The following is a 72,089-nucleotide window of genomic DNA, read 5'->3' as shown; positions in this document are numbered from 1 at the left end:
ATCAAAACTGAAGCTACCAGTTATGTTGCAGATTAAGACTGGTAAGAACTGAAGTCTGATATGATCCAGGTCTGTGCTAACAGACTGTTGTAAACATGATTTCATTGTTACTTCCTCTATTGTGGGTTTTTCTTCAGCAATAAATCATGTTTTTGAATGTGTTGACTCAGCTTTTATTTACAATTGAACATCTGACCAAAAATTGTTGATTCCCCCTAGCAATTAATCACATGCAATTGAAAATTCAGTACTTCAATTCAGTCAGTATGCCCTTCACCAAAAGGGGAATAGATTAGCAATCTATTCTCCCATTCTTTCTTTTTCTTTCTTTATGTTCTCAGGAGGTTCAGCTCCTTATCTTACAGCAGCCTTGTTCAGAGTTAAATCAGATAAGGATATTCAAATTGGTGAGAGGGAATGTACTATAAAATTCACCTGCCTCCAACCTCCCTTTGTATGTTGTCACCTCCCTTCATTCTCCAGTCTGGTTCATCAAGACAGGAGTTCCACCAACATTTGCTTAAAATGTACATTGTTTCATTTTAGCATAGCACAGTATGTGAAACATCTGAGTGATTCATACCAAAGGCACTGAATGAGTCAGTCTTTAATTAATTAATTAGTGTTTGTGATCACTTTAATTTGATAATTTTTCATTTCCCTTGGGAGAAAAGCTGAATATGGAACAGCAAATAAAAAAAGACCCAGCTTTCCATGTGTTGGCTGGATGACCTAATTGAACCCTTCCTAGATTCCTTTCCTGACATTTATACAAGTCAGAGGACAATTCTTCAGGTTTTTTTTGTGGGAAGTACACCCCAAAAGGACAGTGCCAGGAACCACTAAAGCAGTGCCAAAAGACTTAAAACAGCCCTTCCCCCTTTCAGAGATTCAAACCCCAAAGCAAAAGCACCAGCTGAAAGGAAAACTCAGGGCAGCCAAAAGCCATTAACAACCTGTTACAAAAGTAACAAAGCTGACCACAGAAACACTTAAGTAGAGCAACAAAGATAAGCAGGACCAGGCTAAAAATAACTCATCAAGGCAAAATCAGAACTCCCTTTTCCTGCCCCCTGACAGGATTAACCCCCAGGATAGGAAAGACAAAGGTCCTGGGACCAGGATTAACCCATTAAGGCAGGAAGACAAAAAACTCAGGGCAATCATTTAAACTAGAGGCACATCAAAACGCATGAAACTACAGATCTATTTATTGTCAACCAAATCAGAAAATGATGAACTTTTTGAATTTTGTCACTTAAATGCTATCTGATTCATAGATAGTTTCCAAAATTATGAATTACATTTGTATTACAGCACAAATCAAATTAATTTCTGCCCCATACTTTTCTGTTATATATATTTTATTCTGCACATAAAATGTAGTCCATAACCTCTGAGAGCATCTGTCAATCTCAAGGGTTCAATCTTTAAAAGAAAACAAAAACAAATAAATTATATCAACCATAATTATTTCAGTATATCTAGAAAAGGATAGCGTAAGGAAGTAAAAATAATGATTAGATGGATTGACATACATTTTTAAAAAGCAGTTATGACATCCTTTTAAGCAAATAAACATGGAATTTAAACCAAGACAATTTATTTCATTATTATCGCTTGATAGAACGTTATTCTTTAAATGATAATATTTTTTAAACGTTATACTTTCAAACATTATCTATTTCAGTGTGAACTACTGTACTTGCATTGTATCCCAATACTGCTCCCAATAATTTATGGATGCATCTAAGAAATAACTAGGAATGAACTCAACTTGAAAAATGTGTCACCTTGAGTGAACCCAGGATAAGGCAAAGAATACAATAGGAAGAAAAACATGATGAAATTTAAACTTTACTTTAATATTTTTCAACTGAAAGCAATACATTCTGTTTATGTTATTTTTTACCGTTTTTATCCTTTTTGGGATTTTGTAAATTGTCCAGAGTCTTCTGGAATAGGTGACCACACCAAATCTAATAAATTACATTAATTAAATCAAATTAAATGAATATGAATATGAATATGATGTTCAGTGGCTACAAACTGAATTAGCAGTGAATTTTTTTTCAGTTTGGGTGGTATAATTTATCTGACAAGGAGAAATTAGTAACCAGAGTCATTTTGTAGAGGAGATGAGTGGCATAAACATTTAATAATTAAAATAAATAAAACTTGTTTTTCAAAACTGAATTTAATTTTTTTCTTTGGAAGTTTGGAAGAAATATCAAAAAATAGGACATTTTGTCAAAGCAACAATCAGACATTTTACAATGAATCAGTTTCAATAATTCTTTGATAAAATACGAGTCTCATCAATTAAGACTTCTATCAACATTTGAAGAATGGTGTATATCAACTCCATATCATAGCAAGGGATTCTCATAAACACTAAATTCTTGGAAGAACTTTTGGAATGATTGAACACTGTGTAATTTATTTTTAATTTATTTCAACAAGGCAGCAAGAATTGATCGTGAAGTAATCATAAGTGGCAATACTTTATAAGCTGTCAGAGTTTTGATACTGGGAAATAAAGTTGGGATAAAAATCAAACAAACAAACAAACAAACAAACAAACAATAAATAAATAAATAAATAAATAAATAAATAAATAAATAAATGTGTGTTAGTCAGGAATACCATTAGGTACAAATGATTCACAAATGTGAAAAAATAAATATTTGAACTGTGGAAGGCAGACTACCATAAACAGCAGCTCCATCATTCTCGAGACTTTCAGACTAATTTGACTTGGAACTGCTGACTAGAAAGGAATTTTAAAAAAACTTGTGTAAAAGAACTTGCATAAACACTCATTTAAAGTAGATGGGTAGCAAAAGGAAATCCCACTGGCTGCTTCAAAGTCAGAACTTGCAAAGACATAAGCAAAATAGAATGAAGAGAGAGTTGGTCCACAGGTTGGAGTGGTAAAGTCAGATTAATTCTTATACTCTTACTTGAAATGCATTGAATGTGAATAGCCCTGAGGCTTTGGTGCATGTAATTTTCTTTCTGAATACATTAAGCTTTTAGATAAATTATCTTATTTTTAAAATTAGAAACTAATATTTTCAGTTTTTTCCAGAGACAAACAATAGTGATTTTGTATGTTAGATTTTACAGAGAAACACAAAACACTATTTTATTTCATTTAATACACAATTTCTTACAAGCATTTCTCTGCATCAGCTTAAATTGAAATAGTATAATAGTGGAGAACAATCCAGAATAAGTGTCCAGTCCTGTTTGTCTTTCCAACCAAGGATTCAGAATTTCAGCAATCTGCTTCTTTATGAACTTCTTCTTCCAAGCTACTGCAGAAAAATAACATTTTCCTACCTGTCCTTCTTGCTCTGCCAGTTTAGCCTGTTCCCTTCCCATTGTTTCACCAATACTGCAGGCCATTTACTTTACTTCATGGCTGCCTTGCTAAGCTTTCATACAACAGGAATATTAATTTAGATAGATTGGTGCTCCATTCAGACATCCCATGATCTATTGCTATAGTATGTATAAAGTTGTATAGGGAAAATTTGGCACACTTAAGGTTACGACATATGTGAACTGGGAAAGGAGGACACAGACAACCGGAAAGGATGACAAACAGGGGCGAAGGAGGACACAGTAACTGTTTAACCTTCCTGGCAACAAAAATAACACTGAATAACTACAAAAAAAAGGACTTAGGCCTGCATATATATGAAATTACTTTTTTCCACAACAAAAAAAGGTCAATTTTTTTTCAATCAATTTGCTAGAGCCAAACAGGAAGTAAAAGCATTCAGCCTAAGTTTTCAGACTGTAAAGGAGATGATGGGAGACTTATACAAAGATTGCTGTCAGCTTTCTCAGGTACACTAAATAGGAAACACAATCAGATGAACTAATTCTAATGTATTTTTAGGGCACATCAACATAATCTCCCAAATCTGAAAATACAAATCTCTCACTGTTTCCTTTACAGGCTGAAAAGTTAGGGAGGGTCCCTTCTGAGCCTCTTTTTCCACCCATTATGCCCTCTCTTATCTTACTGTTCCCTAGCAACACCTGTTTGCTCCATATCTCAAGGTCTTTCTCACATATCATTACAGATTCAGACAGCTGCACAAACTATAGGAAGGGAGGGGTTGCATTTAATCAACTAATTAAGGTTACAGAATGGAGCTTGTTAACCTGCACTTATTAGGGGAGTGCTGCACCATGGAGAAAAGCTGTTCCAAAGGAGATACTAAAAAAGGCAGACAGTATTTGAATTTAAAGTTATGCCTCATAGATGAGGAGCATGAGGACAAAAAGAAGTTATGTTCAGCTTTTGCTGGAGTTCTGGTAACCTTTGACATGCATTGGATGTTTTAGAGAATATGTTGTTCTATATTCAATGCATCTCAATATATTCCTTTTCATTATATTTATGCTAATTGCTGATGAGATTTCACAGGAATTCCTGTGAACATTGCTCTGAGGGTCAGAGAGTGAGTCAGAACATAATATATTATTTTCCTATCCCCAATCTTCTACCCAAAGTTAAGCCCAAATGATCCAAGAAACAATATGAGGGCAATACACAAGTTGAAAATATTTCATTGTGGCAAGCACAGTAAGATGGTTTATTGCGTTTATTCATTTTTTTATAGTCATGTATATACCACATGTTGCCCAGATGTAAGATACTTTATAATACTCGTAAAACTTCATATTCAAAAACTATCTCCATGTAGATAATTTAAAAATCTGCATTAAAACAAAATAAATCTATCTGACCAAACAATATTCCTATTTTCAAAAAGTGACCTAGCTATTTACAATATGCTCACTGAAGTGGTCTTAAGAACCTTCTAAAAGGGTTATTGACATGATTTACAACTGGGTAGGCATGCTTTTTTATGGTATGGGAATAGTGGTGGGTTGCCCCCGGTTCGGACCGGTTCACAAGAATCGGTAGTAAAACCGGCGGGAGGCTCCGCCCACTGACCCAGATGTCATCATAGGCGATCTGCATATGCGTGGGCACGATGCATGGGAGCACGATGCGAACTGGTAGTAAAGGTAAGTAGAACCCACCCCTGTATGGGACGAATAAGATACATAACTATTTTCAAAGACATTATGTAAGGAATGCTTTATTATCAGAATAGGAGAAAGTTAGAGAAAAACATTATTTGAAAATACCAACATGGCTTTCAACAATAAAAGCATTAATACATCCAAATATTATCAATATGGGAAATATTATTAAATATAAAGATATTTTATCAGAAAAGGGGAATTGAAAACAAAATAAGAATTAGAAGAACAAGGGATTGATATGGTGTGGTATACACAATTGCAAATACAATCGAGATATGAAAAAGATGCAAAGTTATATGGTTTTTACTTGGAGATGACAGAATTGGATGAGATACTCACAGGAACAGATGAGAGAATGATTAAAAAATTGTATAGTTATTTACTTTCTATTAAATTAAAAGAAGAACAAGTAAATGAAACAATGATAGCATGGGCAAAAAAATTTGGATATACAATAGAGCTAGATAAATGACAGCAACTGTGGGAAAGAAATTATAAATTAACAATGGCAACAGCATATAAAGAGAATTTGTATAAAATGTTTTATAGATGGTATATGTCACTGGAAAGATTGGCAAAAATGTTTAAAGATAGATCAGCGAAATGTTGGAAATGTCATCAGACACCGGGATCGTATTATCATATGTGGTGGACATAAGCAGAAGCAAGAAACTATTGGGCAAGAATTCGGAGATGGTTAGAGAAAATGACCCAGCAACATATTGATTTAAAACCAGAACTGTTTTTGTTGGGTATCTTATCTGAGAAATATAGTAAAGAAAATGTATATTTGATTATTCATGTAATAACAGCAGCGAGAATTGTATTTGCACAAAATTGGAAAGGGGAAAAAATCCCTACAGAGGGAGAGGTAATTAAGAAAATATTAGAATATGCAGAAATGAATAGATTACCATTGGCATTTAAAGGGAAGGAAGAATTGGAATATTATAACATATGGGGACAATTTTATCATTGGATAGAAAATGAATATGGACAAAAAGTAGTATAAAACTAAATAAATCTGAAAGAAAAATGTTTTTAACAGGAGATATATTAAATTGAAATGTAAAAACAAAGAAATATATATATTAAGGAAATGGTGGTAAGCATTAAATATGATTGTTGCGATATTTTCTGGATCAGACTCAATAAATTATTAAAGAATTAAGAGTTCAAATATAACTCCTTTTATTTACACAAAGGCATTCTATATTCGCTGAATATTCATAGATAGAAGCCGGGAGCTTGTGGAAAGGAGCTCCTTATATACATAGGGGGTGGAGTCATGAAGATGGGTTATGAGTCATGAATACATTAGAGACCATAGAATGAATTAACTCTTGATGTTCTTATATACACTATTTACACATTAGAGAATAAGGCATTTACATCTAACAAATCCCCCTCTAAATGCCGATTATTTATACAATATCAATTACATACAGATTCAGGACAATACAATACATACAATTTAGAAGTTAAATATTTATGTTGTTTGGATGGTAAAGGCTTTGTTAAAATATCAGCTATCTGTTCAGAAGTATCACAATGTACAGCTTTTATAAAACCGTCTTGGGATAATTGTCTTACATGTTTAAACTTAATATCTATATGTCTGGACCTTTGTCCAATAGCATCAGATCTGGAGATTTCAATAGCTGCTTTGTTATCCTCATTTATGATAAAAGGTAAAATAGGTTTCTTCCAAACTTCTGAAATTAAGTCATTAAACCACACGAGGTTATTAGCAGATTTGGATAAACAGACATATTCTGCTTCTGTAGTTGAAGTAGATACCAGTTCTTGTTTGCCGGTATACCAATAAATTGGACAATCATTTAAAAAGAAAATATAACCTGATGTACTTTTTCTGCAAGATGTGTCTCCTGCCCAATCCGCATCTGCATAACATATGAGTTTTGGTTCCTTGTTATCATTTGGTTCTAACATAAGACAAAAATCTAAAGTGCCCTTCAGGTATCTCAAAATCCTTTTGACAGCTTCCCAATGATACATTGTTGGTTTACTGACATATCTGGACAGTAAATTAAGTGGTAAAGCTATATCTGGCCTAGTCCAATTAGATATGTAAAGAAGTGAACCTATGATTGATCTATAAAATGTGTTGTCCTTAAATTCAGGAGATGATTCATCAGTATTTCTGAGGAAGTCAGTCTGCATGGGAGTATCACATGTTTTAGCATTATTTAAATTACATTTGTTTAGAAGTTCTACAATTTTATCTTTTTGAGTAAGTTGGAAACCCTTTTTTGTTTTGCTGATCTGTACACCAAGATATTTATTTACCTTACCCAAAGACTTTAGGGAAAAGTGTTCATTCAACTTGTTCACAAAGATTTCTCTACTTTCTTTGTGTTTTCCAATATATAAAATATCGTCTACATAAATTAATACAAATTCTATACAGTCATTATCCCTTTTGACAAAAAAACAATTATCAGCAGATGTGGCGCTAAAACCCATAGTCTTGAGCACCTTTACCAAACAATCATACCATCTTTTACCGGATTGTTTCAATCCATATAAGCTTTTGTTTAACAACCAAGTTTCATTTTTATTTGTGTATTGGCTATGAGGGGCCCTTACATAGATTTCTTTATCTAACTCTGCATGTAGGTATGCAGTTTGTATATCATATTGAAATACATCAAGGTTAAGTGCTGATGCTACCACCAAAGCTGTTTTGACACTCTCTGTCCTCACAGTAGGAGAATATGTGTCTGTATAGTCCTCTGGGTATTTTTGTGCGTAGCCTTGGGCAACTAATCTAGCTTTGTACAGATTATTGCCTCCTTCCAAATTTTTAATTTTATATATCCACCTAGTACCAATAACAGTTTTGTCTTTAGGTGCGATTGTGGGAGTGAATACATTTAATCCTTTTAAACTTTCCATTTCCTTTTTCATGGCTAGTTCCCATTTCTCTTTTTCTTCACGAGGAAGTTTTAGTACTTCTTCGTATGTATTGGGTGTTATTGGTTCATTATTTACATTCATTACGTAATCTTTATATTTGTCTGGCATTTTGTTCCTGTTGTTCCTAATTGTTCTTTCTGGTTTACTATTGTTGTCATGCATGTATCTTGCTTCCTTTTTTGTTAGTGTATCAGTTTTTATTTTGTATTGGCTATTTGTCCAGGTTTTGGTCTTATTTTCATGTTTATTTGTACTTTGTTTATCTACAGTTCCTTCCTTGTGATATTTTGTTTCTATGTGTTGATTAGGAAATATTTCATTTAAATGTAATTTAGACCAGTTGGCCTGTTCATGGAACACGGCTGTTCTGGAAACTATAAATTTATTATTGCCATCAATGAATCTATATCCTTTTGTACCAGTTTCGTATCCCATGAATCTAAGTCTCCTGGATACATTTTCTCCCTTTCTTCTCAATTGTTTGGGTATGTGTACGTCTGCAGTGACCCCAAAAATATGCATATGTGCTAATTTTGGTTTTCTATTATACATTACTTCGTATGGTGTTTTATTTATAATACTGGACCAGGTTCTATTTTGTGTATAATTTGAATAGTGTAATGCCTCTGACCAAAAATGTTTACTTAAACCAGCATCCTCTAATGTACATCTAATCATAGTTTGTAGTGTGGAATTTTTCCTCTCTGCAATTCCGTTCTGGAATGCAGAAAATGGACTGGAAGTGTAATGTAGCATTCCTCTATCCTTTAGCCATTGAGAGAATTCTCTAGACATAAATTCACATCCTCTATCTGTCATAATTTGCTTTATTCTAATATTATGCTGTGTTTCTATGCGTTTATAAAATTCCTTAAATTTTTGAAAAGTCTCATCTTTATGTTTCAATGTGTAAACAAAACCATAACGACTATAATCATCCACTATTGTTAGAAAATAACGTTTCCTATATGTGATTGATGGAGTAAGTGGTCCTACTAGGTCCATGTGTACTAAATCAAAAATTTTGTTAGTTGATCTGGCAGATCTTTTTGGTCTAGGGCTAGTTTTTAGTTTTGTAGACTTGCATACTGAGCATTCCAAATAATTTTCACAATTTTTTATTTTGACACCTTCTGCGTGTTCAGTCATTTTTTGTACTACAGGAAAACTGGCATGGCCTAACTTCCTATGTAAGATGTGAGCACACTCATCATGAATTGGTTTACCTATCTTTGGTTTCTTTATGTTGGGTACGTCATTCTGATCATGTGGTATCATACAATCATCATTGTCACTATTGCTAACATTTTCATCATCTATTTCCATACATTCTTTAACATTTGAATCAATATTATGTAACCATTCTTCTTTTGTTATGAGGTAGGGCAAGCCCCCTTTAATTATCACAGTGCCTATTTTATTTTTATTTTTCTCTAGGAATGCTTCTCCCTTTGAGAAAGTTATATTGATATCAGAGTCTTTACTTAGTTTTATGGCACTCAATATGTTATGAGGTATTTCGGGTATTAACAATACCCCCTCTATTTTTCCTAAACCAGATAAAATCACATTTCCTCTGCCTAGTACTTGAACCTTTTCTTGATTGGCTACTTTTATTACAAATTTATCTTCTGTAAAAGAAGACAGTATATCTTTATTGTTAGTGGTATGATTTGTAGCCCCAGAATCGATGAGCCAATTGTTATTTTCATTTTGTTGGGATTTTGTATTGTCATGTTTATTTAATCCATTTAGTGAACCAGATTTTTTATCTCTTAAGTTTTCTCTGCCCCCTCTATTTTCTCTATAATTTGGTGGGCTTCTATATCTATGCCTTTCTATAGAAGACTGTCTATGATTGTGTTTGTTCATGTATTCTGGTCTGTGCCTTTCTTTTGAGAATCTGGGACAATCTCTTCTGTTATGTTCTTTGGACCCACAATTATGGCATCTATATGTTTCATTATATTTTTCTTGGAAAGCTACTTCCCTAACAGGTCTAAGTTCTGAGTGATTGTTAGATCGATTTTTTCTCGAATTGTCTTCAGCTATCAATTTGTTGGATAAACTTTCTATTGACAAATATCCTAAGTTAATGGTATCAAGATGTGACATGAAATTGTCCCATGATGGGTCAAGAGAGTTAATAATAACACTTTTCATTGTTTGGTCTGAAATAACTTCTCCCCTTAAATGCAGTTCAGCCCTTATTTTGTTTAAGCATATTAAATGCTCACTTATAGAAACCCCTGGTTTTACTCTAGATGAAAAGAATTCCTTGGACATCCTTGTTGTAGTGGCTACACTGTCACTGTGGAATAAATTAAACATATATTGAACAATTTCTGAAACAGTCAGATTAGATTTGATGCTATAATACATTGCAGGAGATATGCTGGCTATTATTAGAAAAAAGGCTCTATGGTGTAACCTATCTATTTTTAAAGTCCAAGGTCTTCTTGGAGGATTAGTGATAAAAAATAATAAGTTCTCTTTCATGAAAATAACTTGAAGCTGCTGGTACCATTCTTGTAGATTAATACCATCAATTCTTAACTTTGGGAAGTCACTAGGCAAGTCTCCTGTGTTATTTTGACCATTACTTACAATCTGAGGCAGTTCGTGGTCTTGCAAGTGTAGAAATTCGCAGAATGGTGTAGGGATGTCAGCAACGAGTCTGTGTGGTTCCTTTACGAATTCAAATCTTCCCGGATTGTTTTCCTGACCTCGCGCATGCGCACTGCTCATTCTGCCCTTGACTCCGTCGTGAAAGGTTCTCTCCATTGCCGCTTGCTCGTTCGGCTCCTCTCCCGATGAGTCGGTCTCTGGCTCGGTTTTTGGTGTCCTGGTAACTGCGATCGCCCTTTTCTTTCTCTTTCTGGATATGTCGCTTGCTTCTGTTTTTGGAGTAGAAAGGAATCGGCAAGGTTCCCTGGGCTCTGGCGTCGTCGCTCTTGAAGTTGGGGTGGAGGCGTGCAGGTCTCGAGGCATCGATTTGTTCGCTTGCTTCTTCGGCGATTCCCTGGTGATTTTTAATTTTGGCCCAAATATAGTAAAGAGTGTTTTTATTGCTGATTTTATTTGTATCTCTGTTGGTGTTTCTTCAATTTCCGTGTCTGGTTTTTCTGAGTTATAAAGTCTTTCCTTTTCGTTTTCAGCATCGAGAGGATCTTTTCGCGCCAGAGATTTTGAATTTTGTCCTTTGATTGGTTCAGTTTCGCTCATCTTGGAAGTTTGTTGAGAACAAGATGGCTGCCATTCAAAATTTTGCGCGGGATCAGTGTTTCTCTCTTTCGTTGTAATTTTATTTGTAGGTAAATCGCTCACCGTTTTCGAGTCCTTATTTTCATTTGTGTGAATTTCTTTTCCTTTTGTCATTCCTTCGCTTTTTATGACGTTTTTGATTTTTGCTTTGAGTCTTAGCAGTTTTAATATCTCAGACCCGAGAGGACTGCTTTTCAATTCCTTTTCTTTTTGTTCATCTATTATTTCTTGATCTTCTTCCATTTCTTTGCTGTATGCCCTGGTGTTGGGCCTATCTTTTTTAGACATGTTTAAGTTCTTATTGAGTCAATCCAACCATCCTCTGCTACCAGATTGTTGCGATATTTTCTGGATCAGACTCAATAAATTATTAAAGAATTAAGAGTTCAAATATAACTCCTTTTATTTACACAAAGGCATTCTATATTCGCTGAATATTCATAGATAGAAGCCGGGAGCTTGTGGAAAGGAGCTCCTTATATACATAGGGGGTGGAGTCATGAAGATGGGTTATGAGTCATGAATACATTAGAGACCATAGAATGAATTAACTCTTGATGTTCTTATATACACTATTTACACATTAGAGAATAAGGCATTTACATCTAACAATGATGACACGAAAATTTGCACCCAGATGACACACTGATTGATTAAGAGGGCCCCACAAACCTCAGAGGATGTTTTGTTTCACCGAATGGATGCCTCTTCCCAGTGCTGGGCTCATTTCCATGGATTGGGAACTTTCACCATTCCTTCTGGTGAAGAACACACAGGATGGATTGAGTCCTGCAGACCCATAAGTACATAGGAACCAAGCCCTTTAGGACACAACCAGCGTAGTCACAACCAGCCTAGTCAACTGGTGGCCAATGTAGCAACTGAAGCATTGCCCGTTGACAGCCCTAAAAGGTAGACTAGATCAAGAAACGGATATCAAGTAGAAGGAACAAAAATTAAATTGATTTTCATCTATTTGTTCCCTCAGTAAATGGGAGACCAAATACAATACACCCAATACACTTGTCTATATCCCACACACACACACTCACACAAACATAGTCTACCACTAAGTAAGGAACCAATAAGAGAGATAAGATCAGCAACACATGTTCAGACCTCTATGGTATTATCTGCACTGTCTGAATGGATAGGGGATTAACTCTGGAGGGCTGTCATTGCCCTCTATTTTTCCTTCACTCACTACCAAAGCAAAGCCAGAGCCTTTTTTTGCCACTGGACATCTGAACTTCCTTTACCCCTGTTCTGTCACCTTGAGGCGTCTGTCTGTGGAGGAGAGCATTCTTCAGTTTTTGGCAAGATAACCTTGGTTCCTTTGAAGAGAAAAGAAAGAAACCCCAGCCCACATTTGAATTAAGGCAATGCTTATCATGCTTTTTAATATATTCTTACAAGGAGGAAAAGAACTTTAACTTTAGAGGGACATGATTTACAACTGGTTTGGCACACTTTTTTATGGTATGGGAAGAACAAAATGCATAGTTATTTCCAAAGACATTATGTGAGGAATGCATTATTATTAGTGTGGGAAAGAATTAGAGAGGAACATTATTTGAAAATACCAATATGGTTTTCAACAATGGAAGCATTTGTATACCCAAACCTTATGAATATGAGAAATATTATAAGATATAAAGATATCTTATCAGCAACAGGGGAACTGAAAACAAGACAAGAATTAGAGGAACTAGGGATTGAAATGGAGTGGTATACTCAGTTGCAAATACAAGCGAGATATGGGAAAGATGCAAAATTATATGGTTTTTATTTGGAAGTGACAACATTGGATGAGATACTCACAGGAACTGAGGAAAAAATGATCAGAAGACTGTATAGTTACTTATTGGAAGTGAAGTTGAAAGAAGAACAAGTGAAAGGAACAATGATAGCATGGGCAAAAAAATTTGGCTATACGATTGAGCTAGCAACAACTTTGGGAAAGAAATTATAAATTAACAATGGCCACAGCATACAAAGAGAATCTGTATAAAATGTTTTATAGATGGCACATGTCACCAGAAAGATTGGCAAAAACGTTCAAAGATAAATCAGCTAAATGTTGGAAATGTCATCAGATACCGGGATCATATTATCATATGTGGTGGACATGTCCAGAAGCGAGAAAATATTGGGCAAGACTCAGAATATGGCTAGAGAAGATGACACAGCAACGTATTGATTTAAAACCAGAATTGTTTCTGTTGGGTATTTTTTCAGAAAAGTATAGTAAAGAACATATATATTTAATAGTACATATCATAATGGCGGCAAGAATGATATTTGCCCAAAAGTGGAAAATAGAAAAAATGCCTACAAAGGGAGAGGTAATTAAGAAAATATTGGAATGTGCAGAAATGAATAGATTGACATTGGCAATTAAAAGGAAAACAGAATCAGAGTATTACAACATTTGGGGGAAATTTTATCAATGGATAGAAAGTGAGTATAGATAATAAACAGGATAAAGACAAGAACTTTGAGATGAATGTGTTGTAGTATATTAAAATTAAATGAAAGAAGGAAAGATAAATATATATTTTAAGAAATAATGGTAAACTTTGAAGAGGATAGCACAAATGTTATACCCAGATGATACATGGATTGATTTAACAATGTACAGGAATACTAGAGGAATAATAGTAAAGTAAAAAAATGCAATTGGAAATGAAGACGTATGTAAATAGAAATCGGGTCTGCTCGAATTCCATCTCAGATTGAATTAAAAAAGGAAACAACAAAGGAATGGAAAAGAGGGGGGGAGTAGAGAGGGGAAAGTAGGGGAGTTGGGAGGTGAGAAGAAAAGAAAAGAAGAATGGGAAAAGGAGAGGAAGAAGGAAGGGGAAAGAAGAGCAGGAGAGAGGGTAAGAAGGGGAGGAAGAAGAGAGGAGAGGGGAAAGAAGAAAGGAAGTAGGAAAGGAGAGGAGAGGAGGAATGAGGAAAGAAGAAAGAAAGGAGGAGAAAGAAGGAAAGGGAAAAAGGAAAGGTTGTAGTAAAACAAAAGAAGGAAATGATAAAAGAGCAGACCCGAACAAATAATTAATTAATTACCTAATGGAAGTTAAAGAAGATGAACGAACAATGTATAAGGATGGATAAAAGACTGTACATTTAAACATGTTGATGAAAAATAAAAATAAAAATCTTTTTTTTAAAAAAAAAAAAGGAGGAAAAGAACTGCCATAAGTTAGATGTGAGAACAGCTCTTTGCTTTTATTTAGGTTAATCAGCTGTGAACCAGTAACTTCCATCTGAATCTGTCCCGAGAGGAAAATTCCAGTCAAGAAGGTTTCAGCTACCACCATTTCCAAGTGGTTAAGGGACTGCATGCCGAAGGCCAGAAACAGAAAACAATTTTCCACTTGAGTGACCCACTCTATCAGGGAAACAGCTACGTCCTCACTATTTTGAGGTTTAGCGGTATGTCAGAAAATCTGGCCAGCAATCTGAGTATCTGACCAGACTTTTACCTTATATCACCAAACAAATAATTTCTCTTCTGCTGCTGCAGTTTTTCTTGTGTATAATGTTTATTAAGGATTTTTATTACAATAGCAAAAACCAATACAAAGTAAACTTAGAGGAAGAAAAAAATAGTAAGAAAATATGTGCTAAAGAAAAGAAATAAAGAAGTTATTTCCAACCTTCATTGTAACAAGCATAAACAAATTTAGTAATTTTCTACCCACTATAAGGTTATAAACACATATCTCTTCATCCCATATTCCATCACGTATCTATACGCAAAGCCATAAAACATCAACTTTTTAATCCTGGTATATAAAAAAGTCTGTAAAGAATTACGAGAACTTTGCAAAAACCCGATTTATTTTAACCTCAATAAAATAAAACAACTTTATATTCCTTTCTCTTACATCTCAATCTTAATCTTTAGTTTATCCAAATATTGTCATTGGATTTGATTTCTTGTTCTTTATCTCATTTTAGAGATTACTTTAAAAGTTTAACGACTGTTTTGTAGATCCAGTAAGAAAAGATTTTCTAGGTCATCCTCTTAGTTCATCATTTCTATTTCCCCTTTACTTTTTAAAATGTCAGCCAGCTTCATTTGTAGATCCAGTAATGCATCCCTTTCCATATCATTCTCTTGAACTATCATTTGTAATTTCAGTTCCAGTACATTTTCTGTTTTGTCAATCAAAATATTTCTCCACATCTATCATTTCCACATTGACATATTTTGGATAGTGTCTGTCCATATAATCAGACATCATTACTGACATTGTTGGTATTGTAATTACTAATTAATGGGTCCATCTTTCAAAAATCTCCTTTAATATTTCCAGTTTTATGACATTTTGTATCATTTTGTAAGTCTCAGAAAACTGGCACCAAAAGTTGGCTTGAATTTTTTTTTTTACTTAAAATCATTAATCTCTTGTAGTGTCCAGTTTCTAAAATCATAGAGTTGCTTATTTTTGTTATGAAGTTTATCCACAGGAAGCCCGTTATTCATAGGTGAAGTTACACAGAAGAATAAAGATTCTTATCTTTAAACATAATTTAAGGGGGGAAAGCTTCATTTTCAAATGAAACTCCACCTATGAATATATAATCTCCTTTCGATATGTCCCTGTCATAATGATCTATTTTTTATGTGTATATAAACAACTTAATATCTCTCATGTTAAGATTAGCCACCGCAATGAAGAAGCATTTTACTTTTTTAAAATAAATAAATAAATTTATTGTCATTGTATGTGTATACACAGTATACCCATACAACGAAATTCACTTAACACCCGAAGACCAGGTCCAACATACATAACAATCCCCAAACACACTCCCACCCACCACAATTCTCCACCCCTAAAAAGGTGTTGCATAGAAATTAGGTAAAGAAATCAGCTAAGTTAGTTTGGAAAGGTTTTGTTTAGAGGAGAGATTAGAGTCAGGAATTTCTGGTTATATGGTTGGAGATTACAGACTAGGAAAAAAGTGAATAAAATGTTGGTGTGGGAGAGTGTGGAGGAGAAAGGGAAAGTGAATAGAACATATTGAAAATGCTCATCAGCAAGGAGGATTCCTACAACAACAAGGAAATATCAACAACAGGGCCCCTGGGAATGAGCCTGCTTGCTGATGGTTCAGCTTCTCAGAACAGCTGATCCTTGGAGATAAGGATCACCTCTCTCCTAGTAGTATTTAGGAGGGCCAAGAAGACGTAGCCTTCTAGAATGATTTAGAGAGATGCAATGTATGATTTACATTCTCTTAAAGTGACTTTATGGATTAGTGGGAATGTGCGGCTGAGAATATTGTAATTTAGGGGAAGGGGATTATATCATATATTTTCAGCCTTAATTATCATGTTGAAATTTTGTACACCATTCAAACCAGACAGATTGGATCAATATACCATGTTTCTCCGAAAATAAGACCCAACTGGAAAATAAGTTCTAGCTTGATTTTTCAGGATGCTTTTAATAAGCCCTACCCCCAAAATAAGCCCCAGTTAAGATTGTCAGCCAGACAGATGCATTTAATACCTTATTTCCCCAAAAATAAGACCTAACAAGAAAATAAGCCCTAATGCTTCTTTTGGAGCAAAAATTAAGACCCAGTCTTATTTTCAGGGAAGCATGATAGAAGTCTATGGGATGAATTATAAATAAATATATAAATTGAAAGTTATCTTTATGGTAACCGATCTGTGATAGAGCATGCACAGATCATATAGCTCAACATTTAAAACTGTACTAATGAAACCATACTCAAACCTGGGGTGTCAAACCTGCGTCGTCGTGGCATCGTCACATGACGTATCGCAACTTTTTTTCCCCTTAGCTAATCTGGGCCTGAAATTTTACCAATACAGAACTAGTGTCTATGCATTCCATCTCTAGAAGACCAGATAGACCTGTCAAATGATTTAATTTCCATGAAGGTAAGTATTCCTTTCAAGCCTCATTTGAATTCTGGGAGAAGCTAAGTAAAGCAAATCATTTGTATAAGTCTAGACAATCCTTTAATGCAGTTCCTTACTCTCTGCTGGCTTCCTTCATTGCTTAAGAACAGGGCAAAGCATGTTAATGTTCAAGTTACAGTTACACAATTGCATATCCAAAAGCTGGTTTTCTGATAATCTTCATGTAGATATTCTTGTCCTGCTGTTTTATATAAGATGATGCCATCATCAGTCACCCTGGGAAAATTTTGGAGCACAACATCTAATGTCTTTAAAAGACATTGCATTGTGCAATGTCTTTTATGCACAATGCACTATGCACAATGATTGTGCAGTGTGTGTGTGTGTGTGTGTGTGTGTGTGTGTGTGTGTGTGTGTATTCAGCTGAGGCACAGTTTTACATTCATCATTTCTTTTTTTCTGGTCCCTTGCAAATTGCCTTCACTGAAAATCATTGTTTTTGGTAATGGAGATAAGATATCTCTGGTATATCAAGATCCACGGTTGCATTCCAATGTTCAAATATGTCAGTCAACCAGCTGACACCACTTTTTGATGCCGATGAAAATGCCCTGTTCTATCCAGGGCTGTACAAAATTACAAATATTGCAAGTTGTCACCTAACGAAGCACCGGGACAAAGCTTGTAAGCGGATGTCAATAAGTGTAATTCTGAAACGTCCGGTTTTGGTGAGTAATCGGTGAATCTGATGCTCAATGAACAATAAACATATAAGGCAGAAATGACCTCAGGGTGAAGCGTTTTATACCTATCTTTCCTCTGGTTGTGCAAGCTGGAAGTGGATTAACCAGTTGGTAGGTTAGCTGTCAATCTAGTTGTGCCCTGCCCCCAAGCTTCAAATCAAGGGTGGATGAGCATCACTAGCAAAACACAAAAAACATACACACTAATGTTATAGTTCAATAAAACAATAAAAAGATAAATAAATGAATGAAATCCAGGAAAAGAATTGAATAATTGCAGTCTGAATTCTGGCAAATCCCAATTATAAAAGTCTGAATTTTCTCCCTCGGTTTTCACGCTCCACCCAGTGAGTTCCCAACAGTGGCCCAGTAAAGACTCAAGCCCTACTACCAGGGCTTTTAATGTCAGTTCTGATGGCAGTGACTGCCACACCAAGCCAAAGGGGAGAAATTCCTTCATCCTTTCATCACCTCTTGTGTTTTTTCTTCTACTCTCCTAAAGACTTATACAGTCTCTTGGTTATCTCTCGGTTCCAAGAGATACAGAACTCTTGATTTTATAGGAGCTTCTGGCTTGTGTTATATTTCAGGAATGCCAGCTATAATTTTTTAATTACTTGTTAAATTTTTATGCCACCCATCTTGCTATTGAGAGCAGCTCTGGGGATCTTACAATGCAATAAAATAAGAATATAAAACACAGTTAGAAATATTTTTAAAAATTAAAAATACAGTAATTACAGGCATGCAAAGCGGGGTGGTGCTTTCTTCTGTTACAGTCCAACCACTTCCAGCCTGCAACATCTCGACTGGGGCCATTCACCAACTAGCAGAGACAGGTCCTAAGGCCCCTTCTGAAGGCCAGAAGTGTGAGAGTGGACCTCACCTCTGGTAGCAGGATGTTCCTGCTACCAGAGGGCAGAGGCCACGATGGAAAAGGTTCTTCTAGGTCCCACTAGTCAAATTCCTTGGCTGACAGAATCAGCATTGGCTTCTTCCTTTCGAATGTGTGGGACGGGCCATTCCCCTTGGGGCAAGATGGTTTGTCAGTTATCTTGAAGAACCATTAGCCACATGTTCATTTTTTGTTTTGCTAAATAGCAATTCTTGTTTTCAAAATATGCAAGCAATCCAGACTAGCTAAGTCTCACAAGAGCAGCTAATTAGGAATTTTCTACAGCAGGCTTTTATTACTGTTTTCAAAAAACACTCCATTTCCCACCCAGCTATCTCCACTCTTAAAACTCACCAAAACCTGACATTTCCCATTCAGAGATGTGCCCTCTCAGTTTTAGGTTCTTTAGCAGTCTCAGATTCTTGTGCAGGGAAGGAGCTAACAATGATCACGAGACCTACCGTATCTTACCTGTGAATAATGCTCTGCTGCAAAAGTGCCAGTGTGGAGTTGGACAATAGGGTTTAGGTTTGGGGCTCTTGCTCAGGCATTAACAATTGTGCTGCTGGCAGTATCCCTTCTGGAATCTTCCGGGTTATGCAATCACATTAAGCCAATTAAATTAAATTGAATTCCTGCGCTCCTAGACCTTGTCACTGAGCTGATTTTCAGTTACTTTTGCTACTAGTGCCGGACAATTTCCATCTTAATGCCTGGAGGGTAGGTTCAAGGAAGCTTTGGGTATTCATGGCCTCCATGATAACCATGGGCCTTTCCCAAGTAATGGGTAGTTCAATTCATATAAAGATTCTTTTCTCAAAGTAATCACTAGGTGATTGTATATGTAATAATGAATCCTTTGTCATGTTGATTTCCTGGTCCAGATTAGATTTCTCATTGTCTGCTGTTTCTGTAGGACTGATGGGATTACTGGGATCCAGTTGGATTCCAAAGAGCACTTGAGGACTTTCCCAACAATAGACAAGACTTGGTGGATTCTTGAAATCAGGAGGCACCCAGAGAAATAGCAATAACATTTATGTACCACTCCATAGTGCTTTACAGCAAATTCTGATAGCTTACAGAATCAGCATAGTGCCCTCAACAATCTGGGTCCTCATTTTACCAGCCTCACAAGGATGGAAGATTGAGTCAACCTTGAGCCAATCAGGATCGAACTCTTGACAGTGAACAGAGTCAGCCTGCAATATTGCATTCTAACCACTGCGTCACCACATCTGGTATCATTGTTCCCAAGAAACTCTTTTGTTGACTGATCCCAAGGAGCTCCTGAAGGTTCATTTACAACCTGATTTTAGCATTACTATGTGAGATTACTGCAATGCCCTTAACATGGAATTGCATTTGAGGGCCACTTGAAAACTGTAGTTGATTCAAAATGCAGCAGCCTGTTTGCTGACAAATGAGGATTAGCATAACTCTAGAACTCCTATATTGCAGCTACTACATTGACTGCCAATAGGTTTGCAGGTGGTGCAATTTATAGAGCTAGTTTTAACCTATAAAGCATTATATGAATTGGTTCTTAAGCACCTCAAGACTGTCTCCTCCCCATAGAGGCAATTCTGCTGATATATGCTCCCCAGCAAACTCTTTTACTTAGGTTCCCAGTTCCCTGAGAGGAGAAGGCAAGGAGATACCACTTATGAAAAGCTTGCCAAGATAGCAATAGCAATAGCACTTAGACTTATATACCTCTTTACAGTACTCTCTAAGTGGTTTACAGAGTCAACATATTGCTCCCAACAATCTGGATCCTCATTTTACCAACCTCGGAAGGATGGAAGGCTGAGTCAACCTTGAGCCTGGTGAGATTTGAACTGCCAAATTGCAGGCAGCCGGAAGGCAGCAGAAGTAGCTTGCAGTATTGCACTCTAACCACTGTGCCACTGCGGCTATAATTGCAAGGTCTTCTCCATGTAATCTTCAAGAATCCAAGGCACAAAAAGGATTTCTCCCAAACAGATTGCACTAATGCATTTAGCAAGGCTCTATAAGTAACTGGGATAGGATCTTTAGCAGCAGAACCAGTGGAAGAGTCTACAGTGAATCTATGCAAATTTTTTGATAGTGGGCAAGGGCCTCCAAGATGCTGTGCAGACCTTCAAGAGGTACAGCTGAGCAACAAGCTGGGTTCCCTTGCTATAGTATTTAGTATGACAAAGGGTTTCCATACCGGAATATCTGCACACTTTCCTTCCCTTTAAATTCTTCAAGTGTAAAAATATACTCATTACTGATTGATTGGGAAAAGGCCATTTTCAGGATGCTGGAAGATTGTGACAGGAATTCATGTGAAAAAGTATTACTTCTGAAATCTTCCAGGGAGCATGTTTGTTGTGTCCAGTTGCCTGAGCTCCTACTGTTATCAGTATCATTTCTGGCAATGATCAGTTGAACTGGTAGAGCTCTTCTTCACAGATGGGAAAATGCAAATAAATAGGATGAGCCTGGGATGTGATGAGGAAAAACTGGAACTTACAACCTTACTCCTTCCCCTTAGGCCAGTATTTAAAAAAGGGAACCGCTTAATTAAAAACACTCCCACTGGAATCAATTAAAATCCCCAAAGAACAGTCATCTTCTACTCTACCAGCCACTCTGGATGTTAATGTCCTTGGTTCATTGTCAGTCGAAGCAGAGCATAAAAAGCACAACTTTCAATCAGAGCTCATATATTATCTGTGGCATGGAGCTACCCAAGGGTGAAATCCAGCAGGTTCTGACAGGTTCGGGAGAACCGGTAGCAGAAATTTTGAGCAGTTCGGAGAACTGGCATATATCACCTCTGGCTGGCCCCAGAGTGGGGTGGGAATGGAGATTTTGCAATATCCTTCTCCCAGGAGTGGGGAGGGAATGGGGATTTTGCAGTATCTTTCCCCTGGAGTGGGGTGGGAATTGAGAGTTTGAAGTATCCTTGCCCTGCCATGCCCACCAAGCCACACCCACCAAGCCACACCACGCCCACCAAGCCACGCACATAGAACCGGTAGTAAAAAAAAAATGGATTTCACCACTGGAACTACCTCATTGGGCTCTTACAGCCATAACCCTATGGTTATATGAAAGTATCTGGGATTTGGAGATAGAGAACTTTGGTGAAAGAGAATATTTATTGCAAGCAGTCAGTAAGCAGAGCTTGTTAAAAGTTCATTAATAATGCTTGCCAGCTTGGATCTCGTCTAGCTTCCCAGTTTCAGGATGCCAAATAAAAATACAGAGCCCCATGGTCTAACAAACCCCATGGTGTATCAATGCTTTATGAGGCTTATGCCTCAAAATGAAATATGTGAATCCTAAAGGACCAACCTCTGGTCTAAGAAGAATATCTATTAATTTTTGTGATTGTCTACCTGTTATTTTCCCAGCAATGTTGGGCAAGTGTGTGACAAAAGGGGAAGGCAATTTTTCAGGTGAGCTGGGATTCAGGGAAATCATCCATAAATTGGACTGGTTCCTGATCATTGGCTTTAGATGATGACCTCCCCAGGCAGTGATGAAGATGCCAGTTTCAGCTACTTCACTTTCTTCTGCATCTCTGTTGAAAATAGTCCAAATGCACTTGGGCTCCTACCAGGTACAGAGAAAAATAGCAGGACATGCAGAGGGCATCAAATATTCTTCTTGAAGTTACCAACTTAATTTGCCTGGCTCATTCTTTCTTATAAAATTGGAGGCATATGTCAGCAGAAGACATAGGAGCTGGAGACAGGGTTCCAGTAAGACTATGTATAGGATGACTGAGCACTGTCTTAATAATAACTGTAATTCTAAACAGAGACATGAGAACAACTCTGAAACTCCACACCCTTTAGAAGAATAAGCTGTGGTGTGCAGAATGAGAGACTTCAGTGACAACTGCAGATCCTACCTCTAGTGCCTTGCTAACCCTTACACAGAGATAGTAGTATATGGCTATAATGGTATGTGAGAATGACCTTGGAAGTCTGGGTGAAGAGATGCTGCTGAGGGAAGGGTCAGATAACAGACAGCATAGCCCCCGAGGGGTGTCAAACTGGTGGCCCACGGGCCGGATGCGTCACACACAGGCCACGCCCACCCAGCTCCACAAAGGAAAAAACCGTCATGTAACGTCACGAGATGGCAACGTGACGCGGCGAGTTTGACACCCATGGCATAGCCCACAGTTAAATCATCGATGGGATAAGAAGTTCAGAAGAGACCTTCCCTAATTTTTCAGGCTGTAAAGGAGACCCAGGAGGTAGGGGTGGAGAATTGCAACTTTCATGCTTGGAAGATTCTGTCAATATAGCTTACAATAAAATAGAATTAGCTCATCAGATTGTGATTCTTATCTGGTTTCTTGCAAGTATGAAAATACCCTTCCCCCCACCCCCACCACCACCACGTCTTTACATCTTTACAGCACAAGAAGCTAGCAAGGGTTTCTTCTGAGCCTCTTGCCCCACCCACAATCTCACTGCGAGCTATGCCGTCTCTTATCTGACTCTTCCCTTGGTAGCATCTCTTCACTCAGTTTCCCAAGGTCTTTCTCATGTACCATCACAATGGCAGTGTTGATTTACCAGCTCTCCCATGACCCAGTAGTAGCCATAGAAATGACCTATGGGAACCCAACCCAACTCTTCCAAATATAACCCATATTTTCTATTTTCAGGATTAAAAATGTCTTCAGAAACTGCTTTACCAGGACATCAATGCCTATTAAAACCAGTACACGCAGGTATCAAGCAGCATCTCTTTTTTATTTTATAGATTTTACCACCATTATTGAAATTCAAGTCAATAAGACACTTTTGATAGTCAGTAATATGAGCTGTTTATAAAATAACTTGGGCATAAAAAGATAAAATGTGAAAACAACCCACCCCAATATAGTTAATAATATATTATTAAATTGCAAAAATACAATTTTTGCATAGCATCCTAATTGCGGCTATGTACCATAAGCATTTTAACCCATTTTCATCTACACAGTAAGCCCGTTGATTATAATATGGCTCACTAGCGCACCCTAGAGCATTTGTGAATTGCCCCAGTATTATGCAGCTGAAACGTATCTTCTGTTTTGATTTTGATTTTCTATTATTTCTACTTCTATGCAAGAAGTAGAAATAATAGGAAAAACAGCTCATCCAATTTGAAGTGGGACATTACTTTGTCATTTCGATGTTCAGTCATTAAATGTGTTGGTTTATCTTCTTATTGGTTGTCTGTTGTTCATGCCATTAGAAATGGGAAGTATGCTGTTAGATGAAGCAAAGGTCACTGATCTCAGATTCCCATTAAAAAACATTTTTTTTTAAATTTTCATTTGGGCTGCGTTTACTGCCAAAAATAACAAGAACACATTCTCTAGATATATGTGGAATAAAAGGGAAGTCAAGAGACTAGTTAGACTGTTTTTTTTTTTTGGAAAAGAAGGTAAAGATAGTGACAATTGACAGGCAGAGAGATGAAGTATAGAAGACCTGGCTATTCTCCTAGGCTCTGGGATATCAAACTCAATTTCATTGCGGGGGACATCAGGGTTGTGTTTGACCTCAGGGAGGCAGGGTGGGCATGGCCAGCATGACATCATTCGTTTCGGGGGGGCACCTATAGCGGCCTAAGGGCTCTGCCAGTGAAAACAGGTTCCCAAGCTCCATTTTCAGCTGCAACAGTCTTCTGTCAGCAAAAACGGAGCTCGGGGCTATGCGCAGCCTTCGCAAGCTCCATTTTTGGCTGGGATGGCCTCCTGCAACCCTCTGCCAGAGAAAACGAAGCTCAGGAGTGCTGACCACGGCTCTCGCGAGCTCCGTTTTTCCTGGCCGGTCCTTTGTTGTTTCCAGGTCAGCCCCATGGGCCAGATCTAAGCACCCATGGGCTGATTCTGGCCCTCGGGCCTTGAATTTGACATCCCTGTCCTAGGCCATGGGGCAAGTTGAGAGTGGAGTCCTTATGTATCTTGCTGCTTCTGAGACACAGAACGGTAAGTGGTCTCTCAGCTGTGCAGTTGTGGGCCAGCTTGTTGCCTTTTTGGGCGGCCAAAGGGGCAGATATTGAGGGGGGGAGATAAGGAGATAGGGGAGATAAAGGGGAGGCAACTCCTTACTTTGGAAGAACTGAAGCTCGAGCTCAAAGGGGTCCAGAGGCTAAATCATATGATGAACAGCTAAGGGAACTAGGTATGTCTATCCTAACAAAGAGAAGGATTAGGAGTGACATGATAGCTGTCTTCCAGTACTTGAGGGACAGTCATAGAGATGAGGTTGACTTATTCACAAAAGCACCTGAGGGTAGGACAAGAAGTAACAGGTGGAAGCTCATCAGAGGAAGATCTAGCCTAGAAATGAAGGATTTCCTGGCAGTGAGAATAATTAACCAGTGGAACAACCTGCTTCCTGGAGTTGTGGGTGATCCATCACTGGAGGCGTTCAAGAAAAGATTGAACAACTATTTGTCCTGGATGGTATAAGGACTCCTAGGGCAGAGGGTTGGACTAGATTCTAGAAGACCTCCAACGTGATTTGCAGCCCTATAAAAAAACTCTCCCTTTTTAAAACCCTGTAATCCCTTAATTTGGGGGTTGGGACAACTGGATGGAGCTGAGTATTTACTTGAGTAAATACTGACACCATGCAAAGTTCACAATAAGTGTTTTTTTTTTCTTATTTTATTTATTTATTTATTATTTAAATTTTTATACCACCCTGCTCCCGAGGGACTCAGGGCGGTGCACAGCCACAATAAAACAACATATATCCATAAAATTTAAAAACAGTTTAAAACATATTAAATAATTTGGCCCTTATATTAAAAAACTAAAAAACTAAATACCCATTAAAATTCATTATTTAAGCCAGCCCAGCCTGTTGGAACAGTAAAGTCTTAAGGGCACGGCAAAAGGTACGTAGGTCAGGGATCATACGTACCTCCGGGGGCAATTCATTCCAGAGGGCAGGTGCCCCCACAGAGAAGGCTCTCCCTCTGGGGCTCGCCAGTCGACATTGCTTAACCGACGGCACCCTGAGGAGTCCCTCTCTGTGGGAGCGTGTTGGCCGGTGGGAGGCTGGCAGAAGGCGATCTCGTAGGTACCCAGGTCCCAGGTTCTTTGCGCCTTAGGAGAATTGTTACCTAGAATTGAACTCTTAACCTTCCAAGTGGGAGGTGAGCTTCTTCTTTAAGTATGTATATATCTTTTAAAAGTATTTGTGTATGTGTATACACACACACACGCACCCACTTTAAAAGAGGAATCTTAAAGGTTGAAGATTAGACATCTTCATCACCGCCTGCCCCTATGATTGTACGCTCAGGAAAAATAAGATGACTTTCTTAAGTTAGAGCTAAATTGCAGAAAGAATGTCATTTCCCTTTCGGATAAGTAACAAATGTGCATTTTCATACTTTAATTATATATTATTTTGATGGGAGGCGGGCTTAAGTGGAGCCACAGGAGACCATAAAGACCTTCTGAGCCTCCATAGTGTCATAGGTGACACTAACTGGTGAATAAAACTGTGAAATATCCTGCAACTTCTTTGTAGCCCTCTAGATGTCAGTAACATGCAAAGAAAGAAAGAAAGAATACACCTATTACCTTTTTCCCATCTTGGTGTTCTTGAGAAAGTGGCTATACTGACCAGGAATTGTGGGACTTGTAATCCACACTGAAGACGGGGATGGGCCTAATGCAGTGTCTTTGAGTAAATTGTGCAACAGCTGTTATGTAAATTCTAACATTACATAATTTGTTGTTGAATTGTCCAGAAACAGACATGTGCAATTTCTCGAGTGGCTTATTCATTCAGAGTGGACTTTTGTTGAAGCCCTGCTGCAGAATAAATTCAGACAACTGTTTCTTCCTTTAACTAATAACAGGACCCCAGAAATCCTGAGTACCTGAGTTGTCTGAAGGAATGCATTGTTATATACTGACTATGCAGAGATGCAGATTCCAAGGAAAAAACATTTTCAAAATGCAGTGGGTATGCATGTCAGAAGCACAGTGTTGTGGTCCGCCAGCAACCTGCGAACCTGGCAATGGAGTCCTACAGTGAGGAGGCTGGGGAGGACAATGGGCCAGTCCTGGAGTCAGGGGAAGGCCCGGACGAGGGCTCTGCATCGGAGGCAGAGATGGGGCCAGGGCCATCTGGGAGTGATGTGCGGACTCTGGAGCCTCCAGAGGCTGATAGCAGAGAGGCAGAGGAACAGGAGGAGCCTGTTCCTAGTGTACGCATGTGAAGAGTTGCCAGAAGGCAAGAGCAGAAAAAGCAAAAAGGACAACTCAGGAGTAAGGCCAGAAGATGATTGGCCCCTCCCATAAGGCTTAAAAGAGCAGCAACGAGCTGTTGGGTTCTTTGAAGAAAAGCAACATTGATTCCCGTGCTTCTTGTCAGCGGCTTTTGAACTTTGTGGGGGGTTTGCCAAGAAAAGCCTTTGGCAGGTTGCCAAAGACATCAAAAGTTGGTGATAAGGCTGATGGACTGGTTATTAAGAATTTTGTTTTGGACTAAGCTGAGAATGAATTAATTCTCAGCTGTTTTAATAAAATAAGTTTGTTGAGGACTGAATTGTTTGGTAATCACTACTTGGGCCTTGGTCACAACAAACATGCTGGGGACACCTTAAAGCAGACATAGGTAGTCCTTGACTTACAACCGTTTGTTTACGACCATTCGAAGTGGACCATCTGCTTACAACGGCACTGAAAAAAAGGGACTTACCACTGGTCCTAGCACTTGCAACGGTCACAGCATTCCCCACAATCACATGATCAAAATTCATGGCAATCGGCAGTTGGCAATTGTAATTTACCAGAGTTGCAGCATCCCTGGGTCATGTGATCGCCATTCCCATAACTGTCCCAGCCAGGTTCTATCAAGCAGTCAATCAGGGAACCTGGATTCATTTAATAATTTCATAATTTACTTAACAACTGCAGTGATTTGCTTAATAACAGTAGCAAAAAAAGTTATAAAATGGTGTGATTTACTTAACAATCGCCTTGCTTAGTGTAGCACTACCCCCGTCAGGGCCGCTGGACTCCAGGTTCTCCTGGCCCTTTTTGGTATGGCCACTGGTCCACACTGGTCCCTCACTCAGGCACCTCTACTGGCCTGGGTCATGAAGGGTCATAGTGGTCAGTCTCCTCTCAGCAGGCAGGTCATGTGATGAGATGGTATTTATGTGGCTGCTCAGTCCTCCTTCCTTTCTCTCTCTCTCCTCTCTCCCACTCTTGAATTGCCTGCTGAGCTCTCCTTCCATCCCCTCTGCTCCTTCATGGATTCCTCTGCTATCAGAAATCTCTCCTCTCCTACCCGCTTCTCTCCCTCAGGCTTGGCCCACAAATACCTCTCCTATCCTATCCCCTTATTTCTCTCAGGCTTGGCCCACAAATACCTCTCCTATTCTATCCCCTTATTTCCCTCCTCCCCCCCTGCTACACAAGCAATGGAAATTCTGGTTCCAGTTGTGATTGTAAGTCAAGGACTATCTGTAGTCTTTTCCTGGGTTTGTGCCAGTACCCTCTGCAGGATAATTAATATTTCAGACAATAGTGTATTTGGATGATAGCATTCCCCCAAAGGCAATAAACACACACATATACAGGTATGTTCTGAATCACATTTGCCTCTCAGATGCAGATCTCTGCACAGTCCTATTATAAACATTGTTGTTTCATGGCCCCATGTATTTGCTAATTGCATATTTTATGGTTACACCAATAAAATTTCTTTTGTTAAAGTTATATCACATTCTATTTCCTCCAGGCAAAGGTAAAGGTTTCCTATCCTGTCATGTCCAACTCTAGCGAATGGTGCTCATCTCAGTTTCTTAGCTGAGGGAGTCATCATTGTCCAAAGACACTTCCGTGGTCATGTGGCCAGCATGACTCTACGCCAAGGTGCACAGAGTGATATTACCTTCGCACTGAAGTGGTACCTATTTATCTACTTGCCTTTACATCAGTGGTGGGTTTCAAATTTTTTTACTACTGGTTCTGTGGGTGTGGCTTGGTGGGCATGGCTTGGTGGGCATGACAGGGAAAGGATACTGCAAAATCCCCATTCCCTCCCCACCCCACTAACCTGCTCTGGGAAGGAATCAAACTCCCCATTCTTCATTTCCCCAAATAAAATATTACTCATAAGAAAAGGCTCCCAGAAAAACAAGGAAAAATCAAGCTGCTAACAAAGGAACCTGCCTGAGGCTCATTCCACATTCCTGCCAGCTGCATAAAGGAAACTTTGTAAGAAGAAAACAGCTACCGGTGCTTAGAAATAATAGAAAGTGGAAGTTCGGCTCCATTTACAAGCAGGCAGAAAACTCATTCAAGACAGGATATTTCACAATGGAAATCACCCAAACCTTTTTAGAAACACGAAGCCCATGTTGCACAAACCCCAAAACTTCAAAAACATAGAACCATATAAGAATCCCTCCTCTTATCCAGTTTGTTGTTCAGCTGACCCAGAAACGAACTGCTGAATTTCACTTCGCTTCTGCAAGTAAAAACCTCCTTCCAGCAGCTGCTTCTCGGCTTGTCAATTTAAAGCGACGGCGTCTTGTTTTCTTCTTCTTCTTCTTCTTCTTCTTCTTCTTCTTCTTCTTCTTCTTCTTCTTCTTCTTCTTCTTCTCCTTCTCCTTCTCCTTCTCCTTCTCCTTCTCCTTCTCCTTCTTCTTCTTCTTTGCCAAGCAATCTCCCAGCTAAAAAGTGAGCCCTGATTTTTTCCTTCTAGCCAATCAACTGGGAGACCAGAAGGCAGAGAATAGATTGGGGGCAGGGCCAGTTAGAGGTGGTATTTACCGGTTCTCCGAACTTCTCAAAATTTCCACTACCGGTTCACAAGAACCAGTCAGAACCAGCTGAAACCCACCTCTGATTTACATGCTTTTGAACTGCTAGGTGAGCAGAAGCTGGGGCAAGTAAGAGGAACTCACCCCCTCACACGTTGCTCGGGTCTAAAACCTGGGCTTTTGGTTTTCCAGCTGACAAGCTCAGCATCTATAACCGCTGAGCCATTGCACCCCTCTGGGAATTCAAGCCAATTGTCATCTGGAAAGCCTTGATGGCTTTCATAATCCTGCTACACAGATAACTGGATGTGAGATTCTCTGATTGAAGTTAGAGAGTAATTGGATTTATTGTTGCTACACTGGCTTCCCTGATATACAGTGACATAACTGCTTGAATTACTGGGTTCTGTCACCAGATTGGTGATGGAGTTGCAATTCTTTCTGATGGCAAAATCATTTTCTGATCGCTTTTCAGCTGTCTAGTTTCCCCTCTTTCCCACAGAGAGGTAGAATGTATTAGAAGATTTGCCCCAGGAAACTAAAGGGGTTGCAGGGGGGGATTTGAGATTTCCTCTCAGAATCTAATAGGTAATTTAACCAAGACTTCAGTCTTGGCCTGAAATGGACACTGGATTAGATCACTCCTATGCAGCTGACTGTGTACCTCAATCCTGGGGTGTTCATTGGTTTTCTGAAGCACTCTCAGAAATGAAATGCCAGAAGAGTACAGAATAGAATAGAATAGAATAGAATAGAATAGAATAGAATAGAATAGAATAGAATAGAATAGAATAGAATAGAATAGAATAGAATAGAATAGAATAGAATAGAATAGAATAGAATAATTCTTTATTGGCCAAGTGTGATTGGACACACAAGGAATTTGTCTTTGGTGCATATGCTCTCAGTGTACATAAAAAAACAAGATAAACTCTTCAAGAATCACAAGGCACAACACCCAGTGATAGTCATATGGTACAATAAACAATCATGCACGGTTAGAAATTTGCGAGACCGCCTGCTACCACCAATAGCCTCCCACCGACCAGTACGCTCCCATAGAGAGGGGCTCCTCCGGGTGCCGTCGGCCAAACAATGTTGACTGGCGGCCCCCAGGGGGAGAGCCTTCTCTGTGGGGGCACCTACGATCTGGAACAAGCTCCCCCCCGAGATACGGAGGATTCCGGATCTGCGTACCTTCCGTCGCATGCTTAAGACGTTCCTATTCCAACAAGCTGGCCTGACCTAAACTTCTTCTCTTTTATATGGGTATTTTAAATTCGGTTTTAAATTATTTGAGGTTTTAAAATGGTCAGCCAAATTTGTTTAATTTGTTTTATCTCTATTTTAAATTTTGTATTTTATATGTTTTATTTTATGGCTGTTCACCGCCCTGAGTCCTTCGGGAGTAGGGCGGTATACAAATCTAATAAAAGAAAGAAAGAAAGAAAAGAAAGAAATACTGTAAACCAAAGAGAAAAAAAAAAACAAGAAAGAATCCCAACTAAACATGGGCAAGGGCCCATATTAGGGATTACACGTGGTAATAAATGCAGTAAAACACTGGGGGTCTTCCCCTCCACCCCCCTGTTATTGCATCTGCCAATACGGTCCAGCAACTTTCTTCAAATGACCCATTCTCTGCAGGGGAGGGTTGAATCACAGGACCATCTGCAGTTCATGGCCATCTGGTGAATAAAGTCACTCAGATTCTGAGTTCATTTTGGCAAATCCTATCAAGTGACAGAAGCATGTTCTTGCATGATTAGCTGGAATCAGTTTGAACCTTTAACTTCTAAAGAAGTAGATAGGTTCTTAAGACTATTAACCAAGCTACCTGTTTATTAGGTCTATGCCCTTCCTGGCTGGTAAAGCTGCCAGAGATGTGACATATGGTCAGGACCATGCAATGTTGTCAGTCTCTCTAAGGGAGAGGAGGGTGATTCTTCCCACCTTGAAGGAAGTGCTTCCCCCTCAAAAGACCACCACTAGACACAACCGTCCTGGACAATATTCATCCAATCTCCAAGCTTCTATTCTAGAGAAGGTTGTTGAAAAGGTAATTATGCTGCAACTTCAGAAGACCCTGGAAGAAAGAGATGATTCAGACCTTTTCCAGTTGTTTTTCTCCTTAGACAGTCCAGTGTTGAGTAAATGCATGCATTTCCAGCAATAAATTGCTCTAAGTTAGCTTTAAGTAGGCAAAATGGCATTAAGTCATTTGAATTAGTGCTGAATCTAAATCTGCTACAGCCTCAAATTACTGTAATTCCCTTTTTTGGCACTCCGTTAGATTCCCTGGGAATTACTTTGCTGGGCCCTCAACTTGGTATAATGTTTTATGAGGCCCAGAACCAAGAATGACACATCGCAATTTAGGTCTTTGTTTTTTGTTTTTTATTGTTTTTCCAGACTGAGGACTCTACTAACTGTATCTACAATATACTCTGTGAACTATTAGGAAGGAGCGGTATTCACCCTCTTTCTCTCACACATATTTGAGCCGAGTTGCCTCTTACTCTTCTGGAATGCACCCCCTCCTTTCTGGGTAGCTACCTCTTCACTACATTCCATCACAATTGATCAATGTCATAGGCTTCTCCCTAAATTGGTGGAGACGGAATGTGATATAACTCAACTTTTCCTTTGCTTTCCTTTGGATTCTTCTCTATTCTGCTGACAAATCTTGAAGAAGAGGTGGGGGGGAAGGGGAGGGGTTTCTGACAGCAAAAAATAACTTTTACTTTATCCTCGTGCCTTCCAGTTGCTAAAGGTTTTAGTATTCAAAGATTGTGCAACCGAAACAAATGTACTTTTTTTAAGCTAAAAAAAAAGCTTGTGAGTGGTATGCTCAGAAGTCCTCAGTCAAGTTCCTAAATAGCTTTTTTCTGTATTCTGTTGATGCAGTTACTTGATAAAGTACTGTGATAAGTTCTGGAAACAGAAAAGATGTACAATTTTGCACAAAACGTATGTTAATTGGTGTTTAATATGAACTAACCCCTGTATTAATGAGAATGCACATCCCATGTCTCTCTGCATTCTATTCACCATTAATAATAATACCCATATGTCATATAGACAAATTGTGCAAGGCTCAAGAGGCCACTTATAGCCATGGTTGTGGAAATGCTGATGAAGCATCTGAGTGTTGAAGTGTGCTAAGCTGAAATCAAGCACTCTGCAAGTATTCAAGCAAAGATTTATGCTGTTAATTAAAAATTAATAATTATCCTTGATTCAACAGTCCAGAACAGATAATAAATCCTAGCAGGCTTGTGCTGGAGAATGCCTCATTTCACTTAAAAGTTAAAGTCTTGGTCTGATCTCTCACTTTAGAGGTTTGAAAATCATAGCAACGTTTATATTGGCACTCCAAGTTTGTGACAGCAGACTGCATATGACTCCTAAGTGATGAGATGTGGACTATACTGTATCTCTAAATTAAAATTCGTAGATTGTTCAAAATAGACTAAATCTGGCTTTGGTTGCACTTTGAGCGAAAGTGTGTCAAAACTGACTGATGTTATCATAGAACAGAATTTGTATCCTGCATCATGGATACAACGAAGGCAGATATCTAGTCTATTGCTTCTCTTTCTTACTAAAGGAAGTATTTCAGTATGCAAAAACCCAAGCCATAATTGGTGCTAGAGGCTAATATCTATGATTTGATGGCTATAGCAGAGGTGGGTTTCAGCAGGTTCTGACCAGTTCTTGAGAACTGGTAGCGGAGATTTTGAGAAGTTCGGAGAACCGGTAGTAAAAAATTCTGACTGGCCCCGCCCCCATCTATTCTCTGCCTCCCAAGTCCCAGCTGATCGGGAGGAAATGGGGATTTTGCAGTAACCTTCCCCTGGAGTGGGGAGGGAATGAAGATTTTGCAGTATTCTTCCCCTGCCACGCCCATCAAACAGCCACACCCACAGAACCGATAGTAACAAATTTTGGAACCCACCACTGGGCTATAGCATAAGCTTATGATGAGGAATGAGGAACGAAGGAAGGCAGGAAGGCAGGAAGGCAGGAAGGCAGGAAGGCAGGAAGGCAGGAAGGCAGGAAGGAAGGAAGGAAGGAAGGAAGGAAGGAAGGAAGGAAGGTTGTGTGCCTATGAAACTAAGAAAGGGGAAGGATATAATAAAACTAAATGAAAGGAGTCCGATTTTATGAAGTAAAACTGATTTAATACATGCAGAGACGTTTAACTGTGAATAAAAGAGCTAAAGTGTATATCAGAAAATGTCATCCAGTTGTTGTGGCTGTATATGCAAGTAGAAATTCATAGATTGGTGATAGTTTCACCTTATTCTGCAGTGAAAGGAGGTAACAGAGGAACTATATTGATCCAACTAAGGGGGAAATTGTTCTGCTAAATAATATAAAAGGATGGGTGGGAATGAGAAAAGAGCAAAGTGATTGGTCCATTTGGAGACCCAGGAATAAATGAGACTGTCCACTGAGTATTTGAGAATAGTTTGAGTATCTGTTTAGAAAAAGTTGTTTCAGTTATGAGGTTTAAGTAAAAGTATAGTATTCATTCAAGCACATAATGAAGTACTGTATAATAATTTAAAAGCATTATTGATTTGATTATGATGAAAGATTCATAGAATGAAAATGAAGTTATAAATGCTGGGAGAATGTTGAAGAATGGAAAGCTTCCTTCATAGATGGTACATCACTGCAGGAATATCAAAACATGGGTGTAGTTTTTTTCCTTAGTTTATTCAATGTGCCTTGCAAATCTTTGGCAGAATTCTCGTTAATTCTGTGTGAAAGGTAACCGTGGACTGTATTTGGGAAGGGCAACCTGGCTTTATACTGGCAGATGTGCAGCCAGATTTTGGTTCTTCAGCAAGTCAACTGACATTATTGGAGGGGGCGGGTGTATCTGCCGGTTTAGAGAACGCACATGTGAAGTAAATAAGTATGAATAAAAGAATGCTTTGTCCAAATATGGAGTTGGTTCAGTTGTTGAATGCAATAAGAACTGTTTTTAATGGAAATACAGCATGTGTCTGAATGAAATGCTTATTGACTGTGTCAGATGTAAATGCCTTATTCTCTAATGTGTAAATAGTATATGAATGGGATATCAGGGGTTAACTTATTCTTCAATTCCTAATGTATTCATGATTCACCACTCCCACTTATAGCTCCACCCATTGTATATATAAGGAGCCACCTTCACCCTTTTCCTCGCTTCTATCTGTGAATATTCAGTGAATATAGAATGCCTATTGTAAATAAAAGGAAGTATATTTAAACCTTTAATTCTTACTATTATTATTGAGTCTGATCCTGAAAATATTGCAACAAGCTGGTAGCAGAGGATGGTTAATTGACTCAATAAAAAACTTAAAAATGTCTAAGAAGGATAGGCCCAACACCAGAGCCTACAGCAAAGAAATGGAAACAGAACAAGAAATAATCAACGAATCCACAAACGCAATTTCAAGAGAATCCGAAGAATACACCACTGAAGACGAAGAAATAATAGATGAAAATGATGACCAGGAGGAAATCGAAATAGAGAATAACGAACTCAGGTCAGAGATATTAAAACTATTAAAAAGCCAGAAGAATGATGAAAGACTCATCGCGAACCTCCAAGAAATGCTGAAGAACAGCGGAGCAGCGAGAGAGAAAAACATCACTAATAAGAAGTCTAAAGAACCAAAAATAGTAAGTGATATGACTACAGAGAAAGTCATTAAGAAGAAGAAAAAATGTGATCCCGCGCGAAATTTTGAATGGCAGCCATCTTGGTTTCAACAGGCCTCCAAGGTGAGCGAAGCAGAGCCAATCAAAATGCTCAGTTCAAAATTTCTGGCGCGAAAAACGTTATCAGATAACGAAAATGAAAAAGAGGATTCAAACTCCTCGGAAGAGTCAGAATCAGAAAGTGAAGATGACTCAACGAAATCCCAAGTAAAGTCAGTGATGAAAACGCTTCTTGCTGCATTTGGGCCAAAACTAAAAATTACCAAAAAGCCGCCGAAGAAGAGAGCGAGCAAGCCGATACCTCAAGACCTGCCCGCTCCCATCCTGACTTCGAGAGCGACGACGCCCGAACCTAGAGAGCCTTGTCGATTCCGCCCCACACCACAGACCGAAGCAAGTGACAACGCCCACAAAAGAAAAAGAAGAGCAGCCGCCGTCGCCAGAACTCCCAAGGCCGAACCAGAGACCGACTCGTCTGAAGAGGAGCAGAGCGAGCGAGCCGCGATGGAGAGAACCTTCCACGACGACGTCAAAGAAGAAATGGACAACGCGCATGCGCGAAACTACACAGACGGTCCGGGAAGACATGAACTGGTGAGAGAACCACGCAGACTCGTTGCGAGCATCCCCATGCCGTTTTGCAATTTTCTACACTTGCGAGACCACGGACTACCTCAGGTTGTAAGTAATGGACAAAATAATGTGGGAAACTTACCCAGTGACTTCCCAAAACTAAGGGTTGATGGCGTTAATTTGCAAGAATGGTATCAACAGCTCCAGGTTGTCTTTATGAAGGAAAACTTACTATTCTTTATCACTAGTCCCCCAAAAAGACCTTGGACTTTAAAAATAGATTGCCTACACCATAGAGCTTTTTTCTTAATAATATCTAGCGTGTCTCCTGCAATGTATCATAGCATCAAACCAAATCTGACTGTTTCAGAAATTATTCAATGTATGTTTAATTTGTTTCACAGCGACAGTGTAGCTACCACCACAAGAATGTCTAGGGATTTCTTTTCATCTAGGGTAAAACCAGGGGTTTCCATAAGTGAGCATTTAATATCTTTAAACAAAATAAGAGCTGAGCTGCACTTGAGGGGGGAGGTGATTTCAGACCAAACAATGAAAAGTGTTATTATCAACTCACTTGATTCATCATGGGATAGTTTTATGTCACATTTAGACACTATCAATCTAGGATATTTATCCATAGAAAGTCTATCCAACAAATTGATAGCAGAAGACAATTCAAGAAAAAATCGTTCTAGCAATCACACAGAACACAAACCTTTTAGGAAAGTAGCTTTCCAAGAAAAATATAACGAAACATACAAACGTCACAATTGTGGATCCAGGGAACACAATAGAAGAGATTGCCCCAAAATATCAAAGGAAAGACATAGATCAGAATATAGGAACAAATACAATTATAGACAGTCCTCCATAGATAGACATAGATATAGAAGCCCACCAAATTACAGAGAAAATAGAGGGGGCAGAGAAAATTCAAAGGATAGAAAATCTGGTTCACTGAATGGACTAAATAAACAAGACAACACTAAAATACAGCAAAATGAGAACAATAATTGGCTTATTGATTCTGGAGCAACTAATCACACCACTAATAACAAAAATATATTGTCTTCATTTACAGAAGATAAATTTATAATAAAGGTAGCTAACCAAGAAAAGGTTCAAGTATTAGGCAGAGGGAATGTAACTTTGCCTGGTCTAGGAAAAATAGAGGGGGTATTGTTAATACCTGAAATACCTCATAACATACTAAGTGCCATAAAACTAAGTAGAGATTCTGACATTAATACAGTTTTCTCAAAGGGAAAAGCGACTTTGGAGAAGAATAAAACAAATGTAGGCACTGTAATGATTAAAGGAGGCCTACCTTATCTGATAATAAAGGAAGAATGGTTGCATAACATTGATTCAAATATAGAAGATTGTATTGAGGCAGATGATGAAAACATTAGCAACAGTGACAATGATGAATGTAAAATATCTCATGACCATACAGATGCACACGATAAAAAAAAACCAAAAATAGGTAAGCCAATTCATGATGAGTGTGCTCACATCTTACATAGGAAGTTAGGACATGCCAGTTTTCCTGTAGTACAAAAAATGACTGAACACGCAGAAGGTGTCAAAATAAAAAATTGTGAAAACTATTTGGAATGCTCAGTATGTAAATCTACAAAACTAAAAACTAGTCCCAGGCCAAGAAAATCTACTAGATCAACTAACAAAATTTTTGACTTAGTACACATGGACCTAGTAGGTCCATTAACCCCATCAATCACTTATAGAAAACGTTACTTCCTGACAATAGTAGACGATTATAGTCGTTATGGGTTTGTTTACACATTAAAACATAAAGATGAAACCTTTCAAAAATTTAAGGAATTTTACAAACGCATAGAAACACAACACAATATCAGAATAAAACAAATTATGACAGATAGGGGATGTGAATTCATGTCTAAAGAATTCTCCCAATGGTTAAAAGATAGAGGAATGCTACATTACACGTCTAGTCCATTTTCTGCGTTTCAAAACGGGATTGCAGAGAGAAAGAATTCCACATTACAAACAATGATTAGGTGCACATTGGAGGATGCTGGCTTAAGCAAACAATTTTGGTCAGAAGCCTTACATTATTCAAATTACACACAAAATAGAACCTGGTCCAGTATTATAAATAAGACACCATATGAAGTAATGTATAATAGGAAACCAAAATTAGCACACATGCACATTTTTGGAGTCACTGCAGACGTACACATACCTAAACAGTTGAGAAGAAAGGGAGAAAATGTATCCAGAAGGCTCAGATTCATGGGATATGAAACTGGCACCAAAGGATACAGATTCATTGATAATAATAACAAATTTATAGTTTCCAGAACAGCTGTGTTCCATGAACAGGCCAACTGGTCTAAATTACATCTTAATGAAATATTTCCAAATAAATGCAAAGAAACAAAATCTCATGAGGAAGGGACCATAGAAAAACAAAATATCAACAAACATAAAAGCAAAACCAAAACTTGGACAAATAGCCAACACAAAATAAAGACAGACACACTAACAAAAAAGGAAGCAAGATATTTGCATGATAACAATGGCAAACCTGAAAGAGCCATTAGGAACAACAGGAATCAAATGCCAAATAAATACAGAGATTACATAATGCATATGGATGGTGAACCAATAACACCTAATACATATGAAGAAGTGTTAAAACTTCCTCGTGAAGAAAAAGAAAAATGGGAACTAGCTATGAAGAAAGAGATGGAAAGTTTACAAGGATTAAATGTATTTACACCTGCAATAGCACCTAAAGATAAAACAATTATTGGTACCAGGTGGATATATAAAATTAAGAATTTAGAAGGAGGCAATACTCTATACAAAGCTAGATTAGTTGCACAGGGTTATGCACAGAAATATCCGGAGGACTATACTGACACGTATTCCCCCACAGTAAGAACAGAGAGTGTCAAAACAGCTCTAGTGGTAGCATCAGCACTCAACCTTGATGTATTTCAATATGACATACAGACTGCGTATCTACACGCGAAACTAGATAAGGAAATATATGTAAGAGCACCTCACAGTCAATACACCAACAAAAATGAAATTTGGTTGTTGAATAAGAGTTTATATGGATTAAAACAATCTGGTAAAAGATGGTATGATTGTTTAGTAAAAGTACTTAAGACCATGGATTTCAATGCTACCACTGCTGATAACTGTTTCTTTGTCAAAAAGGGTGATGATTACATTGAATTTGTATTGATTTATGTAGATGACATTTTATATATAGGAAAACACAAAGAGAGAAGAGAAACTTTTGTAAATAAGTTAAATGAACATTTCTCGTTGAAATCCCTAGGTAAAGTGAACAAATATCTTGGTGTCCAAATTAATAAGACTAGAAGGGGATTCAAACTTACTCAGAGAGATAAGATTATAGAACTTTTAAATAAATGCAATTTAATCAATGCCAAACCCTGTGATACCCCTATGCAAACTGATTTTCTTAGAAATACTGATGAATCTTCTCCTGAATTCAAGGATAACACATTTTATAGATCAATCATAGGTTCACTTCTTTATATATCTAATTGGACTAGGCCAGATATCGCCTTACCACTCAATTTACTATCCAGACACGTCAGCAAACCCACAATGTACCATTGGGAAGCTGTTAAAAGAATTTTAAGATATCTGAAAAGTACACTAGATTTTTGCTTAGTATTAGAACCTAGTGATAACAAAGAACCAAAGCTTGTATGTTACGCAGATGCGGATTGGGCCGGAGACACGTCATGCAGAAAAAGTACATCTGGTTATATTTTTCTCTTAAATGACTGTCCAGTTTACTGGTACACTGGTAAACAAGAACTAGTAGCCACTTCAACGACAGAAGCGGAATATGTTTGTTTATCCAAAGCTGCAAATAACCTTGTATGGTTTAACGATTTAATTTCAGATGTTTGGAAAAAACCTGCTTTGCCTTTTGTTATGCATGAAGACAATAAAGCAGCCATTGAAATATCTAGATCCGATGCCATTGGACAAAGGTCCAGACATATAGACATAAAATTTAAACATGTGAGACAATTGTCTCAGGATGGATTTATTAAAGCAGTGCACTGTGATACTTCAGAACAATTAGCTGACATATTGACAAAGCCTTTACCTTCTAAACAGCACAAATATTTAACTTCTAAACTGCATATCTTGTATTGTCCCAAATCTGAATGTAATTGGTGTTGTATAACGAATCGGCATTTAGAGGGGGATTTGTCAGATGTAAATGCCTTATTCTCTAATGTGTAAATAGTATATGAATGGGATATCAGGGGTTAACTTATTCTTCAATTCCTAATGTATTCATGATTCACCACTCCCACTTATAGCTCCACCCATTGTATATATAAGGAGCCACCTTCACCCTTTTCCTCGCTTCTATCTGTGAATATTCAGTGAATATAGAATGCCTATTGTAAATAAAAGGAAGTATATTTAAACCTTTAATTCTTACTATTATTATTGAGTCTGATCCTGAAAATATTGCAACAGACTGGTTCAGCACTCAGCAGGATGATAAAGGCATATGATGCCTTCCTGGTTGTTTAATGTATAAATGGATACCTGTAAATGGACGATTGTGGTGATGTTAGAGGTGTGTCCCTTGGAGACGTGAATGTATGCATACTTCTATGATTATGTGTATTTAACTGAGAACCCAAATCTTGGCTTTTCCAAATGCTTCTCCTTCTCTCCTCCCTCCCCCATCAGAAAACATTCCTACTACTACCACCTCTTCTTTTTTTGTACATTGGGCCAATCTTCTGCACGCATGTGGCTTAGGCTAATAGTGTCCTGTGGTGTCTTCATTTTTATTTAAATTATAATTATTCAACGGTCTTCCATGGGTATTTTATTTCCGTGCCCCCCGTCCACTTCTGCTACTAACAATTTAAGCAGAACAAATTAAAAATAAAGAGATGTTTTTACAGTCTTTCTGAAATACGAAATAAATGGAATTCAGTCTTTAAACTGCATACAGAAATCCTATAATTGTCCAAGCTTCACATTTGTGATGCAGGAGAATGTCCTTTCTTTTTCACCTGTTCAGAATATTCCCCTTCTATGTTGGGGAAATTTGCTAAAGGAAGGACTTCTCTTGAAGGCTTCAATACTGGGGTTGATCTCTAATATATCTTAAAATCTTGATCCTGGAAAGGATTTCAGAAAGAGTTAGCAATCAACGCAGATCTTTCCATACTGGACTGTTTGAGCCGAATACTAAATATCACCTGCAGTTTAATGGGTGCATTTTGCATTAGTTGAAGCTTGCTGAAGCATTGCAACTGACCAGCAGAGAGCACATGTGATGGCTAAAGACAAGGTTGATTATTTAAATTTCAAAGGAAAATGAGAAGAGGGGGGAAAAATCAGCTATATTTGAAAATGTTTGAAATCTTTCCAGGAAAAGGTAACGGTCCGCAAGGAATAAAGAGCATAAATATTTTGCATTGATTGAACTTAATATTTGTTCAGATGGATTCTCTAAGTTTTTTTCATGGAATAAGTTAGACAACCTAGTGCTCTTTATAATAACAGCAGCCAATTTTAATCTGTTTTGTCAAAACTATCTCACAGAAGGCACTTCCTGACAGCTAATTTGATCAAATCCGCCTGTCTTTCTCCTATGGGATTCCCTCCCCCCTCCATTTAGCAGTAATTACTTTTACTTAAAAGTTCTATTTTAAGGCAATCTTCTCTAAGTGATACTCTCAGTTATACTGAATTTTAACATCCACCACTCCTAGTCATAAAATCATGCTAGCTGGGAATTTCATGAAATGATTCTGGACACCTCTGGAGAGAAAGGAACGACACATTGAAGTCAAACTCAGCAACTCCAAGCACCTGCATCCATGCAGTTTCATTGGCAACTGAGATTTGATGCAGCTGTTGGAAGAAATGTCCTTCTGAGTTCAGTTCCAAGTGGGGAGAAAGACACTGGAAACATGGAGACTGCTTGGAAAGATGGTTTTTAATGGTGGACAGGACCACATGGTTTGAGGTCCTGGGGGAAAAAAGGGAAGAGATACTGAGAGTCCCTGGGTCTTATACCCACTCTGGCTTTGAACTTCCTGGGGCATAGGAAGAGTATCCTGATTGGCCTCTGTCAGAGGTCATAGCTAGATTTTTAGGTTGTCTGTGTGTCAGTGGTGGGTTGCCCCTGATTCGGACCGGTTCTATAGAACCGGTAGTAAAACCGGCGGGAGGCTCTACCCACCGACTCCAACGCCATCAGGAAGCTTCTGCGCATGCGGACCGGTAGTAAAGGTAAGTAGAACCCACCCCTCCTGTGTGTTAAGTTTGGTTGAATCTTCCTGGGTGATGTAATCTCCCCACATGCCATGTGGTGAGTTCTGTTGCTAGATGAGTAGAGGGCTAATCCCATCTTCCTTGGATCTTGGGTGAGGGCATTTGCTTATGAATAGACCTAGCTATCTCTTTATCTCTTAAGTGCTAACATCTGCTGTGGGCTATTGAGGAGGGTGGGGGCTATTAAGAGTGAGTCTGCTTCCTGCCTAAAAAACATGTTTCTCTATTTCTCATCCAGGGAGGTATAATATTCTGCCTTTTTAATATTTCCTAGAATATTTCATTTTTTTAGAAGATGGGTGGGTGCTAACTTCCTACACAGCCTTCTAGGTGTGTTTTTGATATCACGTACGTACACACACACTCCAATGTTAACCCTATTTTTTATTTATTATCTGCAAAGTCATTTTGATTCCCCATGTAAGGAATATTGTCCCCCTGGAGAAAGGCGAGATACCAACCAAAACAAGTAGTTCATCTTCTATCCCCACCCCTGATATATTGGCAACATGTAAAGAGAGTTTCTAGCATTTGGTAAGTGCTCCAGGGGTTAGAATAATTGAATGAAGCATCCCAAAAGGATAATTTTAAAGAACAGATAACACATACATTGTAATCATTAATAATTTTAAAAGAAAAAAGGATGAGAAATCTAATAGCAAGCAAAATGAAAGACTGACCAATTTTTAATTTAAAAAAGCCAAACATTTAATTAAATATAGAATAGCATTCACTAGTGAGCTTAAGTGATCGGATTCAGACATGAAAACAGGACACTTTTTGTAACTGCATTCTAATAATATGCTCCCTCTTCCAAAAAATCCAAAATCCAAAGCAACAATAAAATCTAAATTTACATCATCTTATCATTAAAATGAGCTAAAATCTCATCCTATTTTAACTATGACAAGGGTTTGCATGTATACAGTAGAATGGATAACACAGTGGATTCTTAAAAGTTTCCCACTCCCTTGGAATGCCTGTTCATAACAAATACTTCAGAAACTTCCCTGAGCTTTGAGTGAGTAACTGAATATAGATCACGCTTACCTGGTTTCACTATTAATATATTCTTTCCTCTGGATGCAGCTAACTGATCTGGGCTGAAAAATCAGTGACCACTAGATGGCAGCCAAGGGCTAGGGTGGTTTCGGAGGCGGCCTGCCTTTTTCTAACATCTATGGCAGCAGCCCCCAACCTTTTTGGCACCAGAAGCTGGTTTCATGGAAGACAAGTTTGCCATGGACCGGGGAGAAGTGGGGGGGAGAATTGTTTTGGTTTCACTCACTTGCCCGCAGCTCACCTCCACCTCCTAACAACCCATGGACCAATACTGGTTGGGGACCCCTGATTTATTGGTCATCTAGATTTTTGCACCCCAAATCTAAACAGAATACCTGAATTTATTGCCCTAATCAAGAGGCTCAAAGAGAGAACATCTTGATGAAAGATAAGACAGAATTCTAACAGATGGGAAACTGTGTATACAATAAAATTAACACACTTCATCAAGTAATTTAATCCCAAAGATTACATGTTGTTCTAGAGTGCAAGACTGGAACGGAACACATCTGGATTTTTAAAAACGAAGCAGGTCCTGGGTGCTCCTATTACAAAGTGTCTATGACAAAAGAGCTTCTCTAAACACAGAGTAGATGCGATTGTGCTGTGACCAATCGCAAGACATGCACATTTGTCAAGACAAACAAAACAAGTTGCTTTCTGCCATGTCATCAGGACCCCTCTGCTCCCTTAGCGTCCCTTTGCTTTTCTTCTTCTTCGGCATACTTTCATTTCCAAACAGTTTGATGCAGTCAGCTGTCATTTTTAAAGAATTATAAAGAGGTCCTTGGGGTAATGGTAGCTATGGCCAAACAGAACCTGCTCAACTTTAAACCACAAAGCAAAATGGGGCAGAAGCTGCCCAATTTTAAACCAAAGAGTGTCTTTGACAAGAAGGCAGCTGATTTCCAAAACTAGCTGTACTGATGAAGAGGTGGGATGTTTTTTATGAGTGTTCGGGAATCTAAATAAGAAGTGTGCACTTGTCAGGGGCTAAATTTAATTGAATATAATAGGACTTACTTCCAAACAGAATGTCCTGGCTGAGCTATTTTTCTATAGTTCCACCCATTTAGAGATGTATATTACTGGGTTGTTTGTTCTTATGTGCTTTAAAAGTGGAAGATACCATATTGTCTTCACCCAACACAATCATATGAAGTACAATATTTTATAGGCAGAAAATGTTCCTTTCTTGAAAAGTCCCTGCCCTTTTCCCCATTAAAGTGATTGAACATGGCTTCCGTCTTGTACAGATGTTGCTCACCATGTATGGTACACTCCATGTTTTGAACTTGACCCTACAATTAATTGACAGCATTAACTGTTACGAATGCTTGACACTGACATTGAAGGCATATGGAAAAATATAATTTGGCAATATTGTTCAGAATGACACAGATCACTGATACTTCTTCTTTGCTACTTTTGCTGATCAGTTGATTTGGGATTGTTCTTGAACACCAGAACTCGGTCTCTCTCAGGTCGAGAGACTAAGGGATCATTTTTAGATGGCCATCAAAGCAAAAACATCCTTGCTCGAATTAGGCATTTATGCAGAAAGGCTTATACATTGTACGGCTGAATCCCAACCATATACTGATGCTCTTGCTTCTACCAGGAATATATATTAGGCCCACTTATGGCAATAAAAACACATTAGCACATATAGCACAAAAATGAGATGTTCTGCAAGGAGAATTATTGTAATATTTTTGGTATTTTGGAAAATGAGAACTTTGCAAGCTCAAGACGTTTGTAATCACAGTTAGAACAATAAGTCATCCCTGCAGTAATTCTCAACTCAGCAAAGTGTAAACACTTGAATCTCTGATACTATATAATGCATGATCTGATTCTGCTGCCATTTGCCATTCTTGAGAATCTTAAGTCATCATTTAAATGGAATAATAGTGCATATCAGAACAATGATTCACAGGATTAACTACAGATACATTTGCAAAGAAAGAAGAGCACCCGACACAACTAATCACCCCGTATTTTTGTATCTGTTGTCTTATTTTCATCCCTTCAGCAGCAAGCAAAATACCAATGGTGCATATTGGCTTGTATCACAGTGATCCACGAGGGAAGGTGTAGCGTGCTGAACATCGAGGAATTCATTCGCCCAGACAAAGTGCTTCTGGAATCTTCAAGGAATTTTCCTAAAGTTCTGATTCCTATTTTTTTTTAAAAAAAAAGAAATATGTATATAAATTATTACAGCATTTTTTTTTTGATGCTTACAAAAAGAATTTAATGTGTACAATATGAATTAGGGAAACATTAAAATAAACAATTAAAAAGCATAATTATGGCGGCTTAGCAAAATCATATAACTAAATTTAAAAATATTGATCAGGAGAAATTAAAAATACAACGTAACAGAAACGGCTGCCAGCAAATCAGCTCATATTTCAGCCTTCTTTTCTGTTTTTGTTACTGTTTTGCTTTTTGCTCTAAATATAAGACAGTTTGCCAGGTAAACCAGACAGGAAACACAAGCAAGATGACCTATTCTACTTTTTTATAAAGCTACATTAACAGAATCTTGCAAGTCTGAAAGTACATATCTCCCGCTGTCTCTTGAGAAACTGAGAAAGGCTTTCTCTACCCACTGTGCACCTATTTTATCTGACTGTTCTCTTATCTGACTGCTCCCTAGGCAGAATTTCTTTACCCTTTCTCTCAAGATCTTTCTCACATATCATTACAAGCATACACTCTCCAAATCAATTAATCACAAAATTCTTCCATAAAAGCCATCTGAAAGGAGCATTGTTGCAATGCTCCCTTCAGAAAATTACACACACACACACACACACACACACACACACACACACACACACACACCAGTAGTGGGTTGCCCCCGGTTCGGACCAGTTCACAAGAACCATTAGTAAAACTGGCAGGAGGCTCCGCCTACTGACCCGGACGTCATCAGAAGTGATCTGCGCATGCGCAGAAGAGTGCGCTGGCACGATGCAAAATGGTAGTAAAGGTAAGTAGAACCCACCCCTGACACACACACATTAACATATATATAAGTTAAGTTCATTTGCCACTAAATCTCTTTCAAAATTTCAAGGACAGCCAACACAAGTTACACAACTATTCCACTCAAGTTCAGAATGGCAATTTTTCTTCTTATGGGGATTCCAGATTATTCACCTAGAGAGAGCTAACCAGGGAAAAGTTCCACTATTTTCCCACTGAGATTAATAAAGTCATAACAAATACCATGTGAAAAAGGGCCAATTTATTTGAGAATTTATTAGATCCCAAAAAAACCAAATGAAAATCAGCTGAATTACCTAGAGATAATTAAATAGGGCTAATGTGTGTGGATGACTAATATATGGCATCAAAAACATACAGAAAACTTTTAATGCTTTGCTCCCATCTAGTGGCTGTCTGGATTTTTGCAGCCCAGGTAACCTTATAATTGTCTTCATTTCTTCATGACTGACAGCAATATCACTATGGAGGTTCCTGTTTCAGCCTCAGGTGCCTAAAATTGCTTATGCTGCTTCCCTATTTCACTCTAATTACACAAGAAAGATAAAATACACTGAAACACCAAATGCAAACACTTTAAATTTTAGTTTATAAATATTCACCTGTGAGGCCAAATTAGTCTTCAAGCGAAGAAATGTAAAGACGGTGTTACTTTCCTTGGATTCAAAAAACGAGTCGTAATCCTAAAGATAAAGAAAGGATTTTTTAAAAGTATACTTTTAAAATGTTCATCCTTCAACACATAAATGTGTGTTTGTGTGTGTGTGTGTCCTCCAGATGTATTTGATTAATTCCCACCATCGTGGCCAGTATAAGTTGTCAGTGTTTCTTTTACTCTGGCAACTTTAAGATGTGTGGATTTCAACTCCCAGAATTCCCCCAGACAGCCATACTGACTATGGAATTCTGGGAGTTGAAGTCCACGTCTTCAAGTTGCCAAGGTTGAGAGACACTGAGCCAAGGATTATAGGAGTTAGTCTAGTTACATCATGAAAGTGATATATATAGTCAAAAAATACAGTGTGATCAACCAGTTAAGATATATAAACAAATAACTAATAATGTTCCCCTGGAGATACAACTGGTGCCCACTTTCCTGAAGCTTTAGAAAGCCCTTAAGAATCGTCTCTGTTCCCAGGTCTGGGGTTCATGTATTCATGTATTTGCAGGGCCCCTGCTGTATTTAGACATTTTACCTCTTATACGTGTTTGTTTTTATTGTCTTCTGGATTTTGTAGGCCACCTGGAATCTAATAGAATGGGCAACTACAACATATTTAATAAACTAAATTTAGAATTGAAGATAATTCTATTTTGTTCATCCACCTAAAGTGTCTGGTTGAAATACAATAGAATAAGTTGCAGCGTTCCTCACAAGAAATTGTACTGCTTTCCTTATGATAAGAAAACACAGGATAAACAATAAATTAAATATTTACTTTCCTTTCCAATACCACTGCCCCACAGATCAGTACAGATCAAAGGACTATAAATGGCTGCTTAATCTGCTCATCTATTCCACTGCCAGACTGGATATAGAAGTGTAAATAATTAACCACTCAAACCCACCTATAACAAGGTAATTATATACAGATTCATTGCTCATACATTCCCTGTTCTGCCATTTCACTCAAACACTCCGACTTCAGAGACAACCCCCAAGCCGTGCCAACACCTTTGAAACAAGTTCAACAACTTCTTCTGGTTTCAAGTTTGATGTGGAAAAGAAATCAGAGTTCATGATTTCTGGTTGTAATGTCTAACTCTTCAGGCCAAACATGACAAACCAGCCCTACTCTGAAGCTCTGCTTGCTGAGTGACCTGGGTCATTTACTCCCATTTAGCCAAGGCTAGGATGGGATCTCCTGATTTGAAATGACAAAGCAAAATCTCAAGAGGTTTTAAACATGAAAGCTGAAACACCAGAAGCAGGTTCGCCTGTGTTATCATGCAGTTTTGATTTATTTAAAAAGGAATCTGATATGTCTATTCATTGCCCTGAAATCATAATCAGTCAATTTTTAAATCTCACATATCTGTTTATTACTTATTTATTAAACATATTTGTAGCCCCATCCACTATCTGTAGGATCTCACATTTCAGATTACACATGCACAAATAAAAAAGGATCTATTTTAACTGGGGTAAGAATGGAATGTATTTCTGCAATTTTATTTTACCCATAGTAGGATATAGCTAGTTACTTTTTTAAAAAAAACCCGTTTTACTTCTATTGTTATGCCACATCAAGTGGAAGAATTTTTTTCCCTTGACATAACATTCAAATTCATATGACCCTTGTTTTTCTTTATCTCATATTAGCAAAATATAGAAAAAAATACTCTTCATACCAGATGCAAAGCTGGTATTTTGCATATATTGTGCTCAATCACAGTTACTGCTTTCCATTTTCCATTATGTCATTTTGATAGCTAATTGCTTTTGGCTAAGTATATGATGTAACTCCCATCTATCATGGTTTATAAAATGCAGTTTATGGCTTAGCATATGTGAATTCACTATTTATAGGTCATCCAAGGTATATTTTACATAGCCATGAGTTTGTGTGATGTGTGAACACAGTCAATATTAGTTCACTGAAGCACATACCAGTAGCTTTTTTCCTCCAAATGAAATAAATCTAAAATGGCTCTACCCTCGTGGAAACAACATTTTCCCATTTTCTTTGTCCATAAGCTTTTTTCCCAATTGTGAAAATTATCACAAGTTTGTTTTCAGAGAAGTGAGCCTCAAGTTTCAACAATGAAAGTTGTTCTCCTCCATTAAGGCTCATCAGGATGAGTACAGCTCACTAAACAGTCACTTTCTCTCAGCCAACCCAGCTCACAGGGCTATTGTTGTAAGATAGGAGAAAGGAAGGAATAAAATAGGAGAAGGAAGGAATAATATGTATGTTTGCCACTTTGAATTATTTATAGTTACAATGGCTGGATAAAAATCTAATAAATAAACAATCTATTCTGCCAGTTCCCTATTGTTATAGGAAGTGTATAAATTTAATTAAAAAATAAAAATAATAATCCAAATTAATGGATTATTAGCAATAATAATCGGCAACTGGAGTGATAAGGATGAAGAAGCACACTTAGGCTAAGTTTCTTCTGAATGCCTAGCACTGTTCTATAGCTCTTCTTCTCAGGCCTTCCCTACTATAATTCAAGATGTAATATTGCAATTACTCCTTTCTCACATAAATTACAGCACTGTCTTAATTATTTTAACCACACTCCTTAAACTCTGATATTACTATAATCTAGTGCATTAATAACCTATAATTAAAATAGTTTGTATATGTTGTTGTTTGAAAGGCTTCTTCTTGTACTTTTTAAAACTTAATTAATCTCCTGAAATGACACAGATTAACTTCCCTTATCACTCCATTCTAACAGGAAAAACTTGCACTGAATTTCTGCTACAAAAATAGTTGGATTATAATTCAGCATTATTTGATAGTGATTCTCTCTCTCTCCCTCCCTCCCTCCCTCCCTCCCTCCCTCCCTCCCTCCCTCTCTCTCTCTCTCTCTCTCTCTCTCTCTCACACACACACACACACACACACACACACACACATACACACATACATGAAGTCCATATGCATTATTCGCTTTCAGGGCCAGAATATTGTACCAAATGCTGACAATGAGTGGGGAAAGTATTTAACATTAAAGTGAATTAAATATTTAATAAAACATTTAATAAACATTTAATATACGTAATAAAAGTTATTAAATCCAGAAGAAAAGAGAATAGGGAAGGAAATTCATGATAGTTCGCACCAATATCTTTCCCTATACCTTTTCATTCTTTTTCAAATATCTTCACTTTCTCACATTGCTCCATAGATTATTCTCTATAAACTTTTCATTTTTCTCCCTTTGAGAATTTTCATTCAACTACCTTCTTGGTCTTGCCCTTCTTCTCAAACTATTCACTCTTCATATACTTGTTAAGAAATCTATTCTCTCTATATGACCAAATCATATACAGTGGTACCTTGGTAGTCAACTGCTTTTAAAGCCATTAAATCTGCTACTCAACACATTTTGATGTGAACATTTTGTCCCGGTACTCATTGTTTGTTTGGTATGCAAGGCACAAGCTACAACTTGTCGGTGTTGGCTGCCTGCTGCTTGCTGCCTTGCTACATTATTCCTTATGGGAAAAATCTGTTCAGTATTCATCGTTTTTAGTACTCATTGAGCATCTCAGAAGCAATTAACAATGAATACTAAGGTACCACTGTAGATGTCATACCGTTTATCAATTTTTATTCATTCATCAGCCATTCATTTTTGACCTTTTGTATTTTACCACGTGTCTCTTAAGTGGTTCATTCCCATTGCATTCAGCTTGCTTTATGTAATTTATATAATATACAACTCTTACTTCCATGTAATAAAGTAGGCAAGAGTACACACTGGTACACAACAATTTTTGCTTTTAACTTTCATTCCTTGCATCACACCACATCCTATTATGTACACCATGTTCCTATTATGGCTTACATATCTAAAAAAATTCTTCATCAACTTGTTTTATTTTTTCATCATTTATGTACAATTTGCAATCATTTCATCTTCCCTATGAAACAGAACCATCTTGTTTCTGTTATATTAATCTTCAGATCCATGTTGTTTGTGGCATCATACAACCTACTTAACATTCATTATAATTCATTCAGGTTCTCAGTCAACATTATAATTCATCCCTGAACCTTTCATACTTTACTTCTATCCTACAAAAAAAAAAAAAAAAAAAAAAAAAAACACCCCAAACTGAAATCAGACTTGTTCAAGGCCATGTTCTGAACATACCTACACATTGTTACCATAACAATGGTAATCTAGTTCTCACATTACATTAAACTAAACACAAGAAAAGTCATTTGATGGCTTAACTGGTATAAATAAAGCCAAGGACCTGGCTCCTTTTGCAGTTTTTATATTATGAATAAGCTCCACCTCCCACATTTTCTTTCTGCAATAATCCACATTCCACATTTACCAAGTCACTCTTCAAGCAAGAACACTTTGAAGTGGCATTTCTTTTAAGCACCAAAAATAGCACCGTATAAACATGTCCTATTGAACATAAAAAGGGATGTGATGTGAAGGAGGAGAATACAAAAGGAAGTAAAGAATTTTGTAGACGAGAGAGGAACAGAAGGAACTCATAGGAGTACACAAACTCAGTTTTTATACTTAGGCACCCAAGAATTTAAAAAATCCTTTTAATTTTATCAACAGGTAAAATGCCAAATAAAATATTAAGAGATTCACAAGTATTTAGATTACACAGCGAGTAATCGTTTAAAAAATAGAAATAGTCTAATAAAAAATACAGTAAAGGTATAAGAAACACAAATTTAAAAACGGAAAGAACTGGGAGACGAGAAAAAAAAGAGAAAAAGCAAAATTGGGGTGCAGTCAATAAACAGCTTCAAAAAAAAAACCTTCTAAATTTCTTCAGTACAGATATAAATATAAAATAGAATAACTTTATAAATAAATTAAATCATAATGTACAATACTTCTGAAATCAATAAAAGAATGTGATTCATTTTTTTCTTCTTTTTGAGACTTGTCAAGGTGAGGATAAAATGGGAGGCCTCTGGGAGAGGGTCAACTTATTCTCCATAGCACCAGAGGGCAGGATAAGAAACAATGGTTGGAAACTAATCAAAGAGAGAAGCAACCTGGAATTAAGGAGAAACTTCCTAACAGTGAAGACAATTAACCAGTGGAACAGCTTGCCTTCAGAAATCGTGGGCGCTCCATCACTGGATGTTTTTAAGAAGAGTCTAGACCAGGAGTGTCAAACTCGGGTCGTCACGGCTGTGTCACGTGACGTATCGGGACTTTTCCCCCTTCACTAAACCGGATGTGGGCATGGCCAGCACATGATGCATCCGGCCCATGGGCCGGGAGTTTGACAACCCTAGTCTAGAGACAGTAACATCTGAAATGATACAGGTTCTCCTGCTTGAGCAGAGGGCTGGACTAGAAGACCTCCAAGGTCCCTTCGATTCTAAGGAGGCAAATAGGAAGCATAGAAACTGCATGTGGCTAGTTGGCCTACCCATCCCTGCCCCAGTAAATGAACTTCTGCTCCATATCAAAACGGACGGCAGCTACTTACCTAAAGAGGTTTTTAAAAAATCTACTTCCCCAGCCAGATGTACTTTGGTTGGCTCCTGGCAAGGGAGCTGCTGGAATCTAGCAAGACAGGCTAGAATCTACATGAGAAAACCTTTCCCCTGCATACTACAATTAACATACTTGAATTCACTTGCCTATAGCAATTACCTTTATAGATGCTAGGCGGTGATCAAATGATCTGTTCCCTTTAAAGAAAATAGGAAATGGTGAGAAAAATCATTTGGCAAATTGTCAGAATCAAGCACCCTGCTTCTCAGATAATTAACGTGCAAAGGACAATTAAGGCCTGTGAGTTTTAAAAAAAGGATTCTTCTCAGCACTGCTTGCAAGTGTCGACTTTGTCACTTTAAAAAAAAAAGCTGTCTAGAATGTTGTAGATTCTTAAAGGACAATTGTTTGGCTTTTAACCTATTTACTGCTTTACTCTATCCACCAACAGCTTTATGGTCTGAAGAGAAGCTTCCTTGTTGGAAATGTAAAGCAATCAGAAAGTCTGGTCTTCACTGTTCATATGTAAAATACCTTGGGCTAAAATCTTTTATTCTGTAGCAACTCATGCAGTTAAGCAGGCTTTTATGCAAATCAGCTAATAATACCTTCCCTCCAAAGAAGACATATTTTAAGTTTAACTTTGCAGGAATTTATTTAAGTACACTTTGAACCTTTTAAAAAAAAAGATTTCCTCATGTATATGATAAGCTCCTGCCATCTTAGCTTTTCCATGTTTATTTCTACAATTTATTGTCTGCCTTTTTACCCAAGGGATGGGCTGTCTTTCGCTGGCAAAGGGTTACAAATTTTTTTAAAAAAAAAAATTGGGGGAAATGGTAAAAACACAGCTGGTTGAATATATATATATATATTAAAAAAAGGCAGGGCCAAGTGAGAAAAATTAAAAAATCCTACAATCAACTATAGTTAAACATGAATCACTGCAGCAGGCTTTTCTCTCTTAACAGACACCCCAGCGCTTTTCAGTAATTAGACAAGTCGTTCCAATGGCATAATTGGGTGTTGGGGGACTCTGTGGACCTTCGGGAGTTGGCTCCAGAAAGTATCCAGCGATCAGAGCAGTGCGATTTGAAATATTTGACCCAATTAATCCTTTTCCTGTCTCAAATAATGTCATTATCTCCATATCACTATCTCCACAAAACCCAGAGTCTTTTACATAAGTGTCTCAGCAACAGCAGCAGTTTCAAACCAGCTCAAAAACAAACACTTTAAAAAATTGCTACATTACCCCCAGGATATGTTCAAATTACCTCAAGTTAAGAACCAGGGGTTCTTGCCTTAGACCAGGGGTGTCAAACTCAATTTCATTGAGGGCCCCATTAGGGTTGTGTTTGACCTCAGGGGGACCACAGGGGGATGAGTATGGCCAGCTCAACGTCATTCATCAAGGCTCCATTTTCGGCCGTAATGGCCAGCAAAAACGAAGCTCAGGGGGGCCACATGCAGGCCACCCGGGCTCCGTTTTCACTGGCAGAGGACTGCAGGAGGCCATCACGGCCAAAAACAGAGCCTGGGAGGGCCGTGCACGGCCCACCCGACCTCTGTTTTCACTGGCAGAGGCATCGTGGGCCGGTCCTTTGCTGTTTCCAGGGTGGCCCCGCAGGCCAGATCTAAGCACCCCACGGGCCCGATCTGGCCTGCGGGCCTTGAGTTTGAACACCCTTGCCTTAGACCATTGCTTGCCACACCTGTTATACAAAATTCAAGGCAGCTCTTAAGGAGCAAACAAGTAAGGTACAAGAAAAGGAGAATCAAGATGCAAATAGCAAAACACTAAAAACAAGGAAACCAATGAGGGGGGCACTAATCCACCTGACCACTAGATGGCAGCAAGGACTGTGTCACTTTGGTTTTTAAATCAATTGTCTAAATGGACAATTGTAAGATGAAGAAATTACTGAGGACCCATTTCTACCCTTAAGCTATTGCCTGAGTGGTTAATAGGAGTTCTATTACTACAAACAATCTTCCTCCTAAGGCAAACAAAGATGACTATTGTTTCAGAACAAGTGAAAGAATGGGTAGTTGTTGTTTAATCTTGCCTGCAATTTATCTTTGGCTGTTCTGATGTACATCCCACTAAGTATCTGAGGCTTCTACCTCTTGGGAGCTCTTTCTGCCAACCCCATATTATTCTGAACAAGGACATGCATTGTGTATTGTTATGATTGTAAAACACCACCTGCAGCCTATTTTATCAGTTGGCAATCCGATTAGGAGTTTTCCACTGAACTCTGTGTGCAGCTGTAACAAACACACCAAAATAAACTACTCCCACCAAAGCAATTCTTGACAAGCATTTACATGCCCGTGCTTTATTTATTTTTTTCCTTTCCTGAAAGACAACCATTTGTAAATAAATAACTTGGTTTTCTGATACCTCTACTTCCTCCAGGGTCAATATACTCCAGAAGTAATGCATTTACTACTACATTATTTATTTATTTTATTTTATTGTTTTATTATTTTATTGGCTGCCTATCTTATCACATTATTGCTACAAGTTTAGTTAATATTGAGGGCCCACATAATCTGTGAGGCCCTGAACCAAATCTGAGGCTGTGGGGTTCTAGTATTAATCCTAAAAAGTCTATTGTTTTTATTAGAAAACCAGACTACTCATTGTCCATTTAAAGAAATAGTTCCAGAAATATAAAGAATATAAATATAAAGAATATATATCCTTTAAAAATAAATATTTCAACTTTATGTCATTAAAAATTAAGCAAGAGCTCAAAAACGTATTTTAGTTAAAAAAAAAAAAAAACACAATAGTTTTGTCAACATTCACACATGAGGTAATATTGTGTCATTGGTAGCCAGCTGCTGACTGTTATGTATTTATCAGAGAAAGTAGCATCCTCAGAGTTTCTGCTCAAATACTAGAAAATCTCCAAAGATAGTGATTTCATTTTTTCCAGGACACTTGAGAGGATACAGAAAAAGAAACGTTAACAGAGAAAAAAATTAACATTTTTACAGAAAGCTACTGGGAGATTTTTCAAACTAAGTTTCATTGTTTGTAAAACACTGTTGTTAAAGGACTGCTTTATTTGGAAAGTGTAGCGCTTGGTTTCTGTTTAGAAAGACCAGAAATTCTTTTATATTTCCCATGACCTATTTATCATGAAACCAAAGCTGTCATTTTTAGTCTTCAATTTTCAAAGCTCAGATTTTTAATACAGAATTGCCAAGCAATTGTAAATGGATTGAAACAGATTATTATGAATTCAGATATGCTAGAATTGTTATGCAAAAACAGGATTGTTATGCATAGTACATAGCTGCTGTCAGATATATCCAGATGTTAGCTCAGTCCAAATTTCATCTTTTTTATTGCACATCCAACCATGCCTGAATATCCATATAAATACTTACAACATAGATTCACTGAATCAACAGTACTGTTTGGTTAATAACCCAGTGAAATGTTGACAACTGTTGCACTGACATTAGTCACAAAAGTGCAACCGCTACACACACATGAATACACACAGTAACACAATTATTAACACTATTTCATTATGCTGTGTTTTTAATGATTTTTTTCAGTGCTAAGTAAGTATTCTATTAATGGATAATTTATAGAAGTTTTTTTAATGTTTATGATAGGCCCTTTCACCTTTAAAACCCTTACATTTATTTATTTATTTATTTACCTTGCCTGTAAACCTTGCCCATTAAGAAATGGAACTTGTTTCTATTATTTGAGTTAACTCCCTCACATTGCAATTCAGCCTTTCAGTCTGAAGTGGAAAGAGCATTTTTTTATTCCAATATAAACAATATGGCTCAATTGCTAGAAATATTAATAGATAGTATATACAGGGGCTTTTAAGTGCTAATTCATGAAATGACTCACCAACCTGCAAACAGGCTAGGGGTGAGCCCATACAAGAGCAATGGCACTTCAGAACCATAACTTTAGAAAAATAATGTTAGGAATTCAACATAAAAGTGAAACAATATATTTTTCTTATCTGCAAAAGACGAAATGTTACTGTTTGCAATGTGTTTATTCCCAACCAAAGAATGGATTAATTCAAGCCATTAGATTATGCTATTTAATTTAGGTGGTACACTGTGCAAAAGCAATCTCTTCAAATCAACTTACTACATCTTATTACATAGTCCAGCCAGGAGGTAGAAAGGGACAAGAGGGCAGGAAAGACAGAGCCTTAACTTGCGTATCTGGTGATTTCAGACTACATAAGATTCTTAATCATACTCTGTTTCCTCAAAAATAAGACTGGGTCTTATATTAATTTTTGCTCCAAAAGATGTATTAGGGCTTATTTTCCAGTTGGTCTAATTTTTGGGAAAATATGGCACTAAATGCATCCATCTGGCTGACAATCTTATTTTTGGGGTAGGGCTTATATTACGAGAATCCTGGGGGGAAAAACATGCTTATTTTGCGGTTGGGTCTTATTTTGGGGAAAACACGCTATCTCATGAATTCTTAATCTAATTTCAAAAACTCTCAGCAACAACATATTCATTCTTCTGGCAGAAGTAATCATTTTCTTCCCTGGCAATCTACTGGGTAACAGAAAAGAGTTGAAAGAGAAGGCGGCGGGGGGGGGGGGATGTGTAAAAAAAAGAAAAGGCAATTGGCCAAGAAAGCAATGTGGAGGATGAGAACCCCATCCCCACATGATTCCTCCTCTTCTAAATTCAGCTTCATTTACCTTTAGTCTATGGCCTCCCAAAAGTTCAAGCTAAAATTAGGCCCTAAGAGAAGAAAAGAGTCTGACCTCTTCTGTTTAAGTAATTCTGCCATGAATCCTGTCTTTGTGCTTCTAGTTTCATGGGCTACAGTGATGCTTGCAGCTTTTACTTTAATAATTAGGAGAAAGCCAAAATCTCAGATTTTTTTTTATTATGATCATTGACCAGCATAGATAGAACCAGCAAACTTTCTCCCGTCATTACTGGAAGGACTTGAGCAACCTGGCTCATGTGCAATCAATCAGAGAGTGGCAACCAACCTATTTCCACTATCCAAATCACTGTTCTAATGTATGAAGTATTAGAAAACAGAATAAAATCAAACAGAAAATTCTCTAGTAAGATGAAACCTGACCCAACCAAAAATTTATAGTGACCTACTGGTGAACACAATACTCGTCATAATGAATCTGATGAAGAAAAATGATTGGGAATTGCCCTGTCTTTATTTTATGGAGAATAGATGTTTGATATATTATGGAAGCAAGAAACACTGGGAGTGTATATATTCAGATACAATCAAAATTTCTTAGAGATGTCTGCTTTAAAGGAACAGACATGCTTCTCTTTCCTGTTGGTTTCCACCAAGGAAGGGCTTTTTAAATTTCATCTAAGGCTAGAAATATGTCAGAGATGAAAAATCAATCACCAGATGTTTCATTATCCCATAATTCCTTGGCATAATCCAAAAACTCCTCCACAGCACATGGGAGGGGATCTAATCACCATGGTGCCCTCCACATTCATGCTACCTGGAGTTATTGTCCAATACACTCCTCGTTTTTCTTCTGTAATAAAATGGAGAAACCACAAACTTTTGAAAGTAACTTACTCCACAGTACTCATCATTGCTGAAGATCTGGGGAGGCAATGGGTTGCCTTGTGCAGGCAGTTTGTCTTGAGGAATATTTTTATACATCCACCGCCTTTTCTCTTCTGACATGGTGATATCCACTTCTTCAAAGTCAATCTTGTTGGCTTCCAGAAATCGCACAATGTCTTGTTGCCTCTTCTTCATCTGGAAAAAAGAAAGGCAGAACTAAGAGGTAATTGCTTGTTGCTCAGGCCAACTGTGCAAGTCAATCATGGCAAAGTTTCTACTGTATGCAAAAAAATCTATAAGAGGTTTTCGGTCAGCAATAATGTAGATATTGTCTTTTCTTGATCAGAAAAAGTCAATTTACCCATCTGAGCAAGTTCCATCATCTTTACCAACCATTCCTCCATTGTGCATGGTACCAAATTTTTATATCTTTGTGCATACAATAATCTCACTGAAGTTATTATGCACAGAAATAAAGTTTTTTGCAACTGTCCATACATTCAAAAAGAAAAACCTCTGTTCTCAATTTTATATTAATGTCCTGGTCCTCGAAATCTGTGTGTTTTAATCCAAACTTTTTCAGTTTTTTCACATGTCCACAAAACATGATGAAATATCCATTCTTATTCACATTTTCAATATAAACTGTATCAAGTGTCCCTATGCATTCTAGACAATTTTTATAGACACTGTATAAAAATTCTCAGCTTTATAGGGGATGCAGTAGCACAAAGGCTTAATGACACTGGAACTGCTGAGCAGAAATGGTCTGCACTCTGGCAGTTTGAGCCTAGGTCCATGAGACCAAGTGAGTTCCCGTCACTCGATCACTAGCTCCTGCCCACCCAGAAGTTTGAAAGCAGGCAATATTGCAAGTAGATATATTTGGAGGGGGGTGGGACTTTGCTATGTTCATGTGTGCAAAAAGCGGAAGCTGGCATTGGACCTGGTCAGATGCAAGGCATCATGATCCGAGGTGAGGCAGTGGTTAGAGTGCAGTACTGCAGCTAATTCAGCTGACTGCTAGTTCAGCAGATCAGCGGATCAAATCTCACCGGCTCAAGGTTGACTCAGCCTTCCATCCTTCCGAGGTGGGTAAAATGAGGACCCAGATTGTTGGGGGCAATATGCTATTTAGTATACTGTCTTTGGTGTAAGCCGCCCAGAGTCCTCGGAGAGTGGGCGGCATAGAAATATGACTAATAAATAATAAATAAATAAAGTGGTGAGGCAAGTGATCCAAGCTCCTCCAAGTGGAGTAGCTTGGAAGAGTCAGCAACCCATTCACCACTACCTAATTCACAAGTGTCAAACTCGATTGCGTCACATGATGTGTCATGACATATCACGATGTTTTTTGCCTTCGAGGAGCTGGGATGGGTATGGCCTGCATGTGACGCATCCAGCCCATGGGCCGCCAATTTGGTACGGCTGAGCTAATTGGTAGAAAGCTAATTTGCCCCCACAGTGCACCAAGGACAGATGCACAAGCCCCAAATGGAATGAACTAGCAATCTAGGCTGTTAGGACTGCAGCCTAGTAAGCTAGTATTTATAGATTTCCCTAACATTGTATGCCATACACTAAATAATAAATCTCAACTTTATAACATAATGTAAATTTCAGTCCTTTCAGCTACAAATGTTCCCATTGTTCCATCTGTATATTACAACCAAAAATTTTATCCCACTTTATCATACGTTCTTTCACTTGTTCCTCTTTGTAATTTCAAATTTCAAAAAAAGCTTACACGTTTTAACAATTGCATGTTCATTTGCACATAATTCTACACCTTTTTTGTGCAGTGTCCTCAAGGGATTTTAGGAGGTGAAATGAGGTGCCTTAACAATTGTAACTTTAAGGGTCATTTTTCACTTCTCAATCCCTATTCAAATTCCTAGTCAGAAAAAAAGGGCCAAATAATTAACCCAGTTCACTGGGAATCACAAAAGGATACTGATGTAGACCCTAAACTACACATGCCTATTTGCACCCATTTTAAAAATTCTATTTCCGCTGTGTTAGCATTTTACACCAACATTCTGGAAAATCGCATTCTCCAGATAGGAGGGGGCTGTATGGATAAGAATTCAGAGATAGCATGGCCCTTTTAAAGTTTCCAAATAAAGTGTATTTTTTAAAAAAGAAAACTTATATTCAGGAAAGAAACATAATAAAACAACAAACAATGAAGCTATTGCTCCAACACATAATTTACTCAGTGGGATATACAGTGGACTAAACAACAATGCCTATTATGAAAGCTTTACTAAGGACCTCCAAAAGGGGGGGGGGGAGAGGGGTTCAGTAGCACTTTGCTATAGCAACCGCTTCAATATGAACATCTCAGGAGAGACTCTTGATTTCCCAGGACAGAAGTTCAAAGATACTACAGAGGCTAGTTGGGAAGCATTACAATGTGCTCTACAGTTTTTGTTTTTAAAAAGCAACTGATGAGACTAATTTGCTAACTGAAGTACAGTGTATGCAGCTGACACACATAATCCAGAGAAATTGTTCATCTTTGAAACAGGGATCCCACCAAAAAGCTCAATGTCTGAAGGACATAACTCAATTCTAGACGGTCCAAACTGATCATTTCCTACACACCATTCCTGCTTCTTCAGGAAGAGGAAGGAAGATCTTCTATGACTATTTTAACCCTTCATACTACTTTAGCTTTCTTGCCCTTGTCTTGACAAAAAGCACTTTTCTTTTTACAATTCATAAAGAATATGCTTTCAGATGACCCACAGGAAGGAATAATGTTGTTGGAAGTGAACAACATCAGTTCTAGTCAACAAGACTAATAGTTAGCAACAATGAAGTCTAATAACATCTGAAAGGCCACATTCCATTGGCTCTGCTCCAGTGGTGAAATCCAATTTTTTTTACTATCGGTTCTGTGGCTGTGGCTTGGTGTGCTTGGTGGGCGTGGCAGGAGAAGGATATTGCAAAATCTCCATTCCCACCCCACTCTGGGGCCAGCCAGAGGTGGTATTTGCTGGTTCTCTGAACTATCAAAATTTCTGCTACCGGTTCTCCAGAACCTGTCAGAACCTGCTGGATTTCACCCCTGCTCTGCTCCCCCCTCCACTGAAATGGCTAATAAGACACAAAGTGATTCATTAAAAAACAATTTAAAAATACAATATACCACATAGGCCAAGAATTTTAGGTTCCAAAATAACCCCAAAAGATTAAGTTTAGACATCAAATTAAATATGCTAAAGTAGCACATTTTATTAATTTCTGAGTAAACAAAGCAAAACAAACACAAACACAAACACAAGACTCCTTATTTATGTAAAGAAATGTATTATTTTTTTCATTACTAGCAACTAATTATTGATAAAAATTAGTTTGTAATGCTACAGATGTTTAGATCCAGCTCAACTCTCTCAAAAATACTCCGCAGAAGAAAATGCCTTTCTCAATTCCCAGTATTTTATTAGACTGTATCCAGAATGTGCTGTTTGATTATTTCAAATTATTCATTTTATTAAACATTCTATTTTTTCAAGACAACATATTATAACTAAACAAGTGGAATTTTTCCATGACTAATTTTGCAATTCTATCCAATGAAGTTTGGGCAATCCGGAAAATTTGCAGAGAAGAAAACTTTTTGTTGTCTAGTTTTCATTTCATTGCACTAACAAGTGGGGAAAAAAAAAGAGATCATGTTATAGTACACATATTCCAAAATTCTCAGAATAATGGGAGGTGGAATCCTGCATATGGTTCCCCCACTACTAGGTCTGTCCAATCCTTCAAAACAGATGCTTTAGAAAAGTGCATACAAAGCACATCATTTTGAACCAATCAAATCATATCTTTTCAGTGAGAACAAATAACCAGTGGAACAGCTTGCCTTCAGATGTTGTGGGTGCTTCATCATTGGAGAGTTTTAAGAAAAGACTGGATAGCCAACTGTCTGAAATGGTATAGGGCAGTGATAATTAACCTTTTTGGCACTGGAGTGTGTGCACTGGAACCCGGAAGAGAGCAGCTGGCCAGGGCATATGCATGCGGCAGCTAGATGCTCTTCTGGGTTCTGGCTTGCACATGCACATCGGCCAGCAAAGCCCAGCTGGCCGGTGCACATGTGCATGCCAGATCCCAAAAGAGAGCAGCTGGCTGGTGCACATGCGCGCGCCGGAACCCGGAAGAGCAACTGGCGATGGCACATGTGCCCACAGAGAGGGTTTGTGTGCCACCTCTGGCACGCGTGCCATAGGTTCGCCATCACAGATATAGAGTCTCTTGCTTGAGCAGGGAGTTGGACTAGACCTCCAAAGTCCCTTCCAGCTCTATTCTGATTGGTTTTTTTGGCCCAGCTGTTCAGTTAATCCTATTTCCACAGGCACATACATTCACAGGCACTTTGTTTCACTGTATCCTAATACAAAATAGCCATAGATACACGTGGAGGCAGAGACCGCCAGGAGCAACCTCTGAACAACCACGCAAGGCTGAAAGGAGAACCAGCTGCTTTAAGTGCTTAAAAAGAAGGGCAACCTCTAATGTTGTAAATCATTCTTTCAAAGAATTTGCAGGTCTCTGTGGATTAATGGTGCCGAGTAACTGAGAAAAGGGAGGACGCAAAAGAACTAAAAAGAAAAAGTGGGCATTAATCTGTCAAAACTAGGTTATGGTGCACTTACTACAAGGCAAAATCACTGTACTGCATATTTTACAAAACTGTTCTAAATGCTAGCAGTTTATAGACAGCTTAGGAACACATTGTTGGTGGCAAGGTGTAACCTGATTGACAAACAGGTAACCTGAGGATAGTTAATAGAGGGTTAGAAAACTGAATACCCAAAAGCTAAGGCAGTATCCAGACCAAATAGTACATATTCTAACTCGTCATGTAAGCACTATGCTAACATAGTTTGCTTTAATTATTTTTTCCCATAAGTCACAATGACTGAGCTCATATATAAGATACAATCATAAATCATGTTTTACAAATCACAATATAAAATCTGCAAAATGTGTGAAGCTGGAACTAAAGAAATCACATTTTGCTGTTCAGTATTCGATGAATCTAGAAATTAAGCTGAATAAGGCAGCAAAGCATTTGAGACTTGCAAATTTTGCTCACCTGTTTGCACAAATTTTATTTTTATATGCTTAATGGTAAAAAAAATAAGACTACCTTAAAACTCTCAGTTCAAGATTTCTCATACATTAAGATTGAAAGACTTTTGCTTTAAAAGTATATATCTGACTGCATGCTCTGAAGATTAATGGACTGCCTGCAGAGAATACTTTAGTAAAATTTATGGAGCTGCTGAAAATGACTATTTTCTGTTGGCAACTTGCATCCTTGTTTAAAAAGAACAATTAGCTCAGCAACCGGTAGAATGCACAGAACAGAATTTCTGCATGTTGCTCTTTTTTTTTTCCAAGAGCTAAATCTGGAGCACAATCAGCAGATGGATGACAAAAGTCGGGTAAGCAAACACCAATATTATTAAAGCAGTTTAAAATGACTCAAAATGTAAATCAGCCAGTCAGGGATTGGGAAAATAAGACCAAAAACATGCCAGCTGTTGATCAACAGAGGGGTCTTGAGTTCTGGCTTAGAATTTTGAAATATTCTTTGATTAAGCAAAGCATATCTGAATTCTAGGACAGGGATTAAGAATGCTTTTGGGGAACAGCATATTTATGCTGTGTGATTAGAAACCAGAAAAAATATTCAAAATATATACCGTATTTTTTGGAGTATAAGACGCACTTCTCCCCCACCCCTAAAAGTGAGTGAAAATTTCAGTGCGTCTTATAGACAGAATACGGGTCCATTTTGGGGCTGACGAACCCTCCACAAATCGCATTTTCGCCCTTCCCAGCCCCCAGAAGCACTCTGCAGTGCTCCACACAGCTCATTTTCTCCAAAAACAGGTCCGTTTTTGGGCTCCCGAACCCTCCGAACGTCACGTTTTTGCCCTCCCCAGCCCCAAGAAGCACTCTGCAGGCCAAAAATGGGCAGATTTTTGGCAAAAATGGGATGTGCAGATGGTTCAGGGGGCCAAAAAAGGGGCCTGATTGTGGCCTGCAAAGTATTTCTGGGGGCCGGGGAGGATGAAAACGTGACACATAGAGGCCAAAAACTATTTTTTTTCTTGTTTTCTTCCTCTAAATCTAGGTGCATCTTATAGTCCGATGCGTCTTATAGTCCGAAAAATACGGTAGTTTTCTATACTGAATATTTTGTAAACCAAACATCTGATCAAATCTCTATATCATATTTCAACAAACTGAGAGCCAATTTGGTATTATTTAAGACGCTGGGCTGGGAATCAAGAGACTGAATTCTATGCCTCCGTTAAACATAAAAACCAACTAGGTGACTGACTGAGATACACTCTTTCAGCCCAGCCCACCTCACAAGGTTGTTGTTGTGGTGAAAATAGGCGGTAGGAGGTATGTTTTCTAAGGTTCCTTAAAAATATTTCTAAACATATATCTGATCCCCTTGTTTCTGATGGTACAAATTGTACTATATCTGTCCCCATCTTCTCAATGAATGGCAGTATGTAATGAAATCATCTACATATAGAGATAGAAAAACCTTAAGTGATTAGAGACCAGAGTAAAGTGGTCATACAAGATGTATCTATATATGACTCACACAAGATCTATCTATATATTACTAAAGCTCTTTTTTGTCAAGACCTTTAATTGGGTGAAAATGGTGCATTCTAGGGCAATAATTTTTGAACCAAGGTACCTCAAATGGGTTTACAGAATGTCTCCAAAATCTGGGACCCATGACTTCTGAGGGATTAAATTTGGGGAAGTTGTGACTGCCCTCTGTGCTGCTGGTTGCTACTGTGCTGCTGCTGTGGTTGTGTAATCTTCATTTCCAATATTAACCATAGAACCATATTAATTCTGTGACAGTTTACCAGCAAGACTTTCTCCACCAACCAGGAGAGGGGAGGGGAGGGGAAGATTTCCAATGCTCCCTGCCAGATTCCCACAAAGAAAGTCAATGGGGAAGCTAGCAGGAAAATTGCTTCTTCTATCACTGCTTTTTTGCCCAACATTGGTTATTCCGTTTCTGTTTAGGTAAGGAAATATCTTTGAAACAATGGTCATTGATTGTCTAATTTTATACAAAGTTGTCTCATCCTGTATATTTTTCATTCTGAAGAGTGCTCTACATTCAATATAATAAGGTAGCAATTGAAATCAAGGATGAAAGATTTAAGATTAAAGTCCTGCATTTTGCTAGTATTATCAGAGTTCATTATACTGAATTTCTGAAGTTACTGGCAACTTCTATCATTCATTAAAAATGAATTTCTGCAGTAATCCTCAATTCACTTATGTGGAAGAAAGGTCCCTGAATAATGTAGAGAGTATTTCTAAATTTAAAAAAAATCCCAGAAGGGCAACCATATTAATCCTTACTAAGCGTTATTGCTTAACACTTTGCTTAACACATTGTAAGCCGCCCTGAGTCTCCGAAGAAGGGCGGCATATAAATCAAATTAAAAATAAATAAATAAATAGAATAAATAATCCACAGAAGGAAAATATACATTTTGTAGCCTATTACAAATTTTAAAAAAATGGTAGAAACATTCATACACCTAGAGTCCATTCTATCAGATGTGCAAAAATAAGCTATAGTAAAAAGTGTTGGCTTTTAATTTAATTGAAAAGCTTCCCCTTGTTTTTACTCAGTAAACATAGTACCCCACCTTTGTAATAAAATGCAAAAGAGATTCCATGAGCATGACATGTTCGTTTATTTATATATTATCCATAATAACATTGTACTGGAGTCATAAGAAAGAAATGGGGGTTAAGGGAAATGAAGCACCTCTGTTAAGTGAAGAGCACTCTCAGTTCAGTAATTTCAAATGTCTGTTGAGGAAGTATAGCTTATTTTTTATACAAATGATCACAATATTTCATCAAGTTATTTCTGAGAATTGTTTCACTTCTATCTTGAGGAATATACAGTGATACCTCAGTAGCGATCATTGGTTCCAGGAGGCATGAGTAGCAAACAATTTTTTTACCATTAGTAAAAAATTCCACGCTCACATGGAATTTTCCATGCTCACCCCATTCCTAAGATGTCTGTAAGGGGCGTGCATAAGCGCAGCAACATGCCTACCATCCCTGTCCTAAAGGTAAAGGTTCCCCTTGCACATATGTGCTAGTCGTTCCTGACTCTAGGGGGTGGTGCTCATCTCCATTTCAAAGCCGAAGAGCCAGCGCTGTCCGAAGACGTCTCCGTGGTCATGTGGCCGACATGACTAAATGCCAAAGGCGCACAGAACACTATTACTTTCCCAAAGGTGGTCCCTATTTTTCTACTTGCATTTTTTATGTGCTTTCAAATTGCTAGGTTGGCAGAAGCTGGGACAAGTAACACAGGAGCTCACCCCATTACACGGCACTAGGGATTCGAACCGCTGAACTACCAACCTTTCGATCAACAAGCTCAGCGTCTTAGCCCCTGAGCCACCGCATCCCATCCCTGTCGTAATGAATGTCCTAATTAATTAATGTCCTATTGTCCCCATTTATTCATATCCATTTCATTTATTCATAATCATGTTTATACTTATATCTGTAATCTTATATATGCTTCACAAAATAAATAAATAAATAAATAAACCCTCCCCTCTCCCGCCCGCCCCCCCACCCTGCCGGTCCGCCAAGCCGGAAAGGTTGGGACTCGCTGGTCTACTTTATGGTTGTTGCACTATTACTGCTGCAGAATTGCCAGTAGCACTTCTCAGACCTATTGATTATTGAGAAGGAACAGTGGTGTCAAAAGTACTTAAGGCCACACCACTTTTCACATACCGACTAGAAAATATTCTAGCATTAAGTTTACGTATACTGTATACACCAACCCTTTGCTTTGAGCAAGAGAATAATTTGCCTATTTTAGTAGTTCAAGCATTCAATTACAGATATGGCACCTAGGAAATGAGTAATAAACTTTTAAGGGAAGGAAGGATTTCCTGACTTGCACAAGGCAAATAGGCACAGAGCCAAATATAAATAGTACAACTTGATGTATGCCTGCTCAAATATAAGCTCTGCTAAGCCTAGTGAGACTTAGTAGAAAATCCCAGGTTTTTTATTTGAGACAGGGACAGCATCTTCAGTTTCTTGGTTATTTAATCATTGTTTTTAAATATGTGACACAGATTAAACATTTTGATGATGTATTACTATAAAGCACTTGCTAAAAATAGACGGACAGTTCTACTACGAGAGAGGCTTTTATTGTGAATGTTCAGTGATTGCTCATTATACAGGTTCTAAAAAGATCTAATAGTTTACTCAGCAGGCTCCTGAAATGGATAAATAGTCATTATTGGTTGTTAACATGCAGCTACCTAGCATGATACATACTTTGTGCCAAACCACACTGTACTTCAGCATTTATTACATGAATGGACGGAACACAAATATCACACACAGCTATCAGATCTATCAAAAACTGCAGAGACCATAGAGGCTGCATACGTGTGTTTTACAGAAGGCAAAGTTCAGTATCACCAACACTGAAGGAAAAGCAGTTATGGGTGTAGAAAATCTCCTTCAATGACTTTCATAAAAAGTCCATGCAGGTCCATATTTATGCTTACCTTGATAAGAATATATAACTCAACAGAGTTCTCTAGAGATAGCAAAATTAGTTACAGCAGCAGAAAGTCTAGGGATTATAAACTACCTGTACAATATGTCTAAGAGCCTTTCCTAACTTGGTGCTCATTAGTTTTCAAACTGCACAACACCTGCAGGAAGGAAGGCCAGAGATGGCTATCTCTGTTATTACTGTACAAAAGACAGAAAACTTCAAAGGGTTAATGCGGCTTCACTTTGTTCACATTATCATACATATAAACACCAATCCTAATTCTTTGAGCAACAATCCTTACAGTGCCAAAATATCACCGTGTCTGTGCAAAAGGGAAATATCTAAAGACTAAAAGTATCTTGAGAGAAAAACAGAAGGACTGAGAAAAAAGATAGTACTAGTGGGGACCACTCAAAAAACATTTAAAAAAAATAGTGGATATGCCAACCACATGTAGCTGAAATTTTAAGCATATTTACAGAGGCAGCTTAATTACTTAAACAGCACATGGTGCCAAGCAAAAATGTTTATTTTCAAAGAGCTGTGGGTGTTGGTTTAGGATGTGCTTTCTAATCATTTTAGTGTAAATCCTCTCACCTTCCTTCAATAGATTTAGAGTTTAATATCTCTATATTAAATATAATATAATTATATTATAATATAATAATATAATCTTAGCAAGGCTTAAATTTGACTTGCATCAGAAATACAACTTTTTGAGTTTTTGTGTGGATTGAAAAATGCTATTGAAGCAGCAATTTTATGGTGAATTTAATGTGTTTACAAACTCAACTTATGTGCATATAATTACAAGCTCTATTATGAACTCAGATGAGCTCTGGCATGTTGATGGCGAGTGGATTGTTTATCCTTGGGTGTTGGAAGATATGTGGGGTAGGTTTTGTGTTTTAATCCTGTACATTGCCCAGAGTCACTTATGTGAGATGGACAGGCATATAAATCATATTAAATGCATAAGGCCTTCTCATGCACCTACCAGTCCCATTTCTACATATGGACTCCTTTTTCAAAAAAAATAGTGTTATTCGTTATTAGACATAGATTATTAATTATTAATTACTTCATTTTAAAACCGGGGTCACTCCGATTTTTCAGAAAGGGTAACAAGGACGGTAAATGCTTTTGATGTATACTTATTTTCTTTCACCCTTTCATATTACCAAATTAAAGGAAATGGGCCAGTAAACAACATTATTAGTAAATTACAACATGCATATTCCAGTCCGCCCAAACCCAAAGATTCTGCAACCGAGAGGCTGCCGATAGGACCGCTCGCCTCGTCTCTCTCTCTCTACCGGGAAAAAAGGCTGTTAATTAGCCACGAAAAACAACTACGCCGCTTTGCAGTTACGGACTTCGTTGCCCACGATAGAAATCTCTCTCTCTCGGCCCCGCCGGTTCCCTAATGAAAGATTTCCCGCGCGTTTTGCTTTCTGTCGGGTGGCGATTTCGACAGCCTCGGTGCATAGATGCTCCCGGGGGTTTTGGGGGGAGGGCTGGGGGGGGGGTCTGTCGAAGGCATAGCCTTCCTTCCCTGACCTCGCGTCCCGAGTGCGATGGATAACTCTCCTACCATCGTCCAGCCACATGGGTCGTGCGGGACTAAGGCGTGATGGGAGTTGTAGTCCGGCCCAACAACACCAAAAGCCAGGGACGATGAATGAATTCAGAGGCTCCCTCGCTTGATCGTTGGGACTTTCACGCTCCCCAGCCTCCCTTTTCCACTCACCGCCACGGAACAAGAGGAAGACGCGACGAAAACCCGAATGACCATCTTCCCTTCTTTCCTCCCTCCCTACATGCGCTTCAAGGCAGCTCCCTCTGCCAAAGTCTAGCAGCTGCGAGCCTTCCGCGCCTCCGTGTCGCGCCGCTTCGCCTAGACTAGAGTCTGCCTAGCCAGCGCCTAGCCTGCCTCGCTCCTCTAAGCGCTTCCGCCCTACGAGCCCGCGATCGCAGGGCGCGCCGCAGATAAGCAGGGCTGCGAGTGACTCTGAGATGCGGCAGGAATCCGAAGATAAGAGGGGGAGGGGAGGGGGGAGGGGAGGGGGGGAGGATGCAGGGTGCAGAGATGTCTGGGAAATGTAGTTTTACGGGCCCTGGCATAAACCGAAGCTGTCCGACTCCAAGTGAGGGCGATATGCAAATAAATAAGGGACCGCACATACCATCACTTCGTTATTGGAAAAGATAACAAAATCATCTCAATGATAAACCAGTGGAATAAAGAATATATCAGTTGAACTGAGAACAGTAGGATAAAGAACTGACAAGTATGCAGCTATTTCACTGACCTCCTTAACAGATGTTTATGGAAAGATGATATGCAAAGAAGGGATGGGGGCAAACCAATGCAAAGACAAAAGCCATTGAGTGGTTGTGCATTTTCTGTAAAGTTTGGTTTTAGAAAAAAATTGTCCTGTAATCTGCAACTCCTACACCGTAGAAACATTTGGACCACACATCTTGACCAGGGTAAAGCAATAGATGCAATTTACATAGATTTCTGTAAAGCCTTTAACTCAGTGTTGCATGACAAATTATTGTTAAAACTAAGTTCTTACGGCATCTCTGGATCTCTGCACAAGTGGATAGCCATGTTCCTGTCCAACAGGCAACAAATAGTCAAAATAGGGAGGCCCCAATCAAATTGGCACCTGTTAACAGCGGTGTCCCCCAAGGCAACGTTTTAGGACCCACGCTCTTTCTTCTTTACGTCAATGACCTATGTGATCATATTAAAAGTTGTGTCCTCTTCGCTGATGACATAAAATTATTTAATACCACTGACAATGCTACTGCTCTACAAAGCAACATTGACTATGTGTCAGAATGGTCATGCATTTGGCAACTCCAAATCTCAACTAATAAATGCTCTGTCCTGCACATTGGCAAAAACAATCAGAACACCAAATACAAGTTGGGCGGAAATGATCTCGTAGACAACCCCCTCTTTGTCAAGGACATAGGAGTACTCATCTCAAACGATCTAAGTCCCAAAGCTCATTTTAATAGCATTGTCAAAAAAAGAATTGTTAACCTAATCTTGTGAAGCTTCTTCTCCGGTAACATTGTATTGCTAACGAGGGCATACAAAACCTTTGCCAGACCAATTCTTGAATACAGCTCATCTGCCTGGAATCCACACTGTATATCGGACATTAACACAATTGAGCAGGTCCAGAGGTATTTCACGAGAAGAGTACTCCACCCCTCCACTCACAATAGAATCCCTTATGCCACTAGACTTGAAATTCTGGGCTTGGACAATCTGGAACTGCACTGTCTGTGGTCCGATCTAAGCATGGTATACAAAATTGTCTGCTAAAACGTCTTACCTGTCAACGACTTCTTCAGCTTCAACCACAATAATACATGGGCAAACAATTGATACAAACTCAAGGTTAACCGCTCCAAACTCAATTGCAGAAACTACGACTTCAGCAACAGAGTGGTCAAAGTCTGGAATGCTCTCCCCGACTCTGTTGTAGAGCTTCAAACTCTCACAGCTTAAACCTCAAACTGTCTATCATGGACCTCACGCCATTTCTAAGAGGTCCATAAAGGGAGCATGCATAAGCGCACCAGTGTGCCTATCGTCCTTATCTTACTGTCCCCATTTATCTGTACTTACTTCCTCTGTTTATGTTTATGTTTATATCTATACCTGCTATCTTGTACATGTTTGACCAACAAAATAAATAAAAAATAAAATAAAATAAAACATTGTATGAAGGATGCAATTTCCCTATTTTAAAACCTCGCCCAGAAGAATCCAAAGCAAGACAGAGTTCATTTATTTGCACCCTACCATTATTATTTTTATAACTAACTCAAGGTGGTGACATATATGATATACCTTCCTCCTATTTTCCACATAACAACTACCCTGTGAGGTGATTTGGGCTGAGACAGAGTGACTGGCCCAGCTGGCTTTCATGGCTAAGGAAGGATTAGTTGATGGATTAGTATGTGTTATTTGTAGCTGTATAAGAACTAAGAAAGTTTGCTTTGAAAGTGGAAATTCTTGATCTTTAACACAGATATACCCTTGATTCACATTACAAGTCAGACTAATCTACCCCTTTGGCTATAATTTGTATTTGGCTCCTAATTCAGGTTAATGCACTAATGTTTCCATTAGTGACTCTTTCCTTTCACGCTTCTCAGATCCTTCCTCTTGATCTTTTGCTTTTGAGTCAAAGATGGTGCTTGCCTTTTTATTTATTGTCTCTATTCATTTGGGGCTATTTTAATTTAGATTTAGGAATTTGTACCTTTGCTTTTCTTTATTCCTTGGAGTTGGAAGCCCAAGACCTAACAGTTAACATGAAAATATCTTGATTGCTGTTTGT

General features: G+C 38.2%; 1 protein-coding gene across 3 annotated transcripts; it reads right to left on the bottom strand.

The window, feature by feature from the left end:
* Positions 1-42,942: 42,942 nt before the first annotated feature.
* On the bottom strand, positions 42,943-69,753 carry SH3BGRL2 (SH3 domain binding glutamate rich protein like 2). Of its 3 annotated transcripts, XM_087882539.1 has the most exons (5): positions 69,467-69,725; positions 67,724-67,755; positions 58,098-58,283; positions 46,942-47,022; positions 42,943-45,501 (listed from the first exon to the last, which is right to left on the bottom strand). In XM_087882539.1, exons 3-5 carry the CDS (start codon positions 58,281-58,283, stop codon positions 45,487-45,489), a joined length of 282 nt encoding a protein of 93 aa, XP_087738665.1. In that variant the 5' UTR covers positions 67,724-67,755; positions 69,467-69,725; the 3' UTR covers positions 42,943-45,486. The 3 variants fall into 3 exon arrangements, with proteins under 3 accessions (XP_087738665.1, XP_034287745.2, XP_034287746.2); XM_034431854.3 differs by lacking the exon at positions 67,724-67,755 and having other exon boundaries at positions 69,467-69,753; XM_034431855.2 differs by lacking the exon at positions 67,724-67,755 and having other exon boundaries at positions 69,311-69,728.
* Positions 69,754-72,089: the final 2,336 nt, after the last annotated feature.

The sequence above is a fragment of the Pantherophis guttatus genome, chromosome 1 (genome assembly GCF_059756535.1).
Source record: "Pantherophis guttatus breed Tessera chromosome 1, ASM5975653v1, whole genome shotgun sequence".
Taxonomy (NCBI): domain Eukaryota; kingdom Metazoa; phylum Chordata; class Lepidosauria; order Squamata; family Colubridae; genus Pantherophis; species Pantherophis guttatus.
Note: the sequence above shows the minus strand (reverse complement) of the source record. Positions and strands in the feature narration are given on the sequence as shown.

What these genes read in the sequence shown, in the direction of transcription:
- SH3BGRL2 (XM_034431854.3), bottom strand. Translation starts at nt 69,511, where the DNA reads ATGGTCATTCGGGTTTTCGTCGCGTCTTCCTCTTGTTCCGTGGCG. An exon ending in CTTCCTCTTGTTCCGTGGCG is followed by an intron (nt 58,284 to 69,466) that starts GTGAGTGGAAAA and finishes TCTTTTTTCCAG; the next exon opens with ATGAAGAAGAGGCAACAAGA. An exon ending in GCAATGATGAGTACTGTGGA is followed by an intron (nt 47,023 to 58,097) that starts GTAAGTTACTTT and finishes CTTTATCTTTAG; the next exon opens with GATTACGACTCGTTTTTTGA.